Source organism: Triticum urartu, chromosome 4A (genome assembly GCF_056163025.1).
Source record: "Triticum urartu cultivar PI428250 chromosome 4A, HENAU_Tu73, whole genome shotgun sequence".
Taxonomy (NCBI): Eukaryota; Viridiplantae; Streptophyta; class Magnoliopsida; order Poales; family Poaceae; genus Triticum; species Triticum urartu.
The window spans coordinates 388822739-388894827 of NC_141876.1; the positions used below are offsets into that span (position 1 = coordinate 388822739).

Consider the following 72089-nt stretch of genomic DNA (forward strand, 5'->3'; position numbering starts at 1 on the left):
TCCTTACGCGGCTGGGTGTTATGGGAACCCCTTGACAGTTTGCTTTGGATAAAACTCCTCCAGCAAGGCCCGACCTTGGTTTTACCATTTGCCTACCTACCACCATATACCTTCCCTTGGGTTCTGCAAACTCAAGGGTGGTCTTATTTTAAACCCCCCGGGCCAGTGCTCCTCTGAGTGTTGGTCCGAACCGAGCTGCCTGCGGGGCCACCTCGAGGAAACTTGAGGTTTGGTTTTACTCGTAGCTAGTCTCATCCGGTGTTGCCTTAAGAACGAGATGCGTGCGAATCCTATCGGGATTTGTTGGCACATCGGGTGGCTTTGCTTGTCTTGTTTTAACATTGTCGAAATGTCTTGTAACCGGGATTCCGAGACTGATCGGGTCTTCCTGCTAGAAGGAATATCCTTCGTTGACCGTGAGAGCTTGCGATGGGCTAAGTTGGGACACCCCTGTAGGGTTATGAAGTTTTGAAAGCCGTGCCCGCGATTATGGACAGATGGGAATTTGTTAATGTCCGGTTGTAGAAAACTTGACACTTAACTTATTAAAATGAATCAACCGCATGTGTAGCCATGATGTTCTCTTTTCGACGGAGTCCGGGAAGTGAACATGGTTCTTGTGTTATGCTTGAACGTAAGTAGTTTCAGGATCACTTCTTTATCACTTCTAGTTCACGGCCGTGCATTGCTTCTCTTCTCGCTGCGTAAGTTAGCCACCAGATATGGTAGTGCTTGTTGCAGTTCCACCTCACTACCCTTTCCTACCCATAAGCTTAAATAGTCTTGATCTCGCGGGTGTGAGATTGCTTGGTCCCTGTGACTCACAGATTACTTCAAACAGTTGCAGGTGCCGATGATAACCGTGCAGGTGATGCAACCGAGCTCAAGGAGGAGCTCGATGAAGATCGTGTTCATTGTGTTGTTTCGTTCCAAGTTGATCAGTAGTGAGGCCCAGTTGTGGCGATCGGGGATCTTTTGCATTTGGGGTTGTCTTTATTTTGGTTCCGTAGTCGGACCTTGATTGTATTCTGGATGATGTAATGCTATATTTATGTATTGTGTGAAGTGGCGATTGTAAGCCAACTCTTTATCTCTTTCTTATTCAGTACATGGGATGTGTAAAGATTACCCCTCTTGCGACATGCATACTATGCGGCTATGCCTCTAAGTCGTGCTCCGACACGTGGGAGATATAGTCGCATCGTGGGTGTTACACGGTGGGCACGGTAACCCGGCAGAGGGTTCTCATCTTCAGGAGAGGTGTCTCTACAATAGAACCAAGTTTGATTCCACTCTTTGGGGTGACTGTGTAGCTTGGCATGAGTAAATTCAACCTCTTTTCTTTTCTGAATAGAGACGCCGCCAAGTTCAGTATTGGGTCCATCTACAAACTCAGTGCGACGGTTCAGATGGAACAAATCTCGGAACAACTCAACAGTTGGCTCTTCTTGTAGGTACGCTTCACAGAAAACTTGAAAGTTGCATATATTGGATACAGAGTTGGGTCCAATATCTTGAGGGTGGAGTTGAGAGCTGGCAAGCACATCCCGGAAAAACTTTGATCCGGGCGGTTTAAAGCCACAGCCTATGTGATCAACAAACACCACTACTTCACTCTGCTTAGGGATGGGAGGATTTTTCGGCCCAGGAACTCACCACCGGATCTCATTCTTCTTTGGTAAGGTGCCAATCTTGACCATTCCGTTGAGTTGCTCCTCAGTAACCCGGGAGGGGACCCAGTTGCAGGAATAAAACTGCTTGTCCATTGCAAGTGAAAGGCTGGGAAGAAAATAATGCCGGTTTACAATTTATTAATGGTGATGCATAAAGTACAACAAAGAAAAGGAATCCAGGTATGTGCAAATTGGTAAACCATTGACAGGGTATTTATGATAAAGAATGAACAGAGGCAGAGGTATATACATATTGTTAACCTGGAGTGTAAATAAATTGGCGGTTTAAAAGGGGACTAATGGTACCTGCCGGATTATCATACTTCAAAGAGTAAAACCGCCTATATTGGTGTAAAGGGTACATATCTAAAAATACCTAAGTGAGAGAAACGGGTTTCACAGGATTGCATTGAAATTTTGGATCTACCATAAGTCACGAAAAGAAAAAATATTGAGACTTCAAAAGTTTGGTCCCGAAGCAGTTCAAAAAAGGTCTAGATCAAGTTACGATGTATTTAAGGTTTGGAACAAATGGCTGAGATGAGTTCCATAGCTACTATGCGGAACACATCAAGATCGAGCTCTGCTATCTGTGGGCAGACGAAGAACACAAGGAGAGCGACATGAACCCGCATGAACACTAATGGATCTATAGAGGAAAGAGGAAGGGCTTACATCAGCGGTTGAGGTAGCGGAGGTGCGCCGAGTCTCTCTGGTGTGACCAGGTCGATGCAGCGGCCGTTGGTGATGCAGAGGTGAAGCTCGACGACGGTGGCGGCGCTCGGGTGCAGGGGCGTCGCGAGGAGGAAGAAGAAGCAAGGAGACGAAGGGGGAAACAGAAGATGACCCTTGGTTTTATTTATAAGTTAAATGGAGAGGTAACAGGCGCGAGAATCAAGGAGCCTGAGTATTGGATACCTAACGGAGCAGTCGCCTCGATTGTCGGAAGCTCATTAACTGAAGGTGAGAGGTATCACTTTTAAATAATAAAGTGACGTCATGGTGATTTATCATGATCCTGTAGTATGACGTCACGTCGGTTTACAAGATCAAGGTAAAGATACAAAGGAGGAATTTTTCTAAGTGTTGAAGATTGACATGAACGAGTTCAAATCAAATCTGGGGCCGAATGTTGGGGATATTACTACTAGACGTAAACCAGCCGGGAGTAGCCGGGTTAACTCCATGAAGATAGAAGCCCATGAAGACGTAAGGATGGTGGCGCTTTACGAAGGCCCAAAGCCCAAAGGTGGGTTAAGGGCTATAGATGTAAACCGACTTTCTCATGTAACTTGCATTGTAAGATAGGAAGGATAGAGACCGAGCCGGACACATTTATGATCCGGCCTCGGGACTCTGTAAACCGGCGGGTGTCAACCTGTGTATATAAAGGGACGACCCGGCAGCGGTTTAGGGACAACACACAATAACTCGAGAGCCAGGCAAAGCAGATTCGCTCCCTGGTCACCGAAACCCTAGCAATACCAACACAACTAGACGTAGGCTTTTACCTTCATCGAAGGGGCCGAACTAGTATAAAACTCTCGTGTCCCTTGTTCGGTTTAACCCCTTTAAGATAACCCATAGCGATGGCTCCACGACTAAGTCCTTTCACGAGGACGTCTGCCGTGACAAAACCATGACATGAGGTAATTGTACCTTCTCCCGAATTGGAAAGTAGTTCATCACAGAAATCAGTTCCAGTGATGCCTACACCAATTAGTGAGGAAGTTAATGATGATGATCAAGAAACTTCAGATCAAGTTACTACCGAACCTCGTAGGTCAACCAGAGTACGTTCCGCACTAGAGTGGTACGGTAACCCTGTTTTGGAAGTCATGTTACTAGACCATGTTGAACCTACGAACTATGAGGAAGCGATGATGAGCCAAGATTCCGCAAAATGGCTTGAGGCCATGAGATCTGAGATGGGACCCATGTATGAGAACAAAGTGTGGACTTTTGTTGACTTGCCCAATGATCGCTAAGTCATATAGAATAAATGGATCTTTAAGAAGAAGACTGACGCTGACGGTAATGTTACTGTCTACAAAGCTCGACTTGTTGCGAAAGGTTTTCAACAAATTCAAGGAGTTGACTACGAAGAGACTTTCTCACCCATAGCGATGCTTAAGTCCGCCGAATCATGTTAGCTATTTCCGCATTTTATGATTATGAAATTTGGCAAATGGATGTCAAAATCGCATTCCTTAATGAATTTCTTAAAGAAGAGTTATATATGATGCAACCAGAAGGTTTTCTTGACCCTAAAGGTGCTAACAAAGTGTGTAAGCTCCAGCGATCCATTTATGTACTGGTGCAAGCATCTCAAAATTGGAATATACGCTTTGATAGTGTGATCAAAGCATATGGTTTTATACAGACTTTTGGAGAAACCTATATTTACAAGAAAGTGAGTGGGAGCTCTGTAGCATTTCTAATAATATCTGTGGATGACATATTATTGATTGGAAATAATACATAATTTCTGGATAGCATAAAAGGATACTTGAATAAGAATTTTTCAATGAAAGACCTTGTTGAAGGTACTTATATATTGGGCATCAAGATCTATAGAGATAGATCAAGACGTTTAATTGGACTTTCACAAAGCACATACCTTGATAAAGTTTTGACGAAGTTCAAAATGGATCGGTCAAAGAAAGGGTGCTTGGCTGTGTTACAAGGTGTGAAGTTGAGTCAGACTCAATGCCCGACCACTGCAGAAGATAGAGAGAAAATGAAAATCATTCCCTATGCTTCAGCCATAGGTTCTATCATGTATGCAATGTTGTGTACCAGACCTAATGTGTGCCTTGCTATAAGTAATCCAGGAGTGGATCACTGGACAACGGTCAAGAACGTCCTGAAATACCTGAAAAGGACTAAGGATATGTTTCTCGTTTATGGAGGTGACAAAGAGCTTGTCGTAAATGGTTACGTCGATGCAAGCTTTGACACTGATCCGGATGACTCAAAGTCGCAAACCGGATACGTATTTATATTGAATGTGTTGGGGAACACAGTAATTTCAAAAAATTTCCTACGCACACTCAAGATCATGGTGATGCATAGCAACGAGAGGGAGAGTATCGTCTACGTACCCTCGTAGACCATAAGCAGAAGCGTTATGACAACGCGGTTGATGTAGTCGTACGTCTTCACGATCAACCGATCTAGCACTGAAGGTACGGCACCTCCGCGATCTGCACACATTCGGCTCGGTGACATCCCGCGAACTCACGATCCAGTAGAGCTTCGAGGGAGAGTTTCTTCAGCACGACGGTGTGATGACGGTGATGATGTTGCTACTGGAACAGGGCTTCGCCTATGCACCGCTATGATATTACCGAGGTGGATTATGGTGGAGGGGCACCGCACATGGCTAAAAGATCAATGATCAACTTGTGTGTCCACGGGGTGCCCCCTCCCCCATATATAAAGAATTGGAGGAGAGGGAGGGGGCCGGCCTCCTAGGCGCACCCCAAGGGGAGTCCTACTCCCACCGGGAGTTGGATCCCCCCCTTGCCATGTTGGTTTTAGGAGAGAAGGAAGGAGGAGGGAGGAGGAAGGAAAGGGGGGCGGCCCCCTCCCAATTCGGATTGGGCTTGGGGGGCGCGCCCCCTCGTTTGCTCCTTTCCCCTCTCTCCCACTAAGGCCCAATAAGGCCCATATACCTCCCCGGGGGTTCCGGTAACCTCCCTATGCTCCGGTATACTCCTGATTTCATCCGGAACCATTCTGATGTCCAAACCTAGGCTTCCAATATATCGATCTTTACGTCTCGACCATTTTGAGACTCCTTGTCATGTCTGTGATTAAATCCGGGACTCCGAACTACCTTCGGTACATCAAAACACATAAACTCATAATACCGATCGCACCGAACGTTAAGCGTGCGGACCCTACGGGTTCGAGAACTATGTAGACATGACCGAGACTCATCTCCGGTCAATAACCAATAGCGTAACCTGGATGCTCATATTGGTTCCTACATATTCTACGAAGATCTTTATCGGTCAAACCGCATAACAACATACGTTGTTCCCTTTGTCATCGGTATGTTACATGCCTGAGATTCGATCATCGGTATCTCAATACCTAGTTCAATCTCGTTACCGGCAAGTCTCTTTACTCATTACGTAATGCTATATCCCATAACTAACTCATTAGCTACATTGCTTGCAAGGCTTATTGTGATGTACATTACCGAGAGGGCCCAGAGATACCTCTCCGACAATCGTAGTGACAAATCCTAATCTTGATCTATGCCAACTCAACAAACACCATCGGAGACACTTGTAGAGCACCTTTATAATCACCTAGTTACGTTGTAACGTTTGGTAGCACACAAAGTGTTCCTCCGGTATTCGGGAGTTATGATCTCATAGTCATAGGAACATGTATAGTTATGGAGAAAGCAATAGCAACAAACTAAACGATCATCATGCTAAGCTAACAGATGGGTCAAGTAAATCACATCATTCTCTAATGATGTGATGCCGTTAATCAAATGACAGCTCATGTCTATGGTTAGGAAACATAACCATCATTGATTCAACGAGCTAGTCAAGTAGAGGCAAACTAGTGACACTCTGTTTGTGTATGTATTCACACATGTACTAAGTTTCTGGTTAATACAATTCTAGCATGAATAATAAACATTTATCATGATATAAGGAAATATAAATAACAACTTTATTATTGCCTCTAGGGCATATTTCCTTCAGAATGGTGGAGCTGTAAGTTGGTGCAGTTCCAAGCAGAGCGTCGTGGCGGGATCTAACTGTGAAGCAGAGTAAATAGCTGCTTCGGAAGCAGCAAATGAAGGAGTCTGGATGAAGGAGTTCATATCCGATCTAGGTGTAATACCTAGTGCATCAGCTCCAATGAAAATCTTTTGTGACAATACTGGAGCAATTGCCTTAGCATAGGAATCCATATTTCACAAGAGTACCAAACACATCAAGAGATGCTTTAATTCCAACCGCGATGAAGTCAAGGAGGGAGACATAGAGATTCGCAAAATACATATGGATAGGAATGTTGCAGACCCGTTGACCAAGCCTCTTCCACGAGCAAAACATGATCAGCACCGAGACTCCATGGGTGTTATAATCATTACTATGTAATCTAGATTATTGACTCTAGGGCAAGTGGGAGACTGAAGGAAATAAGCCCTAGAGGCAATAATAAAGTTGTTATTTATATATTTTTATATCATGATAAATGTTTATTATTCATGCTATAATTTTATTAACCGGAAACTTGATACATGTGTGAATACACAGACAAAACATAGTGTCCCTAGTATGCATCTACTTGACTAGCTCGTTAATCAAAGATGGTTAAGTTTCCTAACCATAGACATGTGTTGTCATTTGATGAACGAGGTCACATCATTAGGAAAATGATGTGATGGACAAGACCCATTCGTTAGCTTAGCATAATGATCGTTAAGTTTTATTGCTATTGCTTTCTCCATGACTTATACATATTCCTATGACCATGAGATTATGCAACTCCCGAATACCGTAGGAACACCTTGTGTGCTATCAAACGTCACAACATAACTGGGTAATTATAAATATGCTCTGTAGGTGTCTCCGAAGGTGTTTGTTGGGTTGGCATAGATCAAGATTGGGATTTGTCACTCCGAGTATCGGAGAGGTATCTCTGGGCCCTCTCAGTAATGCACATCACTATAAGCCTTGCAAGCAATGTGACTAATGAGTTAGTTGCGGGATGATGCATGACACGTCTCCAACATATCTATAATTTTTTATTGTTCCATGCTCTTTTATTATCAATCTTGGATGTTTTATAATCATTTTATCATTATTTTTATATAATTTTTGTACTAACCTATTGACATAGTGCCAAGTGCCAGTGGTTGTTTTTTCCATGTTTTTACATCGTAGAAAATCAGTATCAAACGGAGTCCAAATGCCATGAAACTTTACGGAGATTTTTTACGGACCAAAAGGAAGATGTTGGGCCCTGGTTGCACCTGGGGGGAGTCTCGAGGAGGGGACAACCCACCAAGGCGAGCCAGGAGGCCCAGGCACATCCTGGTGGGTTGTGCCCACCTCGGGTGCCCCCGGGACCGCCTCTTTGCTCTATAAATACCCCAATATTCCAGAAACCCTAGGGGAGTCGACGAAACATTCATCCAGCCGCCGCAGAGCCCAGAACCACCAGGTCCAATCTAGACACCATCACGGAGGGGTTCACCACTTCCATTGGTGCCTCTCCGATGATGCATGAGTAGTTCTTTGTAGACCTTCGGGTCCGTAGTTAGTAGCTAGATGGCTTCATCTCTCTCATGATTCTCAATACAACGGTCTCTTGGAGATCCATATGATGTAACTCTTTTGTAGTGTGTTTGTTGGGATCGATGAACTTTGAGTTTATGATCAGATCTATCTTTTTATATCCATGAAAGTATTTGAGTTTCTTTGATCTCTTTTATGCACGATATCTTATAGCCTCATATTTCTTGTCCGATATTCGGGTTTTGTTTGGCGAACTTGATCTATTTATCTTGCAATTGGAAGAGGTGCTCGCTAGTGGGTTCGATCTTACGGTGCTTGATCCCAGTGACAGAAAGGGAACCGACACATATGTATCGTTGCTACTAAGGATAAAAATATGGGACCTATATTTACCGCCACAGATAAACAGATCTCGTCTACATCATGTCATCGTTCTTATTGCATTACTCTGTTTTTTCATGAACTTAATACACTAGATGCATGCTGGATAGCGGTCGATGCGTGGAGTAATAGTAGTAGATGCACGCAGGAGTCGGTCTACTAATCTTGGACGTGATGCTTATGTAATGATCATTGCCTGGATATCGTCATAATTATTTGAGGTTCTATCAATTGCCCCACAGTAATTTGTTCACCCACCGCTTTGCTATTTTTCTCGAGAGAAGACACTAGTGAAACCTACGGCCCCCGGGTCTTAATTCTCATTTATTTGCCCTTGCGATCTATTTTTATTTGCTTTTATTTTCAGATCTATTAAACCAAAAACCCAAAAATACTTTGCTGCACTTTATTTTATTTGCGATCTATTATTTCAATCTATCACAAATTTATCTCTCGTCCACGCACCGTTTCTGGCGTTGTTGCCCGAAAAGGATTGACAACTGAAAGATCGTGGATGTCGCCTAGAGGGGGGGTGAATAGGCGTTTTAAAATAATTACGATTTAGGCTTGAACAAATGCGGAATAAACCTAGTGGTTAATTTGTCAAGCACAAAACCTAAAACAACTAGGCTCACCTATGTGCACCAACAACTTATGCTAAGCAAGATAAGCAACTATGTGATAGCAAGATATATGACAAGAAACAATATGGCTATCACAAAGTAAAGTGCATAAGTAAAGAGCTCGGGTAAGAGATAACCGAGGCACGCGGAGACGATGATGTATCCCGAAGTTCACACCCTTGCGGATGCTAATCTCCGTTTGGAGCGGTGTGGAGGCACAATGCTCCCCAAGAAGCCACTAGGGCCACCGTAATCTCCTCACGCCCTCGCACAATGCAAGATGCCGTGATTCCACTAAGGGACCCTTGAGGGCGGTCACCGAACCCGTACAAATGGAAACCCTTGGGGGCGGTCACCGAACCCGTACACTTTGGCAACCCTTGGGGGCGGTCACCGGTACCCGTCAAATTGCTCGGGGCGATCTCCACAACCTAATTGGAGACCCCGGCGCTTGCCCGGAGCTTTACACCACAATGATTGAGCTCCGAACAACACCAACAGTCTAGGGCACCAAGGCACCCAAGAGGAACAAGCTCTAGGGTGCCCAAACACCCAAGAGTAATAAGCTTCTCAAACTTCACTTCCACGTATCACCGTGGAGAACTCAAACCGATGCACTAAATGCAATGGCAAGGGCACACGGAGTGCCCAAGTCCTTCTCTCTCAAATCCCACCGGAGCAACTAATGCTAGGGAGGAAAATGAGAGGAAGAACAAGAAGGAGAACACCAAGAAATCCAAGATCTAGATCCAAGGGGTTCCCCTCACATAGAGGAGAAAGTGATTGGTGGAAATGTGGATCTAGATCTCCTCTCTCTTTTCCCTCAAAAACTAGCAAGAATCCATGGAGGGAATGAGAGTTAGCAAGCTCAAAGAAGGTCAACAAAGGGGGAAGAACACGAGCTCAAAGGGTTGGGGTCAAAGGGGAAGAAGACTCCCTTTTATAGGAGGGGAAAATCCAACCGTTATGTGCTCAGCCCGCACACGAGCGGTACTACCGCTCCTGGTCCCGGTACAACCGGGACTCATAGTATATGTGCAGAACCCTACCAGGCCGTACAACCGGGCGACCAGGCGGTAGCACCGGTTGAGAAGAACAACCGGACCAACCGCCCAGCCACCACTCAACCACCGCATAGGAACAGAAGGAAGTCACCCCTGAGTGCGGTAGTCGAGCGGTACCGGGCCGGTGCAACCGCATGGCCTTGGGCGCTCGGGCGGCTAAGTCCTGAGCGGTAGAACCGCTCCGGACACCGGTGGTACCGGTACGACCGGACCAACTGGGCCACCACCGCCCGAGTACCGCATCAAAACAGAGGCCTGACCGGTACTTGGGCGGTGCCTGGCCGGAACAACCGCCCAAGACTTTGCTGAGCAAGTTGGTGGTACCACCGCCCGGAAGCAGCGGTACAACGGCTGAGAGCTCCAAGCGGTACTACCACTGGGGCACGCGGTACTACCGCTGGGACCAGACAAAAACCACTCTCAAGAAAACCAGAATTGCCATAACTTCTGCATATGAGCTCCGAATTGAGCAAACTCAAGCTTGTTGGAAACAAGACAACGAGTAGCATCAAAACAGCGACTGGATATAGTAAGAAGAGGCAGGGGAGGTATGCCAACAAATAGAGGAGTGAAACCTCCAACCGAGAAGAACCGGCAAAACCTCCAACATCGAAAACATCACAGAAGATGCATGTGAACTCCGTTTTCGATGAACTCGAGCTTGTCATCAAGATGACCATAAGCTCTAAGACTCTCAAAGAGAACCAAACAAGAACCAAGAAAGATGATGCAAGGATGCAATGGTTTGAGCTCTCAACGAACGATACGATCAAGCTACTCATCGAGAGCCCCCCTTGATAGTACGGTAATCGATCCTATAACCTGGTCTCCCAACTACCATCATGAGACCGGTAAAATAGAAAACCTATCAAGGGCAAACCTTTGCCTTGCACATGGTCCACTTGAGCTAGATGATGCCTATCTTGACTTCCTCAAGTTGGACCACCTTTCTTGATTGTGTTGGCTCGATGAAGACTAGTTGATTGCTCCCCCATACTCCACTATGGGTGAGCCACTCTTCCGCACATCTTCACAAGTCCATTATCACCACAAAGGACGGCAAGCTTCAAGAATTTGATCTCTTTGTGATGCTCCACTTGAACTTGCACACCGCAACCTAACCCCACAAAGAACTCTCATGAAGACCATGGGTTAGTACACAAAGCGTAATTGACAATTCTTACCATACCATGGGATCACTTGATCCCTCTCGGTACATCTTCTGCGCTTTGTGAGTTGATCAACTTGATTCACTCTTGACTTAGTCTTGATCATCCTTGAACCTTTCCAATTCTCTTCATTTGAATGATGTCTTGAAGGTAGACATGAATGTTCACACAATCTTCTTCTTCAAGACATGCTTGCAATAAGCTCAACTCTCACATGACCAATCTTTGGATAATTCCTTGAATAACACCTTGGTCGACACAAACTCTCCTTGAAACCAACACATGTACTCCAAGAAAAGCCTATGGACTAAACCTTCAAATATAACTCAAGGCAACCATTAGTCCATAGAGATTGTCATCAATTACCAAAACCAAACATGGGGGCACCGCATGTTCTTTCAACAACCCCTTTAACACGTCGGGTTGCGAGTGGTTGTTATTTGTGTGCAAGGGTTGTTTATGTTGTGTTGCTTGGTTCTCCTACTGATTCGATAACATTGGTTTCATATCTGAAGAAAATACCTACCGCCGATGTGCTGCATCATCCCTCCCTCTTTGGGGAAAAACCGACGTAGCTTCAAGCGACATTAAAAGGAATTTCCGGTGTCGTTGCCGGGGAGGATCTTCAACATAACCAGGTTCCTAATCACAAATCTCATCTCCTCGCAATTTACATTATTTGCCATTTGCCTCTCGTTTTCCTCTCCCCCACTTCACAAAAATTTGCCATTTTATTCGCCTCTCTTTTCCGTTTGCCGTTCTCTTGCTTTCTAGTCTCGATGGCTAGTGTCCCTACTCCTCCTTTGTCACCAAATTTTGAAGTCCTTTACTTCAAGCAAGGACAAGGAGAAAACTTGAAAGATGCCTAGTATAGGCTTATGGGATCGTATCGCATTTCCAACTTAAAGGGGGATGCTAAAGTTTTGCTTCGAAATTTATACATAGGATTGGCTTTGCATCATAGACAACTTCTTGATTTTGCCGCTAAAGGAAACTTCATTGATCTTTATGCCAATGCTGCCTATGAAATCTTAGATGGAATTTTGGAAATTTCACCTCAAAAGAAGGGGTTTCCTTTTACCCCTGAGGGAGCTCAAATGTTTGACAAACTTGGTGATTTGCATAAGCATATGGTTGAAATACAAAAATATAATGAACCCCTCAAACACCTCAATGGTCGTATCAATCGCATGAATGCCTTGATTGCACTTTGTAATAAGAGATTTGATATTTTGGATCTTAAGATGGTTTCTTTTTCGGAGAATTTAGGGAAGCATAAAGAGCCTCCTGGGTTTGAGAAAACCCTTACAAAAATTGCCAAAACTTCGGAAGACAAAACTTAGATCCTTGCTTTATGCCTAGCTAAGGGCATAAAACTATAGCACTTGTTGGGAGGCAACCCAATGAATAAAATTTATATTTTTGCTTTTTGCTTCCTGTTTTTGAGTGTTAGCACAATTATGCTACTGTTATGATTGTGTTTTTGTGTTTTAATTAGTTTTGTGCCAAGTAAAGCCTTTAGGATCTTCTTGGGTGATAGTTGTTTGATCTTGTTGAAAAACCAGAAATGTTTACGCTCACGAAATTAATTTACATTTTTACCAGAGTGTGATAAAATACCCACTCCACTTGCAGTAGATCAATATACAAATTTCTCAGGTCTTCCTAATGTTTCAGAGTTTTTGGAGTTACAGAAGTATTCGAAATAGTCAGATTGCTATAGACTATTCTGTTTTCACGGATTCTGTTCTCTTTGTGTTGTGTGCTTATTTTGATGGCTCTATGGTTTTCTTTGATGAGTTTTTGCCATAGAAAATTTGGAATACAGTAGATATAATACAAAAACAAAATATGAATTGGTTTGATACAACACTTATAGTAGTGATGTATTATTCTTATACTAACGGATCTCATGAAGACTTTGTTGAGTTTTGTGTGATTGAAGTTTTCAAGTTTTGGGTTATCTTGCGATGGATGAAGGAAGGATGTAGGAGCCTAAGCTTGGGAATGCCCCGACATCCCAAGCTATTATCCAAGAATGAGCAACCAACTAAGCTTGGGGATGCCGCCGAGTGGCATCCCCGCTTTCTTCCAACAACTATCAATATTTTACTCGAGACTATATTTTTATTCGTCACATGATATGTGTTTTGCTTGGAGCGTCTTGTATGATATGTGTCTTTGCTTGTTTTATTTTGTGTTTTAAGTCATCAATCCTTGCTGGACACACCTATTTGAGAGAGCCAAAATTATGTCATGACTTGTTAGAATTGCTCTCTATGCTTCACTTAAATCAATTGTGAGCAATGGACTTGCTCTAGTGCTTCACTTATATCTTTTTGAGCACGATGTGCTCTGTTATTTTTGAAGAAATGCTCTCTTGATTCACTTAGATTTATTTGAGAGTTAGTAAATTTTTTAAGAAATTATCTCTTGCTTCACTTAAATTATTTTGAGAGAAAGAAAATTTGTTATGCTCATGATCTTTACTTATATTTGTTTGAGCTTGTGAAAAGCAACACATGAAAATTAGTCCCAAAGTGATAGATATCCAAGAAGGTGTAACACCCCGGATGTAATTTACCTTATCTGTACTCCAACTCTTGCCGTTTCCGGCCTAAGTTATTTTATTTTCCTCGGTGTCGGGTTTTTGTCTCCGTGTGTTGTTGCCTTTGTCATGCATCTCATATCATGTCATCATGTGCATTGCATTTGCATACGCGTTCGCCTCATGCATCCGAGCATTTTCCCTGTTGTCCGTTTTGCATTCCGGCGCTCCTATCTCCTCCGGTGCCCCCTTCTACTTCTTTTCGTGTGTGGGGGTTAAACATTTCCGGATTGGACCGAGACTTGTCATGCGGCCTTGGTTTACTACCGGTAGACCGCCTGTCAAGTTTCGTGCCATTTGGACTTCGTTTGATACTCCAACGGTTAACCGAGGGACCGAGAAGGCCTCGTTTGTGTTGCAGCGCAACACCCTTCCAATTTGGCCCAAACCACACCAAAAAACCTTCCATCATCTAGAGCGTTCGATCATGATCGCGTGGCCGAAAACCGCACTCCATTTGGAGCTCCCTAGCTCCCTCTACCTCTATATAAAGAGCCCCCATTCGAAATCACGGACGAAACCCTAATTTTCCGCTCCCCGCGCCGCCGGACACGTCCGGAGCGGACCGGACGCGTCCGCCACTGCCTCCGCACCTATCACCGCCTGCCACGTCGCCCGCCGACCTCCACCGCCGCCGCGGCCCGTCCCAGCCCGCGACCGGCCCTCCCCGTCGCCTCCTGGGCCGCGCCCCCGCGCCCGACGCCGGCCGCCTCCTTCTCGTCACCCGGCGTCGCCCCCTCCGCCACGCCGCCGCATTCCATCGTCGCCGGCGCCCGACGCCGACCACAGCAGCCGCCGGCCGCCTCTCCTCGCCGGCGCACCGCTCCTCCGCCGCGCCGCCACCCGGAGAACGCCGCGCCTCCGCCGCCCGACCACGTCGGCCACCTCCACCGCCCTGCCCTACCTCGTCGCCGGCAACCTCAACTCCGGCGCCATTGTTCCTCGGTTTTCGCGCCATCGATCCAGATCTAGATCTGAAACTTCTCGGTTGACCTTTTTATCCCCGAACCCTAGTCTTTTTGCAAACTTTGGCATGCTATAACTCTCTCATCGTAGATCCGATTTGCGCGTGTAGCGTATCAAAATGTTCGTCTCGACGAGTACATCATTTCATCTCATTGCATCATTTTCATTTGAGCTCATCTTGATGCCCTAAATGCTGTTGGAAGAGGGCTATGTGATGAATTTGGCAGATCTGTTTCATCAAATGGCATTTTGTCATTTTTGCCATGATTAATGTGTGCATGATATGATCCTGAGCTCTACATGTGTTTTGTCATATGCCATACCATCTTTACATAGGTGCTTGCCATGTATTTTTGTGATATTTGTAGTGACTAGCACAAGCTTGCAAAGTAGTGTAATCGGTAATGCTGATTTCAGGGACTTAGAATTTCACCAAGTCCATGTCCTGATTTTGTCGTTATGCCATATGTTCATGTTGTTTCCTAGTGATCTGTGCATCTTTTGAGGATGATCAGTAAGGATGATTTGTTAACATTGTGGTGCTCTATCCATCCCTGTATTTGTTTGCATTTATGGAGCACCCTAGCTTGAGTCAATCGAGCTCTACTTTTGCTATATCGTGAATCCTGGCAGACTGTTGACACGTTTAGCGATTTTGCCGAGGATGTTGCTATTGATCCGTGCATGCTATGTTGTTGTTCTTGCCATGTCTAGTTCCTATGCCAGGTATTCTTGATGGGTGTATGCTTAGTTTGTAATTCCATGCTCTATAGTGAGTTCATCGAGCTCGTAAACATGCCTACTCGTTAACTGATTTGCATGCTCCAATTTTTCACTAAGTCTGAAATCTGTTTATGTTTTTGCCATGTTCACATGCTTGCAATTGTATTCTCTGATCCCTTTTGGCTCAAGGTAACTAAGGGACTTTTGTTAAGTGCTTTAAGTAGCTTCATGTCATGCCTTGCCTTGCCATGTTAAGTTCCTGTAGCATGTAGTTTTCATGCTCTAAAGTGTGCTTCCTGATGATAAATTCCAGACTTTTGTTAATTTCACCAAGTCTGAAACCTGTTATCATTTGCACTTTTGCCATGCTTGTTTGAACCTGTTAATGGATGAATTAGCCGTAGCTCAGTGTTCATCTTTTGTCGCTTCATGAGTGGATCCCTGCCATGTATTTTGTTGTCATGTTTGGGTGATGTAGCATATTTATCTTGATGCATTTAGATGACTACTTGCTGATTATCGCAGACCGGTGCCATATTTGTTTTGCTTGCCATTTCCAAACCGTGCATCCGATTCCGATGATCTTTACATCGATTTCAACCGAAATAACCTCACCTTTCCAGTGGCACTCTTGGATTCCCAAGTTGAGGCCAGGTTCAATCATTCCTTGTCAAATCTTGCATATGCATCACATTCTGCATCCCGCATATCATACCATGTTTGCATCATGTTGTTTGAGCATTGCACGTGGTTGATTGTGTTCCGTTTTCTTGTTGTTCTTGTTTGGGGTAGAGCCGGGAGACAAGTTCGTGAACGAGGAGCCCATTGAGTTTGCTTACGAGGATCAAGTCAACTCTGACAACTTTGCAGGCAAGATGACCATACCCTCGAAATCACTTCTATCTTTGCTTGCTAGATGCTCGCTCTTTTGCTATGCCTATGCTACGATGCCTACCACTTGCTTATCATGCCTCTCAAATTGCCATGTCAAACCTCTAACCCACCATGTCCTAGCAAACCGTTGATTGGCTATGTTACCGCTTTGCTCAGCCCCTCTTATAGCGTTGCTAGTTGCAGGTGAAGATTGGAAATCGTTCCTTGTTGGAACTTTGTTTATTGCTGGGATATCACCATATTATCTTGTTATCTTAATGCATCTATATAATTGGTAAAGGGTGGAAGGCTCGGCCTTTTGCCTAGTGTTTTGTTCCACTCTTGCCGCCCTAGTTTCCGTCATATCGGTGTTATGTTCCCGGATTTTGCGTTCCTTACGTGGTTGGGTTATAATGGGAACCCCTTGACAGTTCGCCTTGAATAAAACTCCTCCAGCAATGCCCAACCTTGGTTTTACCATTTGCCACCTAGCCTCTTTTTCCCTTGGGTTTCCGGAGCCCGAGGGTCATCTTTATTTAAACCCCCCCTGGGTCAGTGCTCCTTTGAGTGTTGGTCCGACCGAGTAGACTGCGGGGCTACCTCGGGGCAACTTGAGGGTTGGTTTTAGTCGTAGGATGTCCCATCTGAGTGTGCCCTGAGAACGAGATATTTGCAGCTCCTATCGGGATTTGTTAGCCCATTCGGGCGGTGTTGCTGGACTTGTTTTACCATTGTCGAGGATGTCTTGTAACCGGGATGCCGAGTCTGATCGGAATGTCTCGGGAGAAGGAATATCCTTCGTTGACCATGAGATCTTGTGATGGGCTAAGTTGGGACACCCCTACAGGGATTTGAACTTTCAAAAGTCGTGCCCGCGGTTATGGGCAGATGGGAATTTGTTAATGTCCGGTTGTAGATAACTTGAAACTTAATTTAATTAAAATGAATCAACTGCGTGTGTAACCATGATGGTCTCTTCTCGGCGGAGTCCGGGAAGTGAACATGGTGTTGGAGTAATGCTTGACGTAGGTTGTTCTAGGATCACTTCTTGATCATAGTTGTTCGACCGTGCTTTTGCCTTCTCTTCTCGCTCTCTTTTGTGTATGTTAGCCACCATATATGCTAGTCGCTTGATGCAGCTCCACATCATACCTTGCCTTACCTATAAGCTTAAATAGTCTTGATCGCGAGGGTGCGAGATTGCTGAGTCCCGTGACTCACAGATTACTTCCAAACCAGATGCAGGGACCGATGATACCGTTCCAGACGATGCGCTTGAGCTCACGTGAGAGTTCGATGAAGACTTTCGTCGTTACTATGTGTCTTTCCCAGATAATCAGTAGTGGTGCCCAGTTGGGGCGATCGGAGACCGTGTCGCATGTGGGGGTTGATCTTTATTTTGGTACCGTAGTCGGACCATGAGTGTATTGGATGATTGTAATGTTATCCATGTATTTGTGTGACGTGGCGAGTGTAAGCCAACTATGTATCCTTTCCTCCTTTATATATTTACATGGGTTGTTGTGAAGATTACCTTACTTGCGACATTGCTTTCAATGCGGTTATGCCTCTAAGTCGTGCTTCGACACGTAGGAGATATAGCCGCATCGAGGGCGTTACAGAAGGATAAAGAAAAAAAAGAAAATTGTCATGAAGATCATTGGACAAAATAAACTTGATTCTTAGTAATAGTTTTGAGATATGATGATGTGATATGCGAGTCATCTTGATGAGTAATTATGCTTTAGTAAGAGTATTGGTGTTAAGGTTTGTGATTCCCTATGCATGCAGGAAAGTCAATAATCATGCAATGAAATTATATCCTACTTATGGTACATTATTCGGTGTTAATTATGCTTAATGCTTGCTTATGAGATTATTTGTTTCTTGGTTGGTCGCTTCCCAATCTTTTGCTAGCCTTCATTTTGCACTAAGTATGATCACTACTTGTGCATCCAAAATCCTTTAAACCAGTTTTGCCACATGAGTCCACTATATCTACCTATATGCGGTATTCTTTTTCCGTTCTAAGCAAATTTGCATGTGCCATCTCTAATTTTCAAAATAAACTTCTCTTTTGTGTGTTTGTTTCACTCGCGGAGCGGTGAGGGGTGGCTAATATTTTCCATGCTAGATGTGTTATTCTCAAGATGAGTGTTTATTCACTTGTCATTGCACGAGACTAAGGTAAAAGTATAAGGGATGCCCAGTCCCGAAATGCAAAAACAAATGTATTTACATTATGTTGTGAAATAATAAATTCCTTGGAAAGCGTTGGTATGGAGGGCACCCGTGGATACGGTTAGCCATGGAAAGTGAAAGTTATGGTGAAAAAAGGAATAAACTTTATTTTCTATTTCGGAACCGCCTATGATATATCTATTGGAAAGTATTGGGAACTCTAAGTCGTTTTCGTTGGTGGGATGGATACACCTCTCAAAATGTTTTTATCTCAAATTTTTCGCTTTGAGCTCTGGCACCTCTACAAATCCCTACTTCCCTCTGCGAAGGGCCTTTCTTTTACTTTATGCAATTTTTATTTTGAAATTGAGTCTCCATCTTCTCTCATAAAAAGCACCAACTAGAAGGCAATATGATCGTGCTTAAGTATTGGGTGTAGTTAATATTTGAGTGTGTTTCATGAATGGATCAATGTTTGAGCATGATGGGCTAGGGATAACTTATTCTAGCGTTGATATTTTGAAAGACATGGTTGCTTGTTGATATGCTTCAGTATCTAAATTATTATGTCAAAACTAGACTATTGCTTTGAATCACATAAAATTCCAAATGTCCATGCTATAAAGAAAAGAATATGATATGACATGACGAACATCACTCCACATCAAAAATTCTATTTTTATCACGTACCTACTCGAGGACGAGTAGGAGTTAAGCTTGGGGATGCTGATACGTCTACAATGTATCTATAATTTTTGGTTGTTCCATGATGTTTTATTATCAATCTTGGATGTTTTCTAATCATTATATAGTCATTTTATATCATTTTTGGTACTAACCTATTGACATAGTGCCAGGTGCCAGTTGCTGTTTTTTCCATGTTTTTTACATCGCAGAAAATCAATATCAAATGGAGTCCAAATGCCACGAAACTTTACGAAGATTTCTTATGGACCAGAAGGAAGATGTTGGGCCTTGGTTGCACATAGGGGGCGTCCCGAGGAGGGGACAACCCACTAGGGCGCGCCAGGAGGCCCAGGCGCGCCCGGGTGGGTTGTGCCCACCTTGGGTGCCCCCGGACCGCCTCTTTGCTCTATAAATACCCCAATATTTCAGAAACCCTAGGGGAGTCGGCGAAATATTCATCCAGCCGCCGCAGAGTCCAGAACCACCAGATCCAATCTAGACACCATCATGGAGGGGTTCACCACTTCCATTGGTGCCTCTCTGATGATGCGTGAGTAGTTCTTTGTAGACCTTCGGGTCCGTAGTTAGTAGCTAGATGGCTTCATCTCTCTCTCTTGATTCTCAATACAATGGTCTCTTTGAGATCCATATGATGTAACTCTTTTGCGGTGTGTTTGTTGGGATCGATGAATCTACTAATCTTGGACGTGATGCCTATGTAATGATCATTGCCTGGATATCGTCATAATTATTTGAGGTTCTATCAATTTCCCAATAGTAATTTATTCACCCACCGCTTTGCTAGAGAATAGCCACTAGTGAAACCTACGGCCCCTGGGTCTTCTTTCTCATTTATTTGCCCTTGCGATATATTTTTATTTGCTTTTATTTTAAGATATATTAAACCAAAAAACCACAAATACTTTGCTGCACTTTATTTTATTTGCGATCTATTATTTCAATCTATCACAAATTTATCTCCTGTCCACGCACCATTTCTGGCGCCGATACCCGAAAGGGTTGACAACCCCTTTAACACATCGGGTTTGGAGTGGTTGTTATTTGTGTGCAGGGGCTGTTTACGTTGTGTTGCTTGGTTCTCCTACTAGTTCGATAACCTTGGTTTCATATCTGAGGGAAATACCTACCGCCGTTGTGCTGCATCATCCCTTCCTCTTTGGGGAAAAACCGACGTAGCTTCAAGCGATATCAATGCATTACAGAATGAGTAAAGAGACTTGCCGGTAACAAGATTGAACTAGGTATTAGGATACCGACGATCGAATCTCAGGCAAGTAACATACCGATGACAAAGGGAATAACGTATGTTGTTATTGCGGTTTGACCGATAAAGATCTTTGTAGAATATGTAGGAACCAATATGAGCATCCAGGTTCCACTATTGGATATTGACCGAAGATGTGTCTCGGTCATGTATACATAGTTCTCGAACCCATAAGGTCCGCACGCTTAACGTTTGATGACAATTTGTATTATGAGTTATGTGTTTTTGGTGACCAAAGTTTGTTCAGAGTTCCAGATGAGATTACGGACATGACGAGAAGTCTTTAAATGGCCGAGAGGTAAAGATTGATATATTGGACGATGATATTCGGACACCGGAATGGTTTCGGGAAGGTTCGGGTATATTTCGGAGTACCGAGGGGTTACCGGAATCCCCCGAGGAAGTATTAGGCCTACATGGGCCTTAGGGGGATAGAGGGGAGCCCGCAAGGGGTGGCGCACGCCCCGCTCCAAGGGAGTCCGAAGAGGACAAGGAGGAGGGGGCGCGACCCCTTTCCCTCTCCCTCTCCCTCCCCTTCCCCTTCCTTTTCCCCTCCGATGAGAAAGGAAAAAAGGGGGCCGAATCCTACTAGGAGTGGAGTCCTAGTAGGAATCCCCCCATGGCACGCCCCTTGGTGGCCGGCCTCCTCCCCCCTCCTTTATATACGGGGGCAGGGGGCCACCTCATAGCACATCAATTGTTCTCTTAGCCGTGTGAGGTGCCCCGTCCACAGTTTACTCCTCCGGTCATATCGTCGTAGTGCCTAGGCGAAGCCCTGCTCGGATCACATCACCATCACCGTCACCATGCCATCATGCTGACAGAACTCTCCCTCGACCCTCTACTAGATCAAAAGTTCAAGGGACGTCATCGAGCTGAACGTGTGCTGAACTTGGAGGTGCTAGATCGGTTGGATCGTGAAGATGTTCGACTACATAAACCGTGTTAACCTAACGCTTCCGCTTTCGGTATACGAGGGTACCTGGACACACTCTCCCCCTCTCGTTGCTATGCATCTCCTAGATAGATCTTGCGTGATTGTAGGAATTTTTTTTGAAATTGCATGCTACATTCCCTAACAGTGGCATCCGAGCCAGGTCTATGCGTAGATGATATGCATGAGTAGAACACAAAGAGTTGTGGGCGATAATAGTCATAATGCTTACCACCAATGTCTTATTTTGATTCGGCAGCATTGCTGGATGAAGCGGCCTAGACCAACCTTACATGACCACGTTCATGAGACCGGTTCCACCGATAGACATGCAACTTGTTTTGCATAAAGGTGGCTGGCGGGTGTCTGTTTATCCAACTTTAGTTGACTCGAATTTTACTACGATCGGTCCTTGTTGAAGGTTAAAACAACACACTTGATGAAAAATCGTTGTGGTTTTGATGCGTAAGTAAGAACGGTTCTTGCTAGAAGCCCGTAGAAGCCACGTAAAACTTGCAACAAGAAAGTAGAGGACGTCTAACTTGTTTTTACAGGGCATGTAGTGATGTGATATGGTCAAGACGTGATAAGATATCAGTTGTTGTATGATATGATCATGTTTTGTAAAAGTTATCAGCAACTAGCAGGAGCCATATGGTTGTCGCTTTATTGTATGAAATGCAATCGCCATGTAATTTCTTTTCTTTATCACTATGCGGTAGCGATAGTTGTAGAAGCAATAGTTGACGAGACGACAACGAGACTACGATGGAGATCAAGGTGTCAAGCTGGTGATGATGGAGATCATGACGGTGCTTTGGAGATGGAGATCATAGGCACAAGATGATGATGGCCATATCATGTCACATTTTTTGATTGCATGTGATGTTTATCTTTTATGCATCTTATTTTTCTTAGTACGGCGGTAGCATTATAAGATGATCCCTCACTAAATTTCAAGGTATAAGTGTTCTTCTTGAGTGTGCACCTTTGCTACAGTTCATCATGCCGAGACACCACGTGATGATCGGGTGTGATAAGCTCTACGTTCACATACAGCGGGTGTAAGGCAGTTTTGCTCATGCAGAATACTCGAGTTAAACTTGACGAGCCTAGCATATGCAGATATGGCCTCGGAACACTGAGACCGAAAGGTCGAATGTGAATCATATAGTAGATATGATCAACATAGAGATGTTCACCATTGAAAACTACTCCATCTCACGTGATGATCGGACATGGTTTAGTTGATATGGATCACGTGATCATTTAGATGACTAGAGGGATGTCTATCTAAGTGGGAGTTCTTAAGTAATATGATTAATTGAACTTAAATTTATCATGAACTTAGTCCTGATAGTTTTTGCACATCTATGTTGTTGTAGATCAATGGCATGTGCTACCGTTCCCTTGAATTTTAATGCGTTCCTAGAGAAAGCTAAGTTGAAAGATGATGGTAGCAATTACATGGACTGGGTCCGTAACTTGACGATTATCCTCATTGTCCTCAAGCGAAAACCGAAATCGAAAAACATGTCCACATGCTTAAAGAGAGAGGTGTCAATAAAAAGAAAATACAGACATATATAGACGCATCATGTGAATTATTATAGCAACAACAAACTTTGACATAAAACTTTTATCATAGAACTTTTATCATAGACTTCTCATGAATAAGTAACAATTCATCACACTATCGAAGTATAAAGTGTAAACTCTATTAGAAACCAACAAACTATGTTCTCAGTCAACTTTGCAACTACAATTCATCATCTTTTCAGGAAGGGTGATGTATCAGATCCTTTAGGCAAGTCCACATACTCAACCATCATATAGTCTTCTATGATTGCTAACACTCACCACATACACATGAGCAAAATGTTTCAACCGACACATAGAAAGATAGGGGCTTATAGTTTCGCCTCCCAACGTATTCACCTCAAGGGTGATGTCAACAATAATAACTTATGCCACCCATATTCAACTAGACATATGTGCCTAGATCTTTCCTCATCACATGATGCTTGCCAAAGGAGAAAAGTAAAAGGAATAGAGAGAAAAACTTTGACTCTTGCATAGAAGTAAAAGATAGGCCCTTCGCAGAGGGAAGCAGAAGTTGCCATGCGCTTATTTGTTTGTATGCTCAACCCCTTAGTGCAAAAGAACGTCACGTTGTATTGACCCTTGTGATGGCAACCTTTATTATGCAGTCTCTCACTTTTATTCTTCACCATCACAAGTTCGTACAACGCTCAATTTTCTCTTACACTAAATGATCTCACACTTTTAGGAGAAATTTTTATTGCCTTGTTGCACCGATGACAACTTACTTGAAGGATCTGACTCAATCCTTAGGTAGGTATGGTGCACACTTGAAAATAAGATTTCGGTTTAAGGGTTTTTGGATGCACAAGTAGTATCTCTACTTAGTGCAGAATTTTTGGCTAGCAAAGATGGGGGCAAGCACCACATGTTGAAGGATCTATGACCATATAACTTCTATGTGAATATGAACAAACATAATTCATTACATTGTCTTCCTTGTCCAACATCAACAATTTTGGCATATAATACTTTGATGGGGTCTCACAATCACAAAAGATTTCCAGGATAGTGTATTTATATGTGTATCTTCCCTTCCCTTATTAATTCTTTCATGAATTGCATCATTAACCAATGCTATGTTTGTCAATCTCTAACAAAATTTTCTACTTATACTTTTCCTTATATGGTATCATCACCTACCATAAGATTAGCATATGATCTTATTCATTTATTTCCCTTCTTTTTATTGGAACATGAAAGTAAAGAAAGGAAAAATTCAAACTAAAACTTTATTATATATCTCGCACACGATTACAAGGATTGATCACTAAGCAAACTCTCAAAAAGAAAGGATCAAACTAAACTTTTATTCATCTAAGGCAAAAGATAACTATGGATCGAACTAAGATAAGTAAAGGCAAAAGATAGTGGGGGTGATACGATACCGGGGCACCTCCCCCAAGCTTGGCGGAAACCAAAGGGAGTGCCCATACCCGATAATCAATTTTCTTTTGGTGATGAAGAAGGTGGTGGTGATGAAGTAGACATCTTGTCTTCGGGTTTCTATGGCAGAGGTCCACCATCATAAGAGCAGGAGTGAGTCTCACGGGTCCTGCAACCGGCAGCCAAACTCATACCTTTAAACCTCGCCTCATATTCAAACACTTGGTTTTGGAGATCGTATATCTGGCTTTGGAGGAAGTTGATTTGCTCGTTGAGGGTGAAGACGATGTCCTTCATGCACTTGCCACCCATCTTGAGATCACGAATAAGGTCCGTGATCATGAGGTGATGTAACATCCCACAATTTTGGAATGTTATATTAAATAAATAAATATGATTTTTTGTTTGTTTGTTGTGTGATTGATTGTGTGAAATTGAGTGGAAATTGAAACTTTTTCGAATGTTGAATGAGAGGGAATAAAAGGACTTTCCCAAAACTTTCATCTTGCATTTTTTGATCTCCATGAATTCAGATTCATCTCATCACAAAACCCTAGAGTGAAGATAATATGACTTCTTCTATTTAAAGAAATAAAAAGGGGTTTGAAAATGATTTGAATTCCATTTGAAACATTTCAAATTTAGAAACTTAAAGCAACTCAATGAATTCATATAATGACTTCTTCAAATTTTAAGAAACAAAGTTGGGAGTTCGAAGAAATAATTTGGAAGTCACTTTGAAGTTATTTGAAACTCATTTTCCATTTGAAGTTGTTTGAAATTCCATATTCAAATCCAATTGGGAGTTATTTGGGTTTCTATTCAAATTATTTTTCTCCTAAAAATAAATAAATAGAAATAGGGTAAAATGATTCCCTTCAATAGATAATTAGGAGAAAATCATTTTGAAATCATTTTGGTATTTTAAAATGATTTTTTTATTTTAAATGCAACAGTAGCATAGTTTGACTTTTATGAATTTTTGTGGAATTTAGTTGAACTTGAAAAATAGTTCATCTTATTCGGGGTATTGTTCTGAACATTTGGGTATATAATATGCCTATGTAATTTTTTTCCTATGTTGCATTTTTTGCTTTATTTCTATTTGAAAAAAACAAAGCACTGCTTGGACCGAACACTGTTCGGCCCAGGAGCGCACGAGCCGGCCCAGCCGCGCTTCGGCCCAGGAGCCAGCCCCGTGCCCGAGAGCCAACGCTCGCCTGCCCGCCTTCGCTCGCCCACCTCTTGTGACGCCCGGATAATTAAGCTACAGTAATTCCCTCGTAATGATGCCACGTCATCATGGTTACTATTTATAAACTCGCGTCAGTTCGAAACCCAGTTCAAATTTTAAATTAAAGTCAAACAAATAAAGTTTTCAAATGTCAAAACAAAAATGTTGGTTGGGTGGCAAATATTCACTAGCTAATTATCATGCGGCTTCCAACATCATTTGGCTCTCCCTTTAATCCCTAGGAAAATATAAAGTGGCCCAATGACATATTAATTGTCTTATTCGTTTTCCAAAAAATTGTTTGAACAATTCCTTTGGCTCTAAAACTTTTTGTGCAACACCAACATATTGTGCATGATTTATGTGCCAGGTTTCGTCTACAACAAAAATCGTTTGCTCGCTCAAATAAATACCAAGCTGTAGCTAGATATAGAAAACAACAATGAATGTTTAAAACAGAAAATAAATTATAAAAAAAGGGGAGACAAAGCTACACTGTGCACTGTAGCCCATTGCTACAGTACACAGCCCAGCCCAACTCCCCCTATTTCTCCTTCCTCTGTTCACAGGGGGCTGGGTGGCCGTCGTGCGCCCGTCCACGCCGCGGATCGACCACGTGCCGGCCATCCACCACCTCCCCGGCGACCTACAAGTACCTCTCGACCCCCCTCGGCTGAACCCTAACCTCTCCTCCCTCCCCCTCGCGCCGTAACTCTTGCCCTCGCACACGCCCGAGCCCTCGCCGCCATGGTCTCCGACGTCCACGTGCCTATCGAGCTCCCCGCGCCCAGCCACCTCGTCCGCGAGCTTCGTCGACGTCCACTCCTTCGACTACATCCACCAATTGCAGCCGGGAGCCCCTGGATCGCAGGGATCGACATCGTCTTCTACCTCCGGCCACCGCGACACCATCGATGGATTTGTCGCCTTCGCTCCATCCCCGGCCTCCTCGACCACGCCGCCGCGCTCACAGTGAGGACCTCCACTGATTCCCCCTTCCCCCCTTCGATTTGGACTCTGTAGGCCGCCATCACCGTCATGCCCGAACCCCTGCGTGCGCGTACGTGCGGCTGCCGCTGCTGTGCGCGCGCGCCCACGCCCGCGTGCCTGTTGCTGGCGCTGCTACTGCGTTGAGCTGCCTAGTACTGCTGCTGCTTTTTGCTCCGCTCTGCCTGATGCCGTTTGCTCGGCCTGCTTCTGTCCCGCCCCTGCGCTCGCCTACAGTCGCCCGCCTCTGGCCGCCGTTGTTCGCCTCCGGACGGCTGCTGCTAGCTGCTGCCTCCTGCCGCTGCCGCCGGCGCCCGCACACGCTCCCACTTGCCGTGGCCTGCTGCTCTTTCCCGCCGCTGCTGATGCATGTCGCCGCTGCCGCTGCGTATTTGTTGCTGCTGCCGCTCTTGTCCATGGCCGCCAGGCCCTGTACGTATGTATGTATGGCCGGCTGGGTCTTTGGATGAGACCGGCCATGTTTAGGTTAGTAGCTAATTGTAGTAGTAGTAGTTAGGCTAATAAGTGGTTAAATTAGGTGTATTGTATATGACATGTGGACCCTATTGTTAGGTAAAAACATTAATAAGATTAATAATATCTAAGCCTATGACATGTGGGTCACACCTCTGCTTTTGACTAGTCAAATTGACTTGGTCAACCCGAATTTAAAGTAATTTAGAAAATCTAGAATATTGATAAAACTTTGAAAAATCGTAGAAAATAATCTGTAAGTCAGATGAAAAAGTTTTATACATGAAAGTTGCTCAGAACGACGAGACGAATCTGAAAACGCGGTCCATTCATCTATCATATGCCCCTAGCATGCTGAACATGGAACTTTCCCCCTTCGGTCATTTGTCTAACACAGGACCGGAACCGGGAAAACATTCCCGGTCGAATTCCCCCTTCACCTATATCGTGTAGCCCTACGTTAGGTCGACCCTAGTTCTGCTTATCGTCTTGTCATGCTTTGTGATACTATGTTTGCTTTATAATTACTGTTTCTTCCCCCTCTCCCCTCCGGTAGACCCCGAGACCGATGTTGCCCCTGTGATCGACTACGTCACCGATGACCCCCTCCTTGCTAGAGCAACCAGGCAAGCAAACTCCCCTTGAGCATTCCGATATCGCCCATTTTTTTCCCTTTCATGCTTGCATTAAAACTGCTATTGCTTTATGTATGATCCTACTCTGATGCATAGCCTGTTGTTGTTACCTGCTTTCGTACCTTACCAGCTTATCCTAAACTGCTTAGTATAGGTTGGTTAGAGATCCATCAGTGACCCCCCCACCTTGTCCCAGTTGCCTCGCTTTATGTTCGATGACTCGATCAACGTGATTGACGTCCAGGCCCCGACACCGCACATCACCCCTCCCCCTAGTTGTACGACTCTGCAGAGTTACCATCGAGTGCCGAGTGTGGAACCTCTTACATCACTCCTGATGAGATCTTTGTAGTGTAGCTATACGGTCGAGGTCATCGAGGGTGATTTCCTCCTTAACCACTTCCATTACGGCTCTGTCGTGCAACCCATCAAATGTGAACTTTGAGGGTGGATCCTCTTACGTTCACCTTGATGATAACATCGAGTGGGATTTATCGGGGGTGATTCCTCGGGTTTTCCCCTTGGTGTTAGACACACAATTACTATGGTTACTGTGATTTTGCACTGAGCCATGTTACTAAAGATGGATCGGCCCTGAGGGGTACCCGCGCGAGCTTAATAGCGAGTGATGTGGAGTCGGGTTGACCTGGAAGGTGCCCGCGAGATACTTACGAGGCGTGGCCGGAGATTCTTAGCCCTTGCCGCAAGTACTCGAGATGGGGCGACGGGGTCACATCGATCGTGAGTCTCTGCTCGTTACCGCGTGCTCCTAATCCATTACGGTTTGGATATTTGATCCGAGGAGCCTCTGGCCTGATAGCACTAACCATCACGTGGGCATAGTATGGGCATTCTGTGTCGTATGCATCAGCCGAAGCTTAATAAACGTCAGTGACTGAGCGGCGCGCGCCGGGTTGGACTGCGTAAGCACCTGCCTTGTTGAAGGAGGTAGCTAGGTCTGCTCACCGGCCGCCCACACAACGTGCAGGAGTTCCCTGGGCGATGGCCCTTGGGGGCATAGGTTTAGTCTGGCATGCTGGCCTCTCTATTAAGCCTAGGTCAGGTTGCGGCGTATTGTTTGGCCGAGGCCGGGCATGACCCAGGAAAGTGTGTCCGGCCGGAGTTAATCGAGCGTGGTGGGTAAGTTGGTGCACCCCTACAGGGAAGAAAACATCTATCGATTGCCTGTCCTATGGTAACAGACACTTGGAGTTGTATCCCGATTGATACAACTAGAACTGGATACTTGAGATGAGACATGGAGATGAGATGATAACTGGATAGTATGGCTCTGGGATTGCTTTCTCGCTGGGAGTCAAGAAAGGATCTCTGGCCGAGGTTGATAACACTACTACTTTACATTATGTTGATCTGTACTCTTCTAGATGCTTGAAGATGCTAGTCTTTCATAGGCTAGGCTTTCCCCTTCCCTTCTGGCATTCTGTAGTTTAGTCCACAGATACAACCCTTTCCTTTGATACAGATGCATACTTAGTTTAGATCTGATGTAAGTCTTGCGAGTACTTTGGATGAGTACTCACGGTTGCTTTGCTACTTCTTTTTCCCTCATACCCGATTGTTGCGACCAAATGACGGATCCCAGGAGCCACGACACCACTGATGACTACTACTACCCAGAGGATGCCTACCACTACGTGAAGACCGCAGACGACTAGGAGTAGTTAGGAGGCTCCCAGGTAGGAGGCCTTGCCTTTTCGATCGTTGTTGCTTTTGTGCTAGCCTTCTTAAGGCAAACTTGTCTAACTCATGACTGTACTCAGATATTGTTGCTTCCGCCGACTCTTGTGTATTTGAGCTTATGTATTCGAGCCCTTGAGGCCCCTGGCTTGTAATATAAAGCTTGTATTATTTTAATTTGTGTCTAGAGTTGTGTTGTGATATCTTCCCGTGAGTCCTTGATCTTGATCGTACACATTTGCGTGTATGATTAGTGTATGGTCAAATCGGGGGCGTCACACCTCTTCTCTCGCTCGCACGCAACACCCGCTGTAGGTGGGGCCCAGGCCCATCGTCCCCAACCACCCACTCGTCCTGCTCGGGATAGAGCTCGTGAGCCCGCCACCGCAACCGCCGCACCTCGTCCTCGTGGATAATGCTTATCCCACAGCCCCCGCGCCTCCTCTCCGCGCCTATAAAAGCCCCAGAGCCACCTCTCTCCATTCTGCCACTCTGTTTCGCCTCACAACACCCGTAGCCGACGCCCCGCCGCCTTGGATCTTGCAGGAGCGGGAGCTTCCTTGCCGGAGTAAAACACCGCCAGTAAACCACCCCGACCCTGTTCTTCTTCACCAAAATATTGCCCGACTCTATGCGCATCCGGTTGACAATTTCTTTGTCCCTAGGGACCACCGGAGACAACGCCCCGACGACCCGCGCCCTCGCCGGAGGACGGAGCCGTTATCCCTGTGCAGCATGACCCCGACGCCCTCGAGGACCCCCGCCACCACCACCGTGAACCCCTCATCGCGCTTATCTTCCCCGACTCCCTCACCGCTGCCGGAGGCCACCGCAGTCGCCGCCCCGTTTGTCGCCCGACGCCCACGTCGTCGTCCCCTATTTGTCGTCGCCCGCTGTAAGCCGCCCCCCTTCTCCCGTGCTTTTAGTTTAGTTTTTTTGGAACTGGCAGGTTAACTATGGTTTTTAATAAACCGTTCGGTTTTAGTAAACCAATCTTTGGTTTATTTTTTTTAGCCGTCGTCGCTGTTTTGCCTAAGTTACGGCCATTCGCGTATAAGCCCCACAGCAGACGCTGCTCAGCTAGCCAGGAGCCGCCAAGTGTCAGGGACTTATCTGTAGTAGTTTTTCTTCTTCAGATTAGCCCCTAAACTTTGAGTAGCCATAACTTTTTAACCATAGATCGATGAAAACAGCGGCAAATTCTTCGTCATGATTAGATCTATCCAGTACTATCATATTTGTAAACTTTTGTCAGGTTCAAATTTGAACTTTATTCATATTCGAATTCAAACTTCAATTGGCCATATCTCCTAAACCGTAGCTCCAATTAAGTTGATTCTTTTTGCACTTTGTCACCGTAGCCAAACCCTATCACCTGGACCAATCTCATGGCACGTTTCACACACTTTGGATCTGTCCATAGTAGTTCTACTCGTATGACTTGTATGCACCATGCTTCACATCACAAATTCTGAACCCCATGCCTATGTTGTGTTGCACTTAGAATATTTTGTGATAGTTGAGTGTGTTGTATGTTCATTTGGTTTTTTCGAGAGTTTTTGCTTTGCATGTTCTTCTTGGTTCTCTAAAATGATTGCTTATGTGAGTGCAATGTTTGACTTTATAGATTCTCATCAGAGAGTGACAAATAGTTCTATTAAGTAAATTTCTGAGAGCGATATAATCTTCATCAACTATTACCAGGCAAGTTCACATTTGACCATTCTTTCAATTACCTATGTTTTATCTATGCACTTAGTCCTTTGTGGTAGGATTGCATGGTAGGAACTTTATGCTGAATGGCTACGCTTTTACCTAGTAGTTCATTTGAGGTAGGTTTGAACCATACAACCTTGTCACCACCGTGTAAGTTTATTTCTGCCTCGCAAATGTAGACGTGGATTGGGAAGTGTTCATGGCGAGACTTGAGTGATAAAGTGGTAATCAGGCCCAAGACTTAAATGAACTACCTGGGCAGTAATTGGGTTGAATGGTGGCAAAGTACAGTGGGGCATGCATGGGAAATCCATGGTGGTGCACCACTAGTGGTCCGTCCGCTCAGGCTCAAAGAGATCAATCGTATTCTCATGTCTAGAAGCTTACGTGTGCAGCCATAAGCCGATATGGGCTCTGGCTTAGTTGAGTAGTTTGTGTGACCTCTTCCGAGATGGGCTAGCAGATGTAGAATGAGTAGGTGTACCGGCCTATCCGTGGGTTAAGGGGAAATACTTTCGAAAGAATATGTCTTGGTCATCCTGTTCTCAAACACCAGGCAGTGCGAGAATTTCAAGGGAGGCGATCAAGTCTTGTGGGGGAATAGTACACAAACCTCTGCAGAGTGTTAAAACCTAATTGATTAGCCGTGTCCCCGGTTACGGACAACTGGAGCATCTAGTAGTGGAAATGCTAGGAGATCTCATCACCCTTAATTTAAATAGTTGGGTTTTAAATGAAACTTTGGGCTCTGGCTTAGTTGAGTAGTTAGTGTGACCTCTTCCGGGATGGGCTAGCAGATGTAGAATGAGTAGGTGTACCGGCCTATCCGTGGGTTAAGGAAAATACTTTTGGAAGACTATGTCTCGGTCATCCTGTTCTCAAACACCACACAGTGCGAGAATTTCAAGGGAAGCGATCGAGTCTTGTAGGGAAAAGTGCACAAACCTCTGTAGAGTGTTAAAACCTAATCGATTAGCCGTGTCCCCGGTTAAAGACAACTTGAGCATCTAATAGTGGAAATGCTGGGAGATCTCATCACCCTTAATTTAAACAGTTGGGTTTTAAATGAAACTTTGGGAATGGGTCGAGTTGGGTTTGCCAACTCACCCTATGCTATTTTGTAGTGGTAGAATAAAATCTTTTATTCTATGCAAAAACTAGCTTTATGCAAAAACTAAACTTAGAGCTTTCCACCAGCCAAATTGCATGTACAAATAGGTTCATCATTCTTATGATGTGACTTGCCAGTACATTCAAAGTACTGACCTTTAGGGCTGCAGCGTCTTATGTTGCAGGAACTTCTACGACGGGTAAGAGTAACATTGTAGGGTTACTGTCTACACTCAACTTGTCATTGGCGTTGATGGGACTCCACACCAGTTCGATTGTTTCCGCTAAGACTTATGAGGTAAATATCAGTTTTACGTTATTTATACATGTGATTGCACTTTGATATATACATTGATGTACTGTGTGTGCCAGTATACCGATCCAGGGATGGCACAGATACACAGAGGCTTGACCGTTTGAGGTCGGGTTGCTACAGAGATGGTATTAGAGCACATGTTGACTATAGGACGTGACCCTAGAAAATTGGAAAGCCCTCAGGAAAGGATTTCTCTAAAACTTTATTTTCAAGATTATAGGAGCACATGTATTAGAGCACATGTTGACTATAGGACGTGATCCTTTACCTCTCTTCTTTTCTGAGCTTTATTAAATATTTCCTTTTACCTCAAATAGTTAGACAATACCCCTTTTCCCTTTGACCACATGGATGATCAACTGATGAAACTACTCCGAGAAGGACAAGATATCAGACTTCACCATACACTAGAAGAATTGAAGCTACAACAGTCGAAGCCTCTGAAGAATTGAAGAATTTGAAGACACTGACGAATTCCATGATTTATATGACCTTCAGAAGACCGAACCCTTGTTGTATACTCATGTTAGATGCGATGATTTGTGAGCTGTCATATTCTATGTGTGTTTTCTGATAGCCACAAAATAAAACCCATTTCTTCAAAACTTTTGTTTGTATTGTGTGTTTATCCCTCCATCCTTCTCTTATATCTCATCCTAAAACCCTTCGACCCAATAGATGATGAATGAAGATGGACTTGTATTCTTCTGACCGACGACTCGGCCGGAGGCAGAGCCATGGATTCGGAACATGGAGAACCACTTCGGAAACAACTTGGTTGCAAGGAAGTATGAGGTTCAATACGCTCTTTAGTACTTTATAAAAAGTGTTGCAATATGGTGGATGATGTATCAAGCCATACAAGGATGTGATGGAGCAAAAACTTGGGAGGAATTCAAGATGACTCTACTACGGTCTCGTCTTATTCAGAAGCCCTATGTCAATAAAATGAGGAAACCTTATGCATGCAAGATTTGCGGTGAGATAGGACATACCCATGAAGAACACAAGGATGGATGCCCTCATTGTGAAGGAAATCACCGAGCGGAAGAATGCCCAACTAGGTAGGTTACTTGTTTCTTGTGTGAAGGAACTACGCACTACCCTGCCCACTGTCATATTTACCCCAAGGTACAAGAAATTAGCAAGCATTAGAATGGAGCAATGAAAGAAGCCCTCGTGGAAAGTTTAAAAGAACCTGTGATGAAGGAAGATGTTGACGGCCCTAATGGAGAAGGCTTAAATAGATTTTACTTCAATGCCTGCTATTCATGTGGAGAAGAAGGACATTTTTCACTGTATTGCCAAGAGTATCTGGGAGACTTCCCGATGGAAGAAGTGGAGTTTGATCCACAAGAGATAAAAGAATTGACCAGAACCAAGAAGTCCGGGAAGAGAAAGAGCATGTATCCCCTAAACAACCCAGTCTTTGAAAAGAAGGACTGGAGTCATATCACATGTTTCAAGTGCAAGCATACAGGTCATTATGCAAGCAAATGCCCAAAAAGGAAGCCAAGAACCCAAGGAGCCAAGATAACCACCAAGAAGCCCCTGGATATGTCTGACGTCATTTGTTTACACTGCAAAGGAGTAGGACATTTTGCCAGAGAATGTTCAGACCCAAGGAAATCTTGAGTTGAGTAGTTGAGATCTTGATATTGGAATAAAGCATGTAATAAATGTGGAACACATTTTTATTTTCGTTGGGGATGCTGAGTTGAGTTAAGAAATGGAATTTGTAATAGCTCATGAAGCAATAAAAGTTGATATGGTTGGAATCTCATGTGAGATGTTATGAGTTGTTGTTGATTGTGAGTGCCTCTCTTGCTATCTCGCGTAGACTTAAGTCTTGAACCCATGACCCCAAACCTTTCCCGAGAAAACAACCACATTTCACCCAAGGAAATATATACAATATCCTGAGTACCCTTCTATTTTATACCTGTAGATGACAACCCTTTACAAGTCTTTTCTGAAGGGTCCGGAAACGATCATGACCCTAACCAGTGATCAAGATTACCCAAAGATCCTGAAGGACATGATGAAGCATATTCATCTTGAAGGAGATGTAGTCTACAAGGGTTATCCTTTCATGGAGAATGTAGTCAAACTTTGGTACGTGGAGGTACACCTCCACCGTGTGAAGGGAGTTTGCCCAAAGACTATGGGGCAATACTTTTTCATTTCTCGAGTACCACGAGCAACATTCTTCAACTCTATTCGTGAAGCTGCTATGGAAGCCATGTTGGGGAACGTAGCAGAAAATCAAAATTTTCCTACGTGTCACCAAGATCTATCTATGGAGAAACCAGCAACGAGGGGAAGGAGAGTGCATCTACATACCCTTGTAGATCGCGCGCGGAAGCGTTCAAGAGAACGGGGTTGATGGAGTCGTACTCGTCGTGATCCAAATCACCGATGATCCTAGCGCCGAACGGACGGCACCTCCGCGTTCAACACACGTACGGAGTAGCGACGTCTCCTCCTTCTTGATCCAGCAAGGGGGGGGAGGAGAGGTTGATGGAGATCCAGCAGCACGACGGCGTGGTGGTGGAAGTAGCGGGATTCCAACAGGGCTTCGCCAAGCGCTGCGGGAGGAGGGAGATGTGTCATGGGAGGGAGAGGGAGGCGCCAGGGCTTAGGTGCGGCTGCCCTCCCTTCCCCCCACTATATATAGGGCCAAGGGAGAGGGGGGGGGGCGCAGCCTTGGCCCTTCCTCCAAGGAAGGGTGCGGCCAGGGAGGAGTCCATCCTCCCCAAGGCACCTAGGAGGTGCCTTCCCCCTTTAGGACTCTTTCTTTCCCTTATCTCTTGGCGCATGGGCCTCTTGGGGCTGGTTCCCTTGGCCCATATAGGCCAAGGCGCACACTCCTACAGCCCATGTGGCCCCCCGGGGCAGGTGGACCCCCTTGGTGGACCCCCGGACCCCTTTCGGCACTCCCGGTACAATACCGATAATGAGCGAAACTTTTTCGGCGACCAAAACAAGACTTCCCATATATAAATCTTTACCTCCAAACCATTCCGGAACTCCTCGTGACGTTCGGGATCTCATCCGGGACTCCGAACAACTTTCGGGTTACCGCATACTAATATCTCTATAACCCTAGCGTCACCGAACCTTAAGTGTGTAGACCCTACGGGTTCGGGAGACATGCAGACATGACCGATATGACTCTCCGGTCAATAACCAACAGCGGGATCTGGATACCCATGTTGGCTCCCACATGTTCCACGATGATCTCATCGGATGAACCACGATGTCAAGGACTTAATCAATCCCGTATACAATTCCCTTTGTCTAGCGGTACGATACTTGCCCGAGATTCGATCGTTGGTATCCCGATACCTTGTTCAATCTCGTTACCGGCAAGTCTCTTTACTCGTTTCGTAACACATCATCCCGTGATCAACTCCTTGATCACATTGTGCACATTATGATGATGTCCTACCGAGTGGGCCCAGAGATACCTCTCCGTTTACACGAAGTGACAAATCCCAGTCTCGATTCGTGCCAACCCAACAGACACTTTCGGAGATACCTGTAGTGTACCTTTATAGCCACCCAGTTACGTTGTGACGTTTGGCACACCCAAAGCACTCCTACGGTATCCGGGAGTTGCACAATCTCATCGTCTAAGGAAATGATACTTGACATTAGAAAAGCTTTAGCATACGAACTACATGATCTTGTGCTAGGCTTAGGATTGGGTCTTTGTCCATCACATCATTCTCCTAATGATGTGATCCCGTTATCAATGACATCCAATGTCCATGGTCAGGAAACCGTAACCATCTATTGATCAACGAGCTAGTCAACTAGAGGCTTACTAGGGACATGGTGTTGTCTATGTATCCACACATGTATCTGAGTTTCCTATCAATACAATTCTAGCATGGATAATAAACGATTATCATGAACAAGGAAATATAATAATAACTAATTTATTATTGCCTCTAGGGCATATTTCCAACAGTCTCCCACTTGCACTAGAGTCAATAATCCAGTTCACATCGATATGTGATTAACACTCAAGGTCACATCCCCATGTGACTAACACCCAAAGAGTTTACTAGAGTCAATAATCTAGTTCACATTACCATGTGATTAACACTCGATGAGTTCTGGGTTTGAACATGTTATGCTTGTGAGAGATGTTATAGTCAACGGGTCTGAATCTTTCAGATTCGTATGTACTTCGCAAATCTCTATGTCATCTTGTAGATGCAGCTACTACGCTATATTTGGAGCCATTTCAAATAACTGTTCTACTTGGAGCTATTCTAAATTGTTGCTCCATTATACGTATCCGGTATCTCTACTCAGAGCTATCCGGATAGGTGTTAAGCTTGCATCGACGTAACTCTTTACGTCGAACTCTTTATCACCTCCATAACCGAGAAACATATCCTTATTCCTCTAAGGATAATTTAGACCGCTATCTGGTGATCTACTCCTAGATTACCTTTGTACCCTCTTGCCAGATATGTGGCAAGGCACACATCAGGTGCGGTACTCAGCATGGCATACCGTATAGAGCCTATGACAAAAGCATAGGGGACGACCTTCGTCCTTCCTCTTTCTTCCGCCGTGGTCGAGCTTTAAGTCTTAACTTCATACCTTACAACTCAGGCAAGAACTCCTTCTTTGACTGGTCCATCTTGAACACCTTCAAGATCATGTCAAGGTATGTGCTCATTTGAAAGTACCATTAAGAATTTTTTGATCTATCCTTATAGATCTTGATGCTCAATGTTCAAGTAGCTTAATCCAGGCTTTCCATTGAAAAATACTTTTCCAAATAACCCTATATGCTTTCCAGAAATTCTACGTCATTTCTGATCAACAATATGTCAACATATATTCATTAGAAATTCTATAGTGCTCCCACTCACTTCTTTGAAAATACAAGTTTCTCATAAACTTTGTATACACCCAAAACTTTGATCATTTTATCAAAGCATACATTCCAACTCCGAGATGCTTACTCCAGTCCTTAGAAGGATTGCTGGAGCTTTGCATACTTATTAGCATCTTTCAGGATTAACAAAACCTTCTGGTTGTATCACATACAACCTTTCCTCAAAAATCGTCGAGGAAACAATGGTTTTTTTTTTGGCATCCTATCTGCAAGATTTCACAAATAATGCAGTAATTGCTAATATAATTCCAACAGACTCTTAGCATCGCTACGAGTGAGAAAGTCTCATCGTAGTCAACTCCTTGAACTTGTCGGAAAACATCTTAACGACAAGTCGAGCTTTCTTAATGGTGATACCTACCATCATTGTCCGTCTTCCTTTTAAAAACCATATGTACCTAACAGCCTTACGACCATCAAGTAGTTCTCCCAAAGTCTACACTTTGTTTTCATATATGGATCCTCTCTCGGATTATATGGCCTCGAGCCATTTTGGAATCCAGGCCCACCATCGCTTCTCCATAGCTCGTAGGTTCATTGTTGTCTAGCAACATGACTTCCAAGACAGGATTACGTACCACTCTGAAGTAGTACGCATCCTTGTCATCCCACGAGGTTTGGTAGTGACTTGATCTGAAGTTTCATGATCACTATCATAAGCTTCCACTTCAATTGGTGTAGGTGCCACAGGAACAACTCCTGTGCCCTGCCACACACTAGTTGAAGAGACGGTTCAATAACCTCATCAAGTCTCCACCATCCTCCCACTCAATTATTTCGAGAGAAACTTTTCCTCGAGAAAGGACCCGATTCTAGAAACAATCCCTTATTGCTTTCGGATCTGAGACAGGAGGTATACCCAACTGTTTTGGGTGTCCTATGAAGATGCATTTATCCGCTTTGGGTTCGAGCTTATCAGCCTGAAACTTTTTCACATAAGCGTCGCAGCCCCAAACTTCTAAGAAATGACAGCTTAGGTTTCTCTAAACCATAGTTCATATGGTGTCATCTCATCAGAATTATGTGGTGCCCTATTTAAAGTGAATGTGGTTGTCTTTAATGCCTAACCCATCAACTATCGTGGTAATTCGATAAGAGACATCATGGTATGCATCATATCCAATAGGGTGCAGTTATGATGTTCGGACACACCATCACACTATGGTGTTCCAGGCTGTATTAGTTGTGAAACAATTTCCACAGTGTCTTAATTCTGTGCCAAACTCGTAATTCAGATATTCATCTCTATGATCATATCATAGATATTTTATCCTCTTGTCACGACGATCTTTCAACTTCACCCTGAAATTACTTGAACCTTTCAATAATTCAGACTCGTGATTCATCAAGTAAATATACTCAAATCATTTGTGAAGTAAGAACATAACGATATCCACTACATGCCTCAGCACTCATTGGATTGCACACATCAAAATGTATTACTTCCAACAAGTTGCTTTCTAGTTCCATTTTACTGAAAACGAGGCTTTCAGTCATCTTGCCCATGTGGTATGATTTGCATGTCTCAAGTGATTCAAAATCAAGTGAGTCCAAACGGTCCATTTGCATGGAGTTTCTTCATGCATATACACCAATAGACATGGTTCGCATGTCTCAAACCTTTCAAAACAAGTGAGGCCAAAGATCCATCAACATGGAGCTTCTTCATGCGTTTTATACCGATATGACTTACGTGGCAGTGCCACAAGTAGGTGGTACTATCATTACTATCTTTTGGCATGAACATGTGTATCACTACGATCGAGATTCAATAAACCATTCATTTCAGGTGTAAGACCATTGAAGGTATTATTCAAATAAACAGAGTAACCATTATTCTCTTTAAATGAATAACCGTATTGCGATAGACATAATCCAATCATGTCTATACTCAACGCAAACACCAATCTCGATGGTAGAGGGAGCGTACGATATTTGATCAACCTTGGAAATACTTCCAACACATATCGTCATCTCACCTTTAGCTAGTCTCCGTTTATTCCGTAGCTTTTATTTCGAGTTACTAACACTTAGCAACCGAACCGGTATCTAATACCCTGGTGCTACTAGGAGTACTAGTAAAGTACACATTAACATAATACATCCAATATACTTCTATCGACCTTGCCAGCCTTCTTATCTACCAAGTATCTAGGGTAATTCTGCTCCAGTGGCTGTTCCCTTTATTACAGAAGCACTTAGTCTCGGGTTTGGGTTCAACCTTGGGTTTCTTCACTAGAGTAGCAGCTGATTTGCCGTTTCATGAAGCATCCCTTTTTGCCCTTGCCCTTCTTGAAACTAGTGGTTTCACCAACCATCAACAATTGATGCTCCTTCTTGATCTCTACTTTTGTGGTGTCAAACATCGCGAATATCTCAAGGATCATCATATATGTCCCTAATATATTATAATTCATCACGAAGCTCAAGCAGCTTGGTGGTAATGACTTCGGAGAACCATCACTATTTCATCTGGACGTTCAACTCCCACTCGATTCAAGCGATTGTTGTACTCAGACAATCTGAGCACAAGTTCAACAATTGAGCTTTTCTCCCTTAGTTTGCAGGCTAAGAAAATCGTCGGAGGTCTTATACCTCTTGACGTGGGCACGAGCCTGAAATCCCAATTTCAGCCTTCGAAACATCTCATATGTTTCGCGACGTTTCAAAACGTCTTCGGTGCCTCAACTCTAAGCCGTTTAACTGAACTATCACGTAGTTATCAAAATGTGTATGTCAGATGTTCGCAACATCCATAGACAACGTTCGAGGTTCAGCACACTGAGCGGTGCATTAAGGACATAAGCCTTCTATGAAGCAATGAGGACAAACCTCAGTTAACGGACCTAGTCCGCATAATTACTACTATCAACTTTCAACTAAATTTTCTCTAGGAACATGTCTAAACAGTAGAACTGAAGCGCGAGCTACGACATAATTTGCGAAGACCTTTTGACTATGCTCAGGATAATTAAGTTCATCTTGTGAACTCCCACTCAGATAGACATCCCTCTAGTCATCTAAGTGATTACATGATCCGAGTCAACTAGGCCGTGTCCGATCATCATGTGAGACGGACTAGTCATCATCGGTGAACATCTTCATGTTGATCGTATCTACCATACGACTCATGCTCGACCTTTCGGTCTCTTGTGTTCCGAGGCCATGTCTGTACATGCTAGGCTCGTCAAGTCAACCTAAGTGTTTCGCGTGTGTAAATCTGTCTTACACTCGTTGTATGTGAACGTTAGAATCTATCACACCCGATCATCACGTGGTGCTTCGAAACAACGAACTGTCGCAACGGTGCACAGTTAGGGGGAACACTTTCTTGAAATTATTATGAGGGATCATCTTATTTACTACCGTCGTTCTAAGTAAACAAGATGCATAAACATGATAAACATCACATGCAATCAAATAGTGACATGATATGGCCATCATCACTTTGCTCCTCTTGATCTCCATCTTCGGGGCTCCATGATCATCATCGTCACCGGCATGACACCATGATCTCCATCATCATGATCTCTATCATCGTGTCTTCATGAAGTTGTCTCGTCAACTATTACTTCTACTACTACAGCTAACGGTTAGCAATAAAGTAAAGTAATTACATGACGTTTATGTTGACACGCAGGTCATAAATAAATTAAGACAACTCCTATGGCTCTCGTCGGTTGTCATACTCATCGACATGCAAGTCGTGATTCCTATTACAAGAACATGATCAATCTCATACATCACATATATCATTCATCACATCCTTTTGGCCATATCACATCACATAGCATACCCTGCAAAAGCAAGTTAGACGTCCTCTAATTGTTGTTTGCATGTTTTACGTGGCTGCTATGGGTTTCTAGCAAGAACGTTTCTTACCTACGCAAAAACCACAACGTGATATGCCAATTGCTATTTACCCTTCATAAGGACCCTTTTCATCGAATCCGATCCGACTAAAGTGGGAGAGACAGACACCCGCTAGCCACCTTATGCAACTAGTGCATGTCAGTCGGTGGAACCAGTCTCACGTAAGAGTACGTGTAAGGTCGGTCCGGGCCGCTTCATCCCACAATGCCGCCGAATCAAGATTGGACTAGTAACGGTAAGCATATTGAACAAAATCAACGCCCACAACTACTTTGTGTTCTACTCGTACATAGAAACTACGCATAGACCTAGCTCATGATGCCACTGTTGGGGAACGTAGCAGAAAATCAAAATTTTCCTACGTGTCACCAAGATCTATCTATGGAGAAACCAGCAATGAGGGGAAGGAGAGTGCATCTACATACCTTTGTAGATCGCGCGCGGAAGCGTTCAAGAGAACGGGGTTGATGGAGTCGTACTCGTCGTGATCCAAATCACCGATGATCCTAGCGCCGAACGGATGGCACCTCCGCGTTCAACACACGTACGGAGCAGCGACGTATCCTCCTTCTTGATCCAGCAAGGGGGGGAGGAGAGGTTGATGGAGATCCAGCAGCACGACGGCGTGGTGGTGGAAGTAGCGGGATTCCAACAGGGCTTCACCAAGCGCTGTGGGAGGAGGGAGATGTGTCATGGGAGGGAGAGGGAGGCGTCAGGGCTTAGGTGCGGCTGCCCTCCCTTCCCCCCACTATATATAGGGCCAAGGGAGAGGGGGGGGGCGCAGCCTTGGCCCTTCCTCCAAGGAAGGGTGCGGCCAGGGAGGAGTCCATCCTCCCCAAGGCACCTAGGAGGTGCCTTCCCCCTTTAGGACTCTTTCTTTCCCTTATCTCTTGGCGCATGGGCCTCTTGGGGCTGGTTCCCTTGGCCCATATAGGCCAAGGCGCACACCCCTACAGCCCATGTGGCCCCCCGGGGCAGGTGGACCCCCTTGGTGGACCCCCGGACCCCTTTCGGCACTCCCGGTACAATACCGATAATGCGCGAAACTTTTCCGGCGACCAAAACAAGACTTCCCATATATAAATCTTTACCTCCGGACCATTCCGGAACTCCTCGTGACGTCCGGGATCTCATCCGGGACTCCGAACAACTTTTGGGTTACCGCATACTAATATCTCTATAACCCTAGCGTCACCGAACCTTAAGTGTGTAGACCCTACGGGTTCGGGAGACATGCAGACATGACCGAGATGACTCTCCGGTCAATAACCAACAGCGAGATCTGGATACCTATGTTGGCTCCCACATGTTCCACGATGATCTCATCGGATGAACCACGATGTCAAGGACTTAATCAATCCCGTATACAATTCCCTTTGTCTAGCGGTACGATACTTGCCCGAGATTCGATCGTTGGTATCCCGATACCTTGTTCAATCTCGTTACCGGCAAGTCTCTTTACTCGTTTCGTAACACATCATCCCGTGATCAACTCCTTGATCACATTGTGCACATTATGATGATGTCCTACCGAGTGGGCCCAGAGATACCTCTCCGTTTACACGAAGTGACAAATCCCAGTCTCGATTTGTGCCAACCCAACAGACACTTTCGGAGATACCTGTAGTGTACCTTTATAGCCACCCAGTTACGTTGTGACGTTTGGCACACCCAAAGCACTCCTACGGTATCCGGGAGTTGCACAATCTCATGGTCTAAGGAAATGATACTTGACATTAGAAAAGCTTTAGCATACGAACTACATGATCTTGTGCTAGGCTTAGGATTGGGTCTTTGTCCATCACATCATTCTCCTAATGATGTGATCCCGTTATCAATGACATCCAATGTCCATGGTCAGGAAACCATAACCATCTATTGATCAACGAGCTAGTCAACTAGAGGCTTACTAGGGACATGGTGTTGTCTATGTATCCACACATGTATCTGAGTTTCCTATCAATACAATTCTAGCATGGATAATAAACGATTGTCATGAACAAGGAAATATAATAATAACTAATTTATTATTGCCTCTAGGGCATATTTCCAACAAGCCATACGTCATATTGGAGAAATACTTGAAGCAAGACTTCGTTATACTCAGGAATACCTGAGGGAGGTGCGTGCAGAGATGATGGAGATGAAGCTCATGGCCACCATGATGAAGTAAAAGATTGATGATTTCAGGGATCACACCGCACAGTTCCATTGAGACTAAACATCTTCAAGAAGGACAAATGAAGGAATGAAGTACTATTGGATTTAAAGGAGATGTAATGTTGTAATATGGAACAGTAGTAACTCCAAGGATGAGTTAAAGATATACAAGTATTGAAGTGGGCCATAACCCATAGGACCCATGATTTAAAAGGAACAAGCATGACCTTGTTGTAGGAAGAATTATGGAAGAAGCTGTGATTTCATCAGCAGTCATTTCATAGGAGGTTACGTAAACCCGACAACTGTGAAGAAATGATAGATGTTTTGCTTGGCTTGCAGAACCAACAGATTTACCCGAACCCAGATTGTGGAGAAGAGATGTTCTGCAAAGCTTGTGAGGGTGCCCAAGTGTTAAAATACGTGATTCACTATCTGTGTATGTCGTAATGATTCAAGTACGGGATGGATTGGCCCCCATACCGGAGACTTCGATCATGAGCTACCACATGTTGACGGAAAATCAGAGAGCCTTAAAACCCTAGAAGAGTGTCAACACGACAAACCAAAAGCCTTAGGATGGTAGGACGATGGAAACCTTGTACAGGCACCTGTTGCCAATCGTAGGTTATGCGCTGAGGTTCAACCCAGACCCATTTCCTGTAGGAGAAACCAAAATTTATCGACCATCATGAGGTTTTCGATAGTTGTTTAGCATTGGCACTAGACCCGTCAAGACTCGGAAGGATCTTATTTTGATGCAAGGCCTCCACATTTTGAGGAAAAAGGTCATGCCCTTACCGGAAGAGCGCTAGTGAAAGAGTTATCTCAGAGAATATGAGAAGACCGACATGGTCAACCCAAAGGACGGAGTACATGAGTTTTGTCGGAACTGTAACCATAATTCTAAGGGTGGTAGCACCCCATACCTTGGGTTGATTAATGGATTTTCAAGGAGATCCCCCAAACCTAACCTTCTTTCTAGCCTCTCCGAATCTCGAGGACGAGATTCATTTTAAGGGTGGTAGTTTGTAACATCCCAAAATTCTAAATTTTGGAATGTTATATTAAATAAATAATTATGATCGTTTGTTTGTTTGTTGTGTGATTGATTGCATGAAATTGAGTGGAATTGAAACTTTTTTGAAAGTTGAATGAGAGGGAATAAAAGGACTTTCCCAAAAATTTCATCTTGCATTTTTTAATATCCATGAATTCAGATTCATCTCATCACAAAACCCTAAAGTGAAGATAATATGACTTCTTCCATTTAAAGAAATAAAAAGGGGTTTGAAAATGATTTGAATTCCATTTGAAACATTTCAAATTTAGAAACTTTAAGCAACGCAATGAGTTCATAGAATGACTTCTTCAAATTTGAAGAAAGAGAGTTGGGAGTTTCAAAGGAATAATTTGGAAGTCACTTTGAAGTTATTTGAAACTCATTTTCCATTTGAAGTTGCTTGGAATTCCAAATTTAAATCCAATTGGGAGTTATTTGGGTTTCTATTCAAATTATTTTTCTCCTAAAAATAAATAAATGGAAATAAGGGTAAAATGATCCCCTTAATAGAAAATTTGGAGAAAATAATTTTGGTATTTTAAAAATGATTTTTATTGATTTTAATTGCAACAGTAGCATTGTTTGACTTTTATGAATTTTTGTGGAATTTAGTTGAACTTGAAAAATAGTTCATCTTATTCGGGATATTGTTCTGAACATTTGGGTATATAATATGCCTATGTATTTTTTCCCTATGTTGCATTTTTTGCTTTCTTTCTATTAAAAAAAACAAAGCACCGCTTGGACCGAACACTATTCAGCCCAGGAGCGCACGAGCCAGCCCAGCCGCGCTTCGGCCTAGGAGCCAGCCCCGCGCCCGAGAGCCAGCGCTCACGCGCCCGCCTTCGCTCGCCCACCTCTTCTCTCGCTCGCACGCAACGCACGCTGCAGGTGGGGCCTAGCCCCATCGTCCCCAACCTCCCGCTCGGCATAGAGCTCGTGAGCCTGCCGCCGCAACCGCCGCACCTCGTCCTCGCAGATAATGCTTATCCCGTAGCCCCCGCGCCTCCTCTCCGCTGGGGAGCTTCCTTGTCGAATAAAACGCCGCCAGTAAACCGCCTCGACCCTATTCTTCTTCACCAAAATATTGCCCGAGTCTATGCACATCCGGTTGACAATTTCTTTGCCCCTAGGGACCACCGGAGACAACACCCCGATGACCCACGCCCTCGCCGGAGCACAGAGACGTCGTCCCCGCATAGCATGACCCTGACTGATAACCCACACGTATAGGGGACCGCAACAATTTTCGAGGGTAGAGTATTCAACCCAAATTTATTGATTCGACACAAGGGGAGCCAAAGAATATTCTCAAGTATTAACAGTTGAGTTGTCAATTCAACCGCGCCTGAAAGACTTAATATCTGCAGCAAAGTATTTAGTAGCAAAGTAATATGGAAGTGACGGTAACAGAGGCAAAAGTAACATTATTGGTTTTGTAGTGATTGTAACAGTGGCAACGGAAAAGTAACTAAGAAAAGATCAATATATGAAAAGCTCGTGGGCATTGGATTGGTGATGGATAATTATGTCGGATGCAATTCTCATGCAACAATTATAACATAGGGTGACACGGAACTTGCTCCAGTTCATCAATGTAATGTAGGCATGTGTTCCGAATATAGTCATACGTGCTTATGCAAAAGAACTTGCATGACATCTTTTGTCCTACCCTCCCGTGGCAGCGGGGTTCTATTGGAAACTAAGGGATATTAAGGCCTCCTTTTAATAGAGTACCGGAACAAAGCATTAGCACTTAGTGAATACATGAAATCCTCAAATTACGGTCATCACCGGTAAGTATCCCGATTATTGTCACTTCGGGGTTAACGGATCATAACACATAATAGGTGACTATAGACTTGCAAGATAGGATCAAGAACTCACATATATTCATGAAAACATAATTGGCTCAGATTTGAAATAATGGCACTCGGGCCCTAGTGACAAGCATTAAGCATAGCAAAGTCATAGCAACATCAATCTCAGAACATAATGGATACTAGGGATCAAACCCTAACAAAACTAACTCGACTACATGATAAATTTCATCCAACCCATCACTGTCCAGCAATCTTATGATGGAATTACTTGCGCACGGCGGTGAGCATCATGAAATTGGTGATGAAGGAAGGTTGGCGATGACGATGGCGACGGATTCCCCTCTTCGGAGCCCCGAATGGACTCTAGACCAGCCCTCCCGAGAGATATTAGGGCTTGGCGGCGGCTTCGTATCGTAAAATGCAATGAATCCTTCTCTCTGTTTTTTTTCTCCCCGAACGTGAATATATAGAGTCGGAGTTGAGGTCGGTGGAGCCTCAGGGGGGCCACGAGATAGGGGGCACGCCCCCACCCTCGTGGACAGGGTGTGGGCCCCCTTGCATTGATTCTTTCGCCAGTATTTTTTATATATTCCAAAAATATTCTCCGTGAAGTCTCAGGTCATTCCGAGAACTTTTATTTCTTCACAAAAATAACACCATGGCAATTCTGCTGAAAACAGCGTCAGTCCGGGTTAGTTCCATTCAAATCATGCAAGTTAGAGTCCAAAACAAGGTCAAAGGTGTTTGGAAAAGTAGATACGATGGAGACGTATCAACTCCCCCAAGCTTAAACCTTTGCTTGTCCTCAAGCAATTCAGTTGACAAACTGAAAGTGATAAAGAAAAACTTTTACAAACTCTGTTTGATCTTGTTGTTGTAAATATGAAGAGCCATCATTCAAGTTTTCAGCAAAGATTATGAACTAACCATATTCACAATAACATTTAGGTCTCATGTTTACTCATATCAATGGCATAATCAACTAGCGAGCAATAATAATAAATCTCGGATGACAACACTTTCTCAAAACAATCATAATATGATATAACAAGATGGTATCTCACTAGCCCTTTCTAAGACCGCAAAACATAAATGTAGAGCACCTCTGAAGGTCAAGGACTGACTAAACATTGTAATTCATGATAAAAGAGATCTAGTCACGATCATACTCAATGTAAACTAATAGTAATACATGCAAATTACAACGGTGCTCTCCAACTGGTACTTTTTAATAAGAGGATGATGACTCAACATAAAAGTAAATAGATAGGCCCTTCGCAGAGGGAAGCAGGGATTTGTAGATGTGCCAGAGCTTGATTTTGAAATAGAGATAAATAATATTTTGAGTGTTATACTTTCATTGTCAACATAACAACCGAGAGATCTCGATATCTTCCATGCTACACACATTATAGGCGGTTCCCAAACAGAATGGTAAAGTTTATACTCCCCCACCACCAACAAACATCAATCCATGGCTTATCTGAAACAACGGATGCCTCCAACTAACAACAATCCTGGGGGAGTTTTGTTTGCAATTATTTTGATTTAAGCATGAGACTGGGCATCCCGGTTACCGGACATTTTCTCATGAGTGAGGAGCGGAGTCCACTCCTCTTGAGAATAACCCGCCTAGCATGGAAGATATAGACATCCCTAGTTGATACATGAGCTATTCGAGCATACAAAATAGAATTTCATTTGAAGATTTAGAGTTTGGCACATACAAATTTACTTGGAACGGTAGGTAGATACCGCTTAAAGGAAGGTATGGTGGACTCATATGGAATAACTTTGGGGTTTATGAAGTGGATGCACAAGCAGTATTCCCGCTTAGTACAAGTGAAGGCTAGAAAGAGGCTGGGAAGCGACCAACTAGAGAGCAACAACAGTCATGAACATGCATTAAAATTAATCAACACTGAGTGCAAGCATGAGTAAGATATAATTCACCATGAACATAAATATCATGGAGGCTATGTTGATTTTGTTTCAACTAGATGCGTGAACATGTGCCAAGTCAAGCCACTCGAATCGTTCAAAGGAGGATACCACCCTATCATACCACATCACAACCATTTTAATAGCATGTTGGCACACGAGGTAAACCATTATAAACTCCTAGTTAATTAAGCATGGCATGAGAAACTATAATCTCTAATTGTCATTGCAAACATGTTTCATTCATAGTAGGCTAAATCAGGAATGATGAACTAATCATATTTGCAAAAACAAGATAGGTCGAGTTCATACCAGCTTCTCTCATCTCAATCAGTTCAATATATATCGTCATTATTGTCTTTCACTTGCACAACCGAACGGTGTGGATAATAATAATAATAGTGCACGTGCATTGGACTAAGCTGGAATCTGCAAGCATTTAATACACAGGAGAAGACAAGGTAATATGGCCTCTTGGTTAGATCAACCATAATGCATATGAGAGCCACTCAACATTTTCATCATGATCTTGTCCTCTCGACCCCCAAAGAAACAAAACTATTTACACAGGAAAACTCCCAACAAGCAAAAGAAGAACGAGAAATCTTTTGGGGTTTTCTTTTTCATTACTACTACTACAAGCATCGAAAATAAACTAGCTAAAAGCTACAACTAATTTTTTTGGTTTTTATTAAGGTTTTTTCAAACACAAAAGAAGAAGGCTTAAAAAGAAACTAAACTAGCATGGATGATACAAAGAAAAAGTATGAGCACCGACAACTGGCATCAGTGTATGAACATGAATGTAATGTTGGTGAGGAATACGTACTCCCCAAGCTTAGTCTTTTGGCCTAAGTTGGTCTATGGCCACGGCTGGCCTGGTGGAAATCCAAAGTTGTAGCTGGGGTCATACTGAGATGCAGCAGCTACTGCCTGACAAGCTGCAGCTTGGAGGCGAGTTGCCTCCGTCCTCCTCTCGTACTCGTTCGCCTCCTCCCTGGTTATAACATATCTCCCTTTTGTCTGAAAGTCAAAGAAAGTAGGAGCAGGGAGAGTAACATGGACGGTGCGCCGTCTGTCAAAGATTAGTCGGTACTGGAGGAACTGTTCCTTCCTCTCAACAAATTGATGATGAACCATAGCATTATAATCTAGATAAGAAGGAGGCAATTCTATATCATTCTCATGTATGGGTATCTCAAGAAAATTATCTACACGAGTTGCATAAATTCCACCAAACAAGTCTCCACTTAAACTATTAAGGTGCAACCTACATGCAATAATAGCCCCAAAGTTATATTGTTTATCACCTAATACCGCACTCTTGAGGACACTAAGATCTGGAACGCACATGTGACAAGCCTCATCTTTACCATTAATGCACCTACCCACGAAAAGATCAAAATAATATATAGAAGGAAAATGAATGCTCCCTATGGCAGCTTATGTGATTTCACTAGATTCCCCCACAGTAATACTAGCAAGAAAATCTTTATATTCAGATTTGCGAGGTTCACAAACATCGCCCAGTGTGGGAGTTTACAAGCAGTATTAAAATCTTCTAGGTCCATGGTATATGATTTATCATAAAGATCAAATAAAATAGTGTGAGAATTGCGTGAGGATGTAAATGTAAACCTTCTCACAAATGAATCAGTTAGGTAGTAGTATTACGGGCACTTATCTGACACGAGGCTCTCAAGATCAGCGTTACGCACATACGCGTCAAATTCTTCCTTGATGCCTGCTCGGACCATAAAATGTTCTTATGGCCATTCACAAGGCCGCACTTGAGCTTCTCTTGGTAGTTCATAGTCCAGCTCACGTATCGCGAGCCTAGGTGCCTACTTCCTTAAGGACCTGCCTTGGTACATTTTCCTAAACATATTTCTTCCTCTGAAAAATTTCTGAAATTTTTAGTAACTCAAAATAAAAGTGAACAAACTCAACAAGATTGATAGCAACTACTCCCACAAGCGCCTAGAGGCCATATCATGCAATAAAACTACTTTTGACCACATAAATTTGACATGCAAGCTCAAGAACAGGGTCACCTAAGCAGCAAAAAATTGCAATAAATAAAGCACTAGAACAAAAACTAATTTTACCATTGGAGGAGTCACATACCGAAGAACAATCCCCCAAAGAAGTTTTGTGAATCGAGCTTTGAGCAAGGAGATCGAAAATGGCAGCAAGATGAGCTAGAACTCGGGTTTGAGCTGGTGGATGATTTTTTCTGGAGGAAGATGAAGTGTGTGGGTGCAAGAATAAGTGGAGGGGGCCCACGTGGGGTCCACAAGGCAAGGGCGCGCCCTCCACCCTCGTGGGCACATGGTGGGTCCCCCTGGTGTGTTCTCAGTGCCAATAATTCTTAAATATTCTAGAAAAAATCATATTGAATTTTCAAGGCATTTGGAGAACTTTTATTTTTGGGGTATTATTTTATTGTTAGGATAATTCAGAAAACAGAGAGAAAATACTATTTTGCTTTATTTAATCTAAATAATAGAAAGTAAATGGAGGGTACAGAGAGTTGTGCTTTCTAACTTCATCCATCTCATGCTCATCAAAAGGAATCCACTAACAAGGTTGATCAAGTCTTGTTAACAAACTCTTTCCGAATAACATGTAACCGGAGAATTTTCGAATAACACTAGGTTACCTCAATGGGGATATGCATGTCCCCAACAATAAGAATATCATATTTCTTCTTGACAGTAGGAGGAGGAAATTCAAAACCTCCAATAATAATTGTTGAAGTTTTTCCAATAGAATTAATATTGTGGACTTGAGGTTGTTTCCTCGGAAAGTGTACCGTATGATCATTACCATTAACATGAAAAGTGAGATTGCCTTTGTTGCAATCAATAACAGCCCTTGCAGTATTCAAAAAGGGTCTACCAAGGATAATCGACATACTATCATCCTCAGGAATATCAAGAATAACAAAGTCCGTTAAAATAGTAACGTTTGCAACCACAACAGGCACATCCTCACAAATACCGACTGGTATAACAGTTGATTTATCAGCCATTTGCAACGATATTTCAATAGGTATCAACTTATTCAAATCAAGTCTACGATATAGGCATAACACTAACACCGGCTCCAAGATCACATAAAGCAGTTTTAACATAGTTTCTTTTAATGGAGTATGGTATAGTTGGTACTCCTGGATCTCCAAGTTTCTTTGGTATTCCACCCTTAAAAGTATAATTAGCAAGCATGGTGGAAATTTCAGCTTCCGGTATCTTTCTTTTATTTGTGACAATATCTTTCATATACTTAGCATAAGGATTCATTTTAAGTATATCAGTCAAACACATACGCAAAAAGATAGGGCTAATCATTTCAGCAAAGCGCTCAAAATCCTCATCATCCTTTTTCTTGGATGGTTTAGGAGGAAAAGGCATGGGTTTCTGAACCCATGGTTCCTTTCTTTACCGTGCTTCCTAGCAACAAAGTCTGTTTTATCATAACGTTGATTCTTTGATTGTGGGTTATCAAGATCAACAGCAGGTTCAATCTCTACATCATTGTTATTGCTAGGTTGAGCATCAACATGAACATCATCATTAACATTGTCGCTAGGTTCATGTTCATTACCAGATTGTGTTTCAGCATCATAAATAGAAATATCATTGGGATTCTCAGGTGTGTCAACAACAGGTTCACTAGAATCATTCAAAGTCCTATCATTTTCCTTTTTCTTCTTCTTAGAAGAACTAGGTGCACCAACATTGGTTCTCTGAGAATCTTGCTCAATTCTCTTAGGGTGGCCCTTAGGATACAAAGGTTCCTGAGCCATTTTACCCCCTCTAGTCATAACTCTAACAACATTATCATTTTTCTTATCATTTAATTCATTGAGCAAATCATTCTAACCCTTAAGCACTTGTTCTACTTGAGTGGTAACCATAGAAGCATGTTTACTAATAAGTTTAAGTTCACCTTTAATTCTAGACATATAATCACTCAAGTGTTCAATCATATAAGCATTATGTTTCAATTGTCTACAAACATAAGCATTGAAGTTTTCTTGCTTAACAATAAAATTATCAAACTCATCTAAGCATTGGTTAGCAGACTTATAACGAGGAATATCACCTTCATCAAATCTATAGAGAGAATTTACCTTTACTACCTGTGTCGGGTTATCAAGACCGTGTATTTTTTCAGTAGGTGGTAAATTCTTAACATCTTCAGCTTTAATACCCTTTTCTTTCATAAATTTCTTTGCCTCTTGCATATCTTCAGGATTGAGAAATAGAATACCCCTTTTCTTCGGAGTCGGCTTAGGAGTTGGTTCATGAAGTGTCCAATCATTTTCATTACTCAACATATTATTCAATAACAATTCAGCTTTCTCAACAGTTCTTTCCCTGAAAACAGAACCAGCACAACTATCCAGGTGGTCTCTGGAAGCATCGGTTAGTCCATTATAAAAGATATCAAGTATTTCATTTTTCTTGAGAGGATGATCAGGCAAAGCATGAAGTAATCGGAGAAGCCTCCCCCAAGCTTGTGGGAGACTCTCTTCTTCAATTCGCACAAAATTATATATTTCCCTTAAGGCAGCTTGTTTCTTATGAGCGGGGAAATATTTAGTAGAGAAGTAATAAATCATATCCTGGGGACTACGCACACAACCAGGATCAAGACAATTAAACCATGTTTTAGCATCACCCTTTAATGAGAACGGAAACAACTTAAGGATAAAGTAAGAGTGAGTTTTCTCATCATTAGTGAACAGGGTAGCTATATCATTTAATTTAAGATGTGCCACAACAGTTTCAGATTCATAGTCATAAAAAGGATCAGATTCAACCAAAGTAATTAACTCAGGATCGATGGAGAAATCATAATCCTTATCAGAGATACAGATAGGTGAAGTAGCAAAAGCAGGGTCATGTTTCATTCTCGCATTCAAGGATTTTTCTTTTAGCTTAGCTAACAATTTCTTAAGATCATATCTATCATTGCAAGCTAAAAAGTCTCTAACAGTTTATTCATCCATAACATAACCCTCAGGAACAACAGGCAATTCATATCTAGGGGGAGAATCTTCATCATCACTTTCATCAATATTACCAGTTTCAATAATTTCATTCTCTCTAACCCTAGCAAGTTGTTCATCAAGAAATTCACCTAGTTGCACAGTATTATCAAGCATAGAGGTAGTCTCATCATAAGCATCATGCAAAGCAGAAGTGGCATCATCAATAACATGCGACATATTAGAATGAATAGCAGGAGTAGGTGTCGCAAGTTTACTCATAACAGAAGGTGAATCAAGTGCAGAGCTAGATGGCAGTTCCTTACATCCCCTCGTAGTTGAGGGATAAATATGGGTTCTTTTATCTTTCAAGTTCTTCATAGTGATCAACAGATATAAATCCCAAGTGACTCAAAGAATAGAGCTATGCTCCCCGGCAACGGCGCCAGAAAATAGCTTGATGTCTACTACACAACCTTCTTCTTGTAGACGTTTTTGGGCCTCCAAGTGTAGAGGTTTGTAGGACAGTAGCAAATTTCCCTCAAGTGGATGACCTAAGGTTTATCAATCCGTGGGAGGCTTAGGATGAAGATGGTCTCTCTCAAACAACCCTGCAACCAAATAGCAAAGAGTCTCCTGTGTCCCCGACACACCCAATACAGTGGTAAATTGTATAGGTGCACTAGTTCCGCGAAGAGACGGTGATACAAGTGCAATATGGATGGTAGATATAGGTTTTTATAATCTGAAAATATAAAAACAGCAAGGTAACTAATGATAAAAGTGAGAACAAACGGTATTGCAATGCTTCGAAACAAGGCTTAGGGTTCATACTTTCACTAGTGCAAGCTCTCTCAACAAGGATAACGTAATTAGACCATATAACTATCCCTCAACATGCAACAAGGAGTCACTCCAAAGTCACTAATAGCGGAGAACAAACAAAGAGATTATTGTAGGGTACGAAACCACCTCAAAGTTATTCTTTCCGATCAATCCATTGGGCTATTCCTATAAGTGTCACAAACAGCCCTAGAGTTCGTAGTAAAATAACACCTTAAGACACAAATCAACCAAAACCTTAATGCCACCTAGATACTCCAATGTCATCTTAAGTATCCGCGGGTATGATTATACGATATGCATCACACAATCTCTGATTCATCTATTCAACCATCGCAAAGAACTTCAAAGGGTGCCCCAAAGTTTCTACCGGAGAGTCAAAATGAAAACATGTGCCAACCCCTATGCATAAGTTCACAAGGTCACAGAACTCGCAAGTTGATCACCACAACATACATCAAGTGGATCACATGAATATCCCATTGTCACCACAGATAAGCACATGCAAGACATACATCAAGTGTTCTCAAATCCTTAAAGACTCAATCCGATAAGATAACTTCAAAGGGAAAACTCAATCCATTACAAGAGATACAGGGGGAGAAACATCATAAGATCCAACTATGATAGCAAAGCTCGCAATACATCAAGATCGTGCCATATCAAGAACACGAGAGAGAGAGAGAGATCAAACACATAACTACTGGTACATACCCTCAGCCCCGAGGGTGAACTACTCCCTCCTTGTCATGGAGAGCGCCGGGATGATGAAGATGGCCACCGGTGATGGACCCCCCTCCGACAGGGTGCCGGAACAGGGTCCCGATTGGTTTTTTGTGGCTACAGAGGCTTGCGGCGGCAGAACTCCCGATCTAGGTTATTTTCTAGAGGTTTCTGTATTTATAGGAATTTTTGGCGTCGTTCTCACGTCAGGGGGGGTCTCCGAGTCGTCCACGAGATAGGGGGACGGACCCAGGGGGTAGGGCGCGCCCTCCACCCTCGTGGATGGCTCGGGACTCTTCTGGCCCAACTCTTTTACTCCGGGGCTTCTTTTGGTCCATAAAAAATCATCAAAAATTGACACTTCAATTGGACTCCGTTTGGTATTCCTTTTCTGTAGAACTCAAAAACAAGGAAAAAAACAGAAACTGGCACTGGGCTCTAGGTTAATAGGTTAGTCCCAAAAATCATATAAAATAGCATATAAATGCATATGAAACATCCAAGATTGATAATATAATAGCATGGAACAATCAAAAATCATAGATACGTTGGAGAGGTATCAAGCATCCCCAAGCTTAATTCCTGCTCATCCTCGAGTAGGTAAATGATAAAAACAGATTTTTTGATGTGGAATGCTACCTAACATATTTATCAATGTAATCTTCTCTATTGTGGCAAGAATATTCAGATCCGTAAGATTCAAAACAAAAGTTTAATATTGACATAAAAATAATAATACTTCAAGCATACTAACAAGGCAATTATGTCTTCTAAAATAACATGGCTAAAGAAAGCTTATCCCTACAAAATCATATAGTCTGGCTATGCTCCAGCTACATCAATTAAATATTCAAATCATGCACAACCCCGATGACAAGCCAAGCAATTGTTTCATACTTTTGATGTTCTCAAACTTTTTTAATCTTCATGCAATACATGATGAAAGTGCAACTATCCCTGGGTGGTTTTGGTAAGTCCTAACAACATATACAGGAAAAGCTCAATGAATGGCATGGCGTGGATGAGGAAAGTGGATCCCTCAAAATTCTAAGGACAAAAAGTTTGGCTCAAGCTTCAAGATCAAGACTCTACATTTTATATTTTAGTGATCCAAGATCACATTGAGTCTATAGGAAAAGCCAATACTATCAAGGAGGGATGAGGTGTTGCTTAATGGCTTGCTTACTCAAAGTGCTTAGTGATATGCTCCAAAACCCTCAACTACCTTCCCACATCCACATATGACCTAAACGTAAAGTCAAACTCGGCCCCACCGATTCTTTCTATCCAGCGCCATCGAGTTTCAAATGTCATAGCCACTGCCACAAACCCTAGGCAAATCGGTCTCACCGAGTGGGATTGTAATCTCTCTGTTTCCCTTTGTAATGTTTTGGTCTTACCGAGATGAGCGATCGGTCCCACCGAGATTGCAATGTAAACTCTCTGTTTCCCTTTTGTAACATTTCGGTCTCACCGAAATGAGCGAATCGGTCCCACCGAGTTTACCTGACCAACTCTCTGGTTAGCTTATTACCAAAATCGGTCCCACCGAGTTTGTGTAATCGGTCACACCGAGATTACGTTATGCCCTAACTCTAACCATATCGGTACTACCGAGTTGCATCTCACTCCCACCGAAAATCCTAACGGTCACTAGGTTTGCTGAATCGGTCCGACCGAGTTTAACCATTCGGTCCCACCGAGTTTGGCAAATTGTGTGTAACGGTTAGATTTTGTGTGGAGGCTATATATACCCCTCCACCCACTCTTCATTCATGGAGAGAGCCATCAGAACATACCTACACTTCCAATACACATTTTTTGAGAGAGAACCACCTACACTTGTGTTGAGGTCAAGATATTCCATTCCAACCATATGAATCTTGATCTCTAGCCTTCCCAAGTTGCTTTCCACTCAAATCTTCTTTCCACCAAATCCAAATCCTGTGAGAGAGAGTTGAGTGTTGGGGAGACTATCATTTGAAGCACAAGAGCAAGGAGTTCATCATCAACACACCATTTGTTACTTCTTGGAGAGTGGTGTCTCCTAGATTGGCTAGGTGTCACTTGGAAGCCTCCGACAAGATTGTGGAGTTGAACCAAGGAGTTTGTAAGGGCAAGGAGATCGCCTACTTCGTGAAGATCTACCGCTAGTGAGGCAAGTCCTTCGTGGGCGACGGCCGTGATGGAATATACAAGGTTGCTTCTTCGTGGACCCTTCGTGGGTGGAGCCCTCCGTGGACTCGCACAACCGTTACCCTCCGTGGGTTGAAGTCTCCATCAACGTGGATGTACGATAGCACCACCTATCGGAACCATGACAAAAACATTCGTGTCTCCAATTGTGTTTGAATCCTCCAAACCCTTCGCTTTACATTCTTGCAAGTTGCATGCTTTACTTTCCGCTGCTCATATACTCTTTTGCATGCTTGCTTGAATTGTGTGGAGATTGCTTGACTTGTGCTAAGATAGCTAAAATCTGCCAAGAACTAAAATTGGGAAAAGGCTAGATTTTTATTTGGTCAAGTAGTCTAATCACCCCCCCTCTAGACATACTTTCGATCCTACAAGTGGTACCAGAGCTTTGGTCTCCATTTGCTTTGATTTCCATAGCTTTTGGTGGTCATAGCCTTGGTTTCACAACCTAGGAGAGTACGGCGTCTAGCGAGGGAAATTATCACCGTAGAGGTCCTTACTTTGATGGTACTAATTTTGCTAGTTGGAAGCATAAGATGAAAATGCATATTCTTGGACATAACCCCGCCGTTTGGGCTATTGTGTGTGTTGGCATGCAAGGTGAATTCTTTGATGGGAGATAACCGAATCATGAAGCTACCATGGATGAGTTGAAGATGCTACAATACAATGCTCAAGCTTGTGATATCCTCTTCAACGGACTGTGCCCCGAAGAATTCAACAAAATCAGCCATCTTGAGAATGCAAAGGAAAATTGGGATACTTTGATTGATATGCATGAAGGTACCGACTCCGTCAAGGAATCCAAATTGGATGTGCTTCAAAGTCAACTTGACAAGTTCAAAATGAAGGATGGTGAAGGTGTCGCTGAAATGTACTCTAGGCTTGCTCTTATCACAAATGAGATTGCCGGCTTAGGGAGTGAAGAGATGACAGATAGATTCATCATCAAGAAGATCCTAAGAGACTTGGATGGAAAATATGATACCGTGTGCACATTGATCCAAATGATACCCAATTACAAAGATGTCAAGCCAACGGAAGTCATCGGAAGAATTGTTGCTCATGAGATGTCACTCAAAGATAAAGAGGAACTTCACAACAAATCAAGTGGTCTTACAAAGCCTCATGTGAAGCCCCCACATCATCGAGTGAGAATCAAACCTCCAATGAAGAATTGAGCTTAATGGTGAAGAACTTCAACAAGTTCTACAAGAGTAGAAGCAAAGAGAGAAGCTCCAAGTCAAGGTCCTACAATGACAAAAGATCTTCTAGTCGAGAGTGAAACTGCTACAATTGTGGAAGGCCCGGACACTATTCCAATGAGTGTACGGCCCCCTACAAGAGAAGAGAAGATTCTCCCAAGAGAAGAAGTAGAAGAGAAGAATCACCATCTAGAGAAAGAAGGAGTAGAGATGATCGTTATGAACGAAGAACCTCACGGAGAAGCAAGGATTCGGAAAGAAAGGACAAGTCATCAAGGAGCTACACAAAACGAAGATATCAAGCTCATGTTGGTGAATGGGTATCCGGCTCCGACTCCGACAACCACTCCGAGAGAAGCTATCACTCCGACTCCGAATATACTCAAGATGAAGGTGTTGCCGGTCTAGCACTTGTGACAACCAACTCCTACGACATATTTGACTCACCAAATGAAGGAGTTGGAACACGCGTCATGGCTAAAGGCCCAAAGGTATCACACCCCGAGTATGTTGATTTCAATAGTGATGAAGATGACTTGTTAGGTGTTGATGATTTACTTGTTGACAACTCTAGTGATGAATACTATGATGAAACGTCAATTAATCATGCTAATCAAGATAAAACGAATGACAATGATAAGGAGAAGATTGAGTCTCTAACTAAAGAACTAAACACTCTTAAGTTAGCTCATGAAACTATCTTAGGAGATCACCGAGAACTTTTAAGGACTCATGAGAAATTGCGCTTTGAAAAGCTCAACCTTGAGCAAGAGCATGAGTTCTTAAAAGCAATCAATGATGATCTTCGTAAGAAAAGTTCTTCTTACATTGCCAAGCGCTTACTCTTATCCACTTACATGCCTCAAGTCAAGTCTAGTAACAAGAACAAGAAAGATTCTTCCTCTAGTAGTAACAATAATCATGCTAAATCCAATATTGTTGCTTCTAGTAGTTCTCTTGATTCCACTAATGATTCTCTTAGCCAAGTTACACTTGAGCAAGAAAATAGGTTATTGAAGGGAATTATAGAGAAAGGTGTTTACAAGAGCCTTGCCGGAAGTAAGCAATTCGAGGAAATTGTACGCAAGCAAGGAAGGCACCGGAAGAATCAAGGTGTTGGTTTTGAACGAAAGTTCAATGCCAATGGAGTTGAGTGGGAAGAAGATCAATACCCCAAGACGAAGTTTGTTCCTCAACAAGAGAAGTATGATCCTACTTCTCTCAAAGGGACACAAGCTCAAGATGATCTTCCACCACAAGACCACAAGCAAAAAGGCAAGGACAAGCTTCAAGAGGAAATTGATGCATTTGAAGAAGCTCCTAAGGCCTTGGTCAAGTGGGTTCCCAAGACTACTTCAAGTTCCACTTCATCAAGTACAACTACAACACCGAGGATTCCCATCAAGATGGTGTGGATCCCGAAGAAGAAGAACTAGAGAGTTCTTGAGGGTGACTCCGCCAACATACTTCACTCTTATCATCTTGGCAAGAACAAGTGCAATCAACTTCCACATCTTGCACTAGTTCAAGGAGTCACAAACCCTCTTGTTGGTAAGACAAGGGACAAGGTAACCTAAAAGCTTTCATAGACATCATCTTGTGTGTGCATCACTCTATGTCTATGGATATCCTTGTTTGTTCCTTGTGGGACTAACCCGTGTAGGTATTGAAAGTGCAACTCACTCCAATGGATAGCTCCAAATGATCTACATCAACATTGAGCATCCACATCTTCAACATCTACATGAAGTCATCATCGACAAAACCCAAGGTTAGTTCATCCCTCTTAGGGGGATCTCACATCTAGGGGGAGCTTTTCTCTAAGAATTGAGCTAAAGCAACTCTAATGGTGTGAACACAACAATGCTTTATGTAAAAGTGGTAACCCCACTTGTGCTTAAACGATGAGTATGACCTATGATCAAATGTTCTCATTTGACTCCTAAGTCAATATACTCATATATAGATGACCTAGTCATCGCAAATTGTTTGATAGATGCTAGAATTGGTTGTGCATGCTTTGCCACATATTTCAATTGCCATTTTATTGTGTGAGCATGTTGATTGCATATTTTACTCATTCGAGGACATCCACTTGTTGTTTTGATTGATTGGTTTTCTTTTCTTTTGCCAAGTGGATGGACAAGAATTCCTAAGAACCCTCTCTAGCTATCTATGCTTTTCTCGTCTCAAACTCTATTCATGCTACATCACAAAATTTGATCAAGTCAGATTCGAACCACTCTGTGTGAGGAGCACTCGGAGTCCCCGATTCATCATAGACTTAAACTTCCAAAACTTCTTTGTGCTTTTCGGTCTGACCGATTCCTCCATTTCGGTCATACCGAGATCACTAAGTTGATCTACGTTTTTAATCTCGGTGCAACCATTTTGAACTTTTCGGTCACACCGAGTTGCTGTAACTGTCAACAGTTATGCATCTCGGTGTCACCGAGCTGTTCCACTCGGTCACACCGATAGGGTCGGGCTATATATACTCACGGGCAAAATTTTGGAAATTTCTCCGAAACCCCTTCGCCCGCGCATAGCTCGCTCTGCCTCCTGGGTCTCCGGATCATCCTCCTCGTCACCAGTTGCCTCCTGCCGCTGGTCTCCGCCGCCGTCAACGGAATTCTTCCCCGCCGTTGCCGCCGTAGCGAGTTCATCACCGAACTAGGGTATGGACTCGATCACAGTGCTATCCCCGTCCGATTCCTAGCACATTGTGTTCATTATGATTCTTACCACGATTGAAATGCTTCTATCCAATCAAAACACTCCGTAGATTAGAGTTGAATTGAAAATTTAGGGTTAGGTTTCCGCCGAAACCATCTCGGACCATGCGAGTTGTGGAACTCGGTACCACCGATTCGGCTCAGGCCATTGCACATGTAATTTTCGGTCTGACCGAGAATTGCAAATCGGTGTGACCGAGTTCAGGACTTTGTGAAACCCTAGCAGTCTCGGTGCCACTAAACTGTGACTCGGTCTGACAGAGTTCACTAGTTTAGGTTACAAGAGCTGCTTCGGTATCACCGAGTTTACAAATCGGTTGATCCGAAATGCTTTCTGTGGAAAACTAAAACTAAGTTTTTGACTCATTCTTTTGCAAAAATCTCTGTATTTTGTGATGCTCATCCACTCTATCTCATCTATATCTATTCACAGGGTCTGCTGTCAGTGTTTGCAGAGTGACAGCCAGAACAAGTCAGAGGAGCAGGTTCACATGAGTGAGGGCACTAGTCCCTCTAGCAGCTCAGATGATGGAAGCAGGAGCACTCCCAGCAACTTACCTAAAGCTGCCACCAGAACAAGGAAGAAGAAGATGACTTGGATGTCTATGCCAAGAAGAAGATGGATCACAACTCTATGGCAAACATGTACAAGGAGATTTCTGAAGATGATCTTGAGACTCACCAGTTTGGGTCAGTAAAACACTTGCTGTCAGGGCTGCCTACAATCAATTGGATCCTTAGGCACACTCTCTTGCCCAAGTCTGGTGATCACAGAATGATCAGAGGCCATGCAATTAACTTGTTACATATATTTGATGTGCCACAGAAGTTCAAGGTCATGAGCCTTATAGTTGAGACTATCAAGAGGACTGCAGCTGACCAGAAAAGAAGTTGTGGATATGCCCCACAGATCCAGGAGTTGATAAACTCAAAGATGGGCACAGGCACATACTTGTTGGATAAGGAACACTTGCCTATCTATCCTGACTTTGAGGACAATCAAGTTGTGATGAATGAGAATGAACCATCATCAGTACAAGCTTAAGAGAAGGAGAAAGCAAAGAAAGAGAAGGCTGCCAAGATGCCAACTCAAGAGGAGGCATCTGAGTACTTTTTGAAAAGCAAGCAGGACCAGCTTGGTTATTTGATTGCATCCACTCTGAGGATTGAGAAGGGACTGGCCACCCTAACTCAAAACTAGGAGAGCTTGGAAAGAATCGTGGAGCAAAAATTCTATGACTTGGATGTGAAAGTAACTGAGATTCAGTCTGTTGTGGAGCAACTTCAGGATGACATGCAGGAGAGTAAGGGCAAGACAACCACCGATGCATTTGCCAGAGTACCTCGAGCTCAGAGATCTGCTGCAGTGCCTGTACCAGACACTAGAGCCACCTCTTCTGCACCAGCTACAGCTTCAGTGCCACCAGCTCCAGCACCTACCCCAGCAGCTCCATCTACTTCGACTGAAGCCTTTGTTCTTGGAGTTCTCCGGACACCACCACCTGAAGACCAAGCCTGAGAGACGTTTTAGTGCTATGCATTTTCTATGAACTTTTTGGTAACTTGTTGCCAAAGGGGGAGAAAAATGTATAGATCATAGGCTTCGAGAGTGTCGGTGTACAAAAAGACGGGTACACTTTTTGTACCCCTATAACTGTGCACGGGCAGTCTGAGCTGCGAACACCACCACACCAAGCAAGGCAAGGGAGGTGAGCCAGGGTAAGACCGAAGCTCAAGAGAACTAGAACAACGCCAAGGCCAAGACCACGAAGAGCAAAGGGGACGAAGCGGACTCCCCCGGCAAGATCCTTGCCGGGAGACAGTTCTAGCAGCCCCAGCAAGACCCTTGCCGCAGCGACTCGTCCCGCTCCTACGGAGCAAACCACCCTTGAGTCCATTGCCCCCAAAGGGCAAGGATTAGGGAGACATCCCCATTGCGGCATGCAGATCTTTGTGAAGACATTCAAGATCAGATACGCACTAAGGAGACGAGAACCCTTGGCAGGATCCCAGCCGAGGAAGACCACAAGGCCCCCGGCAAGCGCCTTGCCGGGGATGACAGCAGGCGCCTCGGCAAGACCCTTGCCGGGGCCCCGGCAAGGCCCTTACCGAGGACACTCGCAGGGCCACCATCAGGCCCACGCCGACTAAACCTCCACCACCACAGCATGCATGCAGCTGGCGACCCAATCAGCTGGGCAGGCACCTGCGTGGCGGCATGCAAATCATCGTGAAGACCCACCACTGCGCCACCTCAGCTGCTTGCCTACCTACGTGGCATCGCAGGCGTCGCTGGCCAGGGCGCATGTCGACACAAGAAGGAGCGGCGACGGACGAGACAGGTTTCTCCCCCGTCCCCGATAAAGCAAGGACACCTAAGCAAGACGCATTAAATGCGCGTTGTCATGTAATGCGAGGGATAACCTCGCATCACTTTACCCTTTCCACCTCCTGTGTGCCACTGTGGCAACCCCTTTTTCTATAAAAGGAGGCCCAAGGCGACCAGAGGAAGGATTCGGCTTTTTGGAGCTCCTCACGCCCCATAGCTAGCTTAAGAACACAGATATACAATCCACCAAAGCAGGAGTAGGGTTTTACGCATCCTCGCGGCCCGAACCTGGATAAACGAACCGTGTGCTATCTGTTTGATCCGCTCTTCTCATGACCCCGCGCCCCGCTAACCACAGTAGGGATTCTTGTGATCCCATAGGTGTCGTTCCCACCAACATCTCTGGCGCGCCAGGTAGGGGGCGCAGTTGTGAGGATCGGCTTTAGCAGTTAGTTCGGCGCGTCTTCATCATCATGGCGCCCAAGAAGAAGACGACGGTGGCGGTTGGCTAGTCGGAAGCCGGACAGCCCGTCCCGACGCGGGCGAGCAGCGGACCGGTCGTAGAAAGGACCCGGGGCGTTGCTCGCGAACACCAACACCATCCTAGCAGCCGGAGTTTGGGAGGCGGCGATGTTTGTGCGCGTGGTAACGGGCCACACGCCGCCAAATCCAAAGGCGGAGCCAAGCCCTTCGCGGGTGGAGCGTGGCCTTCCAGGGTCATCGCCGCCCCACCCGAAGGCGACGCAAGGGCCTCCAAGACTCCCACGCCAGCGCCAACAGCACGCTCCTCCCAGGCAGCGCGCGACGAACGGCGTAATCATGCCGAAGATCCCGGGCGTCGCCGCGGGAAGAGCCCCGAGCGCCACTCCCGGGACGTAGAAGACCTGCCCACTCGCCGAGGCGCTGGTGAAAATGGCATGCGACCGCGGGGTCGTGATAGAGCTCCTTCTGACATGGTTAGAAGTCGAAGCGCGTCGCGATCCGTGCAGGTTTCGCTGCCATCGACGCCAGCAGAGGCCCTGGCGCGCGCGTAGTTGCTCCTCGACTTTCCTCCCACTACGGGGAAACTCGACGAATGGAGAGCCACTATCTGAAGCCTTGTTGTGGTGGCCAACAAAGACGAACCATGTCCGGTGGGGCCCTTGGGTCGATGCTCCGATGGAGTCCCGCGGACCAGTGGCGGAAAAGCCAGCGGCGCCGCGACCACGGTGCATTCACCTCTTCCCAATCCGGTACCGCGAACGCCGGCTCGTCACGATGTCGCGGGCGACGACATCTCCATAGCATCGTCTGACCCGCGGACCCACTGTGACCAGCGCCAAGTTCTTCGGGAACGAGCCCATGAAGACGCTCGAACCACTATCGAGCGCCGGCGCGGAGCGCGCCACCAGTCAGACAGGCGAGCAGGGCCTGCTGTGAACCACCCGGCCCCGGAGAGCCCTGGAGGCCTACCTTACGAGGTAGGCTATCTGGCTTTTACCCGTGAGCTGCGGCAGTTCCAGTGGCCCACTCACCGCACCTTCAAACCTGGCGTTGGCGAAAAGTACAACGGCAAGACTCACCCGTCTGAGTTCCTCAGCATCTACACCATCGCGATGCAAGCCGCCGGAGCCCGCGACGATAAGGTGCTTGCGAATTACTTTCCATTGGCTCTTAAACCCAACGCCATGTCGTGGTTGATGCACTTGCCGGTAGACTCTATTTCCTCCTGGTCGGATTTGTGCCATGAGTTCGTGGGCGCCTTTACTGGAGGTCACCAAGCCCATGGCCAAGCAAGCGACCTGCATGTCATTCCCCAGAAGGGAGGCGAGAGTCTGCGCAAGTATATACAGAGGTTCAGCCGGGTACAATACAATATCCCTGATGTTCACCCTGTCGCCATCATCAGCGCGTCCCATCAGAACGTGCGTAATCGCAAGATGCGCGAAGAACTGGCAATGAACAAGGTGAAAGATGTGCAGAACTCTATGTTCTTGCTGACAGATGTGCCCGAGCTGTAGAGGGAAGGAAGTACCCCGGCGAAGATGCCGGCGTGGAAACCGACTCCTCAGGTGAGGATACTGCCGCCCCGGCGAAGAAAGGGTGGCGCCGCAACAGGAAGCGCAAAGGTAAGGCTGTGCTTGCCGTCGAGGGATCCGACGACGCCGGCTCCGCCAAGAAAACCAAGGCAGATGACCCCGGCAAGGAAATTGCCAGATGTGTCGCCTGCCGGGCCTTGGCGGCTGCCAAGAAGCCAGGAAACTCCGACAAGCAATACTGCAAGATCCATCGCACCAAAGGCCATGATCTCCAGAACTGCCGACAGGTTGAGCTCCTTGCTGAGAAGCAGAGGGCTGAATATGAGAGGCGGGAAAAGGAGAAAGGCTAGGACGGTGCTGAGGGGTCCGGCAAGAAGCGTAACGGCCAGGCGGGCCGTCGCAGCAAAGATAAACAGCAGGAGAGGCCCGCCCGGGGCCATGACAAAAAGCCAGAAGACGATGATCACGAAAAGGACGATGAGTCTGGTGACCAAGAATTTCAGAAAGCTACAGAGGCCATGTGCGTCGATGGCTGCGCCTCACTGCATACCTCTCACCGCCAGCTTAAACAGTGGGCGCGTGAGATTACAGCGGCGGAACCGTCGTTTGATGCCCAAAGGCCGCTGAAGTGGTCCAGCACACCTATCATTTTTGACACTGAGGATCACCCTGATCGCACTACTGTAGTCGGGTGCTTGCCATTGTTGGTTTCACCAACAATACGCAACCTCAAGGTGACAAAGATGCTAGTCGATGGCGGGGCCGATCTGAACTTAATCTTGCCTGCCGTGATCGAGAAATTGCAGATTCCTGATGAAGACCTCGAAGAGACGAGCACGTTTCAGGGGGTCAACCCGGGAAGAAGTCAACCAAAGGGAAAGGTCACGTTGCCCGTGACTTTTGGGAGTGATCTGAACTACAGGACAGAAAGGATTGTGTTCGACGTTGCCAAGATCCCCTTGCCTTACAACGGGATCCTTGGCCGCCCAGCGCTGGCCAAGTTCATGGCGGCGTCACATTACGCCTACAACACCCTGAAGATGCCGGGGCCTGTGACGATCATCACCGTCCCGTCAGACAAGAAGGATGCGCTAATTTGCGCTGACCAACTCTACCAACAAGCAGTTGCAGCAGCCGCCACTGCTAAGGCGCTTGCTCCTACCGCTGGAGCCCCGGGAAGGCGAAAGAAGAAGACCGGTGAGACCTCAGGCACCCACTCCGGCAAGCGCACCTCTTCGGAGTTTAGCGCTCCCGTCGAGGACATGCCAGAGAGCTCCGCCGACAGAAAAAAGAAGTCCAGGGCCACACTGCCGGGAACCAAGAAGGTTTCTGTCAAGGAGGACGGCACGGGAGGAGCTTTTACCATAAGCTCCACCCTTGACGACAAATAGGAAGACGCGCTCATCACCTTCCTGCGGGCGAATGTCGATGTGTTTGCATGGCAAGCATCCGACATCCCCGACGTTCCCAGGGAGGAGATTGAGCACCACCTTGCCATCTGTCCTCATGCGCGACCCGCCAAGCAGAAGGTCAGAAAGCAAGATTTGGAACGACAAGAGTTCATCACAGAGGAGATCTGGAAACTGGAAGCAGCGGGTTTGGTAAGAGGAGTGCTCCATCCAATGTGGTTGGCCAATCCGGTGGTAGTTCGCAAGGCAAATGGGAAGTGGAGGCTGTGTATTGATTACACAGATATTAATAAGGCTTGTCCCAAAGACCCCTTCCCGTTGCTGCGCATCGACCAGATTGTTGACTCCACAGCTGGGTGTGATCTGTTGTCATTCCTCGATGCCTACTCCGGCTACCACCAGATCTTCATGACAAGGGAAGATGAAGAGAAAACAACATTCATCACCCCATGTGGTACGTATTGCTTTATACGGATGCCTTTCGGGTTGAAGAGTGCTGGTTCAACGTTTGCAAGGGCGGTCCAGATTGGTTTTGAACCCCAGCTCCATAGAAATATGGAAGCTTATATGGATGATATAGTGATCAAAACCAAGAATAGGGCAACCCTCATATCAGATTTACAAGAAACATTTGCAAACCTATGCAAGATCAATCTCAAGTTGAACCCTGAGAAGTGCGTCTTCGGCGTCCCGTCTGGCAAGCTTCTCGGGTTCTTTGTGTCACAGCGTGGGATAGAAGCCAATCCAGACAAGATCAAAGCTATAGAGCAGATTGAAGCACCCAAGCGAGTCAAGGATGTGTGTCGGCTTGCTGGTTGCGTTGCCGCCATGAGCAGGTTCATTTCCAAGTCCGCCGAGCGCGCCCTTCCCTTTTTCAAGATTTTGAAAAAGGCGGGCCCGATGGAGTGGACGCCAGAAGCCGAAGCAGCATTGCAAGATTTGAAGAGGTACCTCTCCTCCACGCCAATACTAGTTGCGCCTAGGCCACAGGAACCGTTGCTGCTGTACCAGGCGGCAACGAACCAGGTGGTCAGCGTCGCACTAGTGGTGCAGAGAGAAATTGATGATGAGGTAATAGCAGCGACGGAGCCCGATGCCACCGATGCCGAGATGACATAGCCAATTGAAGTGCCACCGAAGAAGAAAATGATGCAGCACCCGGTCTACTTTGTTAGTTCCCTCCTGCAGGGGGCTAGTTCGAGGTACTCCGGTGTGCAGAAATTGCTCTTCGGCCTTCTTATGGCCTCGAGGAAGCTGCGTCACTACTTCCAGGCGCACGAAATCACTGTCGTCACTCGCCTCCCTCTGCAACGGATATTGCACAATACAGACGCAACGGGAAGGATCGTAGAGTGGGCACTGGAACTGTCCAGCTTTGGCCTCACGTTTGAGAGCACCTCGACGATTCAAAGCCGAGTCCTGGCGGAGTTCGTTGCAGAATGGACCGCGACGCCTGATGAAGAAACCCAAGAGACTGCTCTCCCCGGCAAGGAGGCAAGTTGCGACTGGATCATGTACTTTGATGGAGCTTTCTCCTTACAGGGCGCCGAGGCTGGCGTACTGCTTGTCGCACCCACCGGAGAGCACCTCAAGTACGTGATCCAGATGCACTTCCCCAGGGAGGTGTCAACAAACAATACGGCTGAGTACGAAGGGCTGCTTGCCGGTCTTAGGATCGCGGTGGACCTCGGAATCAAGAAGCTCATCGTCAAGGGCAACTCGCAGCTCGTCGTCAAGCAAGTCAACAAGGACTACCGGAGCCCGTTGATGAAGGCCTATGTCGATGAAGTGAGAAAGCTGGAAGAGCGTTTCGACGGTATACAGGCTGAATACGTTCCCCGAGCGGAGAACGATATCGCTGATTACCTGTCAAAACGCGCTGCCCTCAAGCTACCTGTGGAACCAAGTACCTTTGTGCTTCGGCTAACTCAGCCATCCGTTGATCCATCAATAGAGCAGAACAAGAGGAGGAAATCAGGACCCGTCAAGTACTTTCCTACCGAGCTCCCCGGAGCCACCGGCAAGGATGTTGCCGGAGACACTGAGCCCGCCACGGGACGGCTAGCTCCGACAGAGCATCAAGCTCTTGCCATGGAGACAGCTGCTCCGATAGCGGAGGAAATGCCTCTAGTCCTCGCCGTCGAGCCCCAGGCTCCAGCGTGGGCACAACATATCTTCCGATTCCTCCAAACAGGGGAACTTCCTGAGGAGCAGGAAGAAGCGGAAAAAGTAGCCCGTCGCTCAACTATGTACCAGTTCGTCGATGACGTCCTGTACAGAAAGAGGCCGAACGGAATGAAATTGAAGTGTATCCCTCGAGAGGAAGGACTGGGGCTGTTGGCGGAGATACATGGAGGCATATGTGGATCCCACATCGGGTCAAGGGCCCTTGCCGGCAAAGTGTTTCGGCAAGGCTTCTTCTGGCCCACCGCCCTCCAGGATGAGACGACACTAGTCACCAGGTGTGAAGCATGTCAGTTCCATTCAAAGAAGCTTCATCAGCCAGCTCACGCCCTTCAAACCATTCCTCTCTCCTGGCCTTTCTCGGTCTAGGGGCTTGACATACTGGGCCCTTTCCCCCGCGCTGTCGGGGGCTTTGAGTACTTGTATGTTGCAATCGACAAGTTCACAAAGTGGCCAGAAGTGGAAGCAGTGAGGAAGGTCACAGCACAGTCAGCCGTCAAGTTCTTCAAAGGGCTGGTGTGCCGTTTTGGTGTACCCAATAGGGTTATCACCGACAACGGCACGCAGTTCACAAGCCACACCTTCATGCAATATATTCAAGACCTCGGCAGCAAGGTCTGTTTTGCTTCCGTTGCTCACCCACGAAGCAATGGTCAAGCTGAGAGGGCAAATGCTGAAGTACTGCGAGGCCTGAGGACAAAGACCTTTGACAGACTGCACAAGAGTGGAAGGCGCTGGATTGATGAATTGCCGGCGGTTCTTTGGTCAATCAGAACGACACCAAATCGAGCCACCGGCCAGACACCCTTTGCGCTGGTATACGGGGCAGAAGCAGTTCTCCCCATGGAACTCATATACAGGTCACCTCGAGTACTCGCTTATGACGAGCTTGAGCAAGAGCAATTGCGGCAAGATGACGCAACGCTCCTTGAGGAAGATCGTCTTCGGGCGGCTGTGAGAGCAGCGCGCTACCAGCAAGCCTTGCGCTGCTACCATAGCCGCAAGGTTCATGCCCGAAGCTTTGAGGAAGGCGACCTTGTTCTTCGGCACGTTCAATCGACCAAGAACTCCAACAAGTTGACGCCAAAGTGGGAAGGCCCTTATCGGGTAATACGAGTCACTAGGCCCGGTGCAGTTCGCCTGGAGACCGAAGATGCCGTTCCGGTGAGTAACTCCTGGAACATTGAGCATCTTCGCAAGTTTTACCCGTGAGGCGCGGCTTGTCGGACCCCCCGGCAAGCCACCTTTTGTACGAGCCTTGCCGATGACTCATGTAACCCTCTGTACAAAGCCAGGTGCAGACCCTGAGCATAAATTAATGAAGCGCTGGTGCCCTAAGTTATAGCATGCATGCTAGGTCGAGTCTCGTCCTTGGTTAGGGTTGATAGTGCTTAGCGGCGACTAACACCTAGCTTAGAGGTCGAGTGTGTGTCTCTTTGTCTTTCTTTTGTCTTCTTTGGTTCACAGGACACACAGATATCCGTGCCGAACCACTTGGGGAGGAAAAAAAAAGAGGAACAGACCAGCATCTAGCCCCTGGCAAGCCAGTATTGCCGGGGGCTGCAAGAGCAAAGATTCACCCACGGCGAACCAGGGTTGCCGGGGACTGCAGCTTCAGATAAGTTCTTCATCCCTTATCATGCATTCCATTATGGACTGAGGTATGTGAAACCTCGTTTTCCCCTAAGCTACCGTGCTCCCATAACTCTAGGCCCTAGGGCTCGTTCCTGGGGCCAAGTTTGGTCGTAGTCGCGGCAGCGAAAGGATGAAACAAGGAGCCTGAACCCGCCTCATCCCTGCCTCCGCCAAAGGCGTGAGGAAGGTCGAGCGAAGTGGGGAGACGGCAAGGCCTGTTGCCGGGCAAGGAAATGTTTATCTTGAAGATATCAAGGATTTACTCCTTGTCGTGGGTTCCACCTGCAAACAAATGACCCGGCAAGCATCCCTTTTTCATTAAAAAAACATTCCACTCAGGTACAGTCCATAGGGAATGAAAAACATGAATGATGGGATTACATGTTTTAAATTCAACAAAGGCCCGAAGGCTTACAAACTAAAAAGAGATAAGGTGCCCGTAATCCCTTTCTTGTCCCTCTCCTCAGGAGGCAGGTCAAGGAGGCGAAAAGGACAAAAGGAGCGCCTAGGCGAACTACGGGTGGCAGAAGACACCAAGAGAACATCTTGGTGGCCGTCCAAAGGCTAGATGGTGATGGCGGCGCCGGAAGCAGAGCTCGAAGACGAGGCGGCAGGACGTCAGCACGCGTCGAAGGCATCGGTGCCCGCGTACTCCGACTTGACGGCCTTGCCGCCCGTCCTCTTCCTCTTCCGCAGCCTCCCAACGCCAGCCGCGCAAGGAGACGACCCCGAGAAGTTCAGGGAGCCGGCGACATGGATGATGGGGTCGCCGGTGCCGCACGGAGCGACACCCGACACCTAGTCGGACCCGTCATCCTGCCGCCTACTACCCTCGTCGTCGCTGCCGCTGTCCTCCTCGTCACTCCCGCCCGAGGAGGAGTCTTCACTATCAGAAGAGCTCTCCACGCAGCACCTTGCACGGGTCCCAAAGAGCCCGAAGACTTTGACGGAGAGAAGGGCACCCTCCATCAGCTTAAAATGGAGAGTGAGCCCCTCCGTCAAGCGGTGGATATGAGCAAACGTCTTCCATCCCCAGCGAAGATACATCACGTGAGGGGCGGGGAAGTCGACGTGGACCCGCGTGCCACTGATCCCGCAGCCCCTCATGTGCAGCCGCAACGACTCCGGCGGATCCAGCTCCATCTCCCGCGCAAATGGAGTCGGGAGACGAAGGAGACGGCGCGGCGGCCGGCGCAGCCTGACGAAGAACTCACAAGGGTCATCCCCAACATGGCCTTCCATTGGAGGAGGAGCTGCTGCGGAGGCGAGGCCGGCGCGCCACCCCGTCCTCCTCTTCCCCGAGCGCCCCGGCCTCGCCCACGGCCTCGCCCCCTCCCCCTTCCCCTCGCGGCTAGCTCTGCCACCGCAGGCGCAGGAGAAGGAGGGATGCGTTGTCGAGCGGCGACCCTCGGCGCCACTGTTGAAGGACCGGGAT

General features: G+C 45.1%; 1 long non-coding RNA gene across 1 annotated transcript; it reads left to right on the forward strand.

Annotated features, from left to right (window-relative positions):
- The first annotated feature begins 26207 nt into the window (after positions 1–26207).
- Positions 26208–29635, forward strand: LOC147975931 (uncharacterized). The gene is made up of 3 exons (XR_015601212.1): positions 26208–26636; positions 27682–27751; positions 29364–29635. It is a non-coding gene; the product is annotated as an uncharacterized LOC147975931 (long non-coding RNA).
- Positions 29636–72089: the final 42454 nt, after the last annotated feature.